The sequence below is a fragment of the Arachis hypogaea genome, chromosome 2, assembly GCF_003086295.3.
Source record: "Arachis hypogaea cultivar Tifrunner chromosome 2, arahy.Tifrunner.gnm2.J5K5, whole genome shotgun sequence".
Classification (NCBI taxonomy): domain Eukaryota; kingdom Viridiplantae; phylum Streptophyta; class Magnoliopsida; order Fabales; family Fabaceae; genus Arachis; species Arachis hypogaea.
The window spans coordinates 4,819,499-4,891,587 of NC_092037.1; the positions used below are offsets into that span (position 1 = coordinate 4,819,499).

A 72,089-nucleotide genomic window follows, 5' to 3' on the forward strand; every position below is an offset into this window, starting at 1 on the left:
AGTTAGCTTGTAATTAAGGGTAATGCTACGGTGATGATGCCATTTTTTTTCTCATGTGATGAAACTCGCTGGCATAACTGTAGAGGCGACACGTTTACTATTTTTTGTAGGTTAGTGAAGTATTGTATAAAATGAATCCGGTTTGGAGTTAAGTTTGGATCGCTCCATCTCCACAAATTTTTAGATAAAGCCTGTGTTTTTATCTGTCAAAAAAAAGTCTTTTTTTTTTTCATCGAATCATGTGCATAACTCATCTTAATTAATAAATTTTACCATTTTTAATTTTTAATTTTGTAACTATGATACGGGTATTAGAGGTTTAGTTTGTGTTGTTTCAATTTTTTGTGATTCGGTGTTTAAAATTTTTGCTAATAATTTTATATATCGGTTATGAAATGAAATAAATTTGGATATATGTTCGTAAATTTTTTTTGTAGGTAACGTTAATAAGATAAATTAAATATCAAATTAAAAGGATTTTTATTAAATAAATAAATTGCACATTTTATTTATTAAAAAAGTATTTAATTTTTTAAATAAATTAATTAAATGTTTTCTGTTTTAGAATACTAAAAAATAATAAAAATTTTATTTAAAAATATATATAATTTAAAAAATATTTATTAATTTATAAAGTATTTTTTATCTTATTTACCATACAAATGAGATAAATTATATTTCAAATACTAATTTTTTTAGTTGTTTTATGGTCCAATTATATACGTATCAAGCTACGATAAAAAAATATATTTTTTATTTTATTTTAAATTCTTGATATCAATTTGTAAACGAAATTTAGTCAATTAAAATTTGACTTATTTTATTTATACTCGATATATATTCATACTTATGTTATTGTCACTATAAATAAAATGTATAATAAAGTGAAAATATATATATTTTTTAAATTATATATATTGATAAATAAAACATGTATTATATTTAGGACAAATCACAGTAATAAGTTAAGGGGAGCAAAATTTTACACGAATCAGCCAAAACAAAAACTGTTTCATAAATCCACCAATGCACGTTTATATGTAGTTCGAACCAGCTAAATTCGAACTTCTTCCTACATAATCGAACCAGGTGATTCGAATTATACACAAACACACGCACACAGTGATTCAAACCAGGTGGTTCGAATTATACACAACACACGCACACACTAATTTGAATCAGCTGCGTTCGAATTACATACAATAATTTCTATGCTGTTAAAAAATTAATAATTTATTAAAAAATTAATAATTTAAAAATTAAAAAAATATTTTTTTCTTACATTAAAAAAAGCTAATAAAATATTTAATTATGAGACTTCTTTAAAATATTCGTGATCTATAAATTCGAATTTCATACAATACTCTTTTGTCTATTTTTAATAGCTCATGAATATTTTTTAATAAATTTTTTAATAAATTTATTTAAATTATACCACAAAAAATATTTTGTGCATGTACTCAAATTTTAAATAAAATACTCTACATAGTCAATAATAATTTAGAAATGAAAGAAAATATTTTATTACATACAAAACAATAAAAAATATATTTTATTCTAATACAAAATAATTTTAAAAAATGGTTCAAAAGATGTTATAAGTATTATAAAAGTTTGTAATATTCTAGTGATTTAGGTAAATACATGATAAAAATATTTTTCTTTAAAATCTAAATTATCATTAACTATGTAGAGTATTTCTTTTCATTAGGTATTACAAATTTTTACGAATTTATAATATATGGTGATTCGAATCACCATATAATTTAGGAGTATTATAAAAATTTGTAATATCCTAATGACTTAGGTCATTAAAAAAATACTCTACATAGTCAATAATAATTTAGATCTTAAAGAAAAAATATTTTTATCATGTATTTACCTAAATCACTAGAATATTACAAACTTTTATAGTACTCATAACATCTTTTAAGCCATTTTTTTAAAAATTATTTTGTATTAGAATAAAATATATTTTTTTATTGTTTTGTATGTAATAAAATATTTTCTTTCATTTCTAAATTATTATTGACTATGTAGAGTATTTTATTTAAAATTTGAGTACATGCACGTATTTAACTAAGTTATTAGAACATTACAAATTTTTATAGTACTCCTAACATTTTTTAAGCCATTTTTTTAAATTGTTTTGCATAGGATAAAATATTTTTTGTGGTATAATTTAAATAAATTTATTAAAAAATTTATTAAAAAATATTCATGAGCTATTAAAAATAGACAAAAGAGTATTGTATGAAATTCGAATTTATAGATCACGAATATTTTAAAGAAGTCTCATAATTAAATATTTTATTAGCTTTCTTTAATGTAAGAAAAAAATATTTTTTTAATTTTTAAATTATTAATTTTTTTAATAAATTTTTTTTAATAAATTTTTTTAATAAATTATTAATTTTTTAACAGCATAGGAATTACTGTGGGTAATTCGAACCCAGCTGGTTCGAATTAGTGTGTGCGTGTGTTTGTGTATAATTTAAACCCACATGGTTCGAATTATGTAGAAATGGAGTTCGAATTTAGCTGGTTCAAACTACATATAAACGTGCATTACTGGATTCATGAAGCAGTTTTCGTTTTGGCTAATTCGTATAAAATTTTGCTGACTTATTATTGTGATTTTTCCTAAATATAATACATGTTTTATTTATCAATATATATAATTTAAAAATATATATTTTTACTTTATTATACATTTTATTTATAGTGACAATGACATAAGTATGAATATATATCGAGTATAAATAAAATAAGTCAAATTTTAATTGACTAAATTTCGTTTGTAAATTGATATCAAGAATTTAAAATAAAATAAAAAAAAATATTTTTTATCATAACTTGATACGTATATAATTAGACCATAAAACAACTAAAAAAATTAGTATTTAAAATATAATTTATCTCATTTGTATTGTAAATAAGATAAAAAATATTTTATAAATTAATAAATATTTTTTAAATTATATATATTTTTAAATAAAACTTTTATTATTTTTTAGTATTCTAAAAAAGAAAACATTTAATTAATTTATTTAAAAAATTAAATGCTTTTTTAATAAATAAAATGTGCAATTTATTTATTTAATAAAAATCCTTTAATTTGATATTTAATTTATCTTATTAACGTTATCTACAAAAAAAATTTACGCACGTATATCCAAATTTATTTCATTTCATAATTGATATATAAAATTATTAGCAAAAATTTTAAACACCGAATCACGAAAAAATTGAAACAATACAAACTGAGCCTCTAATACCCGTATCATAGTTACAAAATTAAAAATTAAAAATTATAAAATTTGTTAATTAAAATGAGTTAAGTACATGATTTGATGAAAAAAAAAACTTTTTTAACAGATAAAAACACATGACTTTATCTAAAAATTCGTAAAGATAGAACAATTCAAACTTAACTCCAAACCTGATTTATTTAATATAATACTTCACTAACCTAAAAAAAATAACAAATGTGTCGCCTCTACAGTTATGCCAGCAAATTTCATCATATGAGGAAAAAAAATGGTATCATCACCGTAGCATTACCCTGTAATTAATTGTACCTCATCTTTTTTATTTTTCAGTTTTTCTCTCTAATAAACCTCTCTACATTCTCTCTGCTTTCTCTCTCAATCCTATCATCTTCATTACCTCTCTCATCCGATTTTGATATCTTTCATTTTATTCAATGATAATAAAAAATATATACAAAAGTAAAGCTATATGGTAAAAGACAAAAATCAATGGAATAAAAGATGAAACAAATATTTTGATATTAAAAGAATCCACCGTACCAAGTAGAATAAATTTGAAAGGTAGGTGAATTTGAGAGTAGAGAAAGATGAAAGAGTAAAGATTGAAGAATCATTCTTATGATGATTATCTTGAATAGAATTATATTACACAAAGCAAGTAACAGAATTGGAGATCGATAAGGTGATCCTATAACAAACTTTGCTAAAGGCAGTTAAAACAAAATATAATTGATCAAAAACTGTTATAACTCGTTGACTAATAAGTAATTGATCTTCCTATCAAAATTTATCCATTGATGACATTTATTTCTTTTGAAATGATATGTAAGTTTCCACAATATTTAATTTTTAGGCTCATTATTGTCGTAGATATAATTATACATGACTTGTTTCTTCTTCTAAATTTTTGAGACAAGTGATTTTATAATATGATATTTTAGTTTTTATAGTAAAAAAAATTTAAGTTTAATCTTTGTTAATTTTAAAAGAAAACATTTTTATAGAAGACGGATAAAAAAATAAAAATTTAAAAAAAATTCAAAAACAATTCTTATGTGAAAGTGTGTATACAAGTTATTTAATTTCGGTTTCTATAAGTTTTGATGAAAATCAAAATAGTAAATTTGACTTAAATTAATCTATTAACATGTGTCAGAAAACTTTTAAAAGATTAATTTGAGTCATACTTTTAAAAAAACTAAGTCAACCTATCAAAAAAAAAAAAACTAAAAACAATTCACACGTATACCTAAAACAGACCAAACAATGAATGAATGAATATTATTATCACGTGTAAGCACTCACAAGTCACAAGTGAGTTAGGTGGAAGCTCCAATATAAGTGAAACATGGGGAATGATATAATGAAGAGTACTAGTTAGTTTATAGTACCCTTTGAAGAAAAAAATAATAAAGAAGAGACGGTGGCAAGTAGAAAAGAAGAAGCTGGCAAAGTGATACATTTGCAACACTAATGCTATAGGAAGTTTTGTACTTGCATATTGCATGCAATCACATTTTTTAATTATGATGTTGATGTTGGCCTTCGGATAATGTTTTTCAGTACTATTAAAATTTGAATTTTTTTTTATGATGTGGAGATCACAAAACTTAATTTTTAGATTAGTAACTTTTGATTTTAATTTTTTTTTAAACTATAAATCTGAAGAGCAAATTTATTATTTTTTATATTAAATTTTTTTGAACATTCAAACCTGTAGATTTGTCTAATTTTTTTTAAGGTGTTAATTGGACCCTTTAATTTATTTTATGGTGAAATAACAAAATTTACCTTAACACAAGTCAAATTACTCTTCAATTTGTGTACCATAAAATTTGACCATCAATTTTTTATAAATTTTATTACCCCTCAAGTGAAGGTTCAATTTATTAATTAAAATTTTAAAAATTATATTAAAAAAATACATCATCAGCTAACCATTATATAACTTACACAGTGACAAATCTAAAAAAATTTATTAGTAGAATAAAATTGGTATATAAAAATAATAATAATAATAAATTAATATAAATATATTCACATATCTTAAATTAAGTATATTAACAAAATTTTAATATAATTTAATTAATATATCAAAAAGCATATTAATTAAAAAGTATTTTCTTTTTATTTCAATATTTTGACAATGTTTTGTTTAATATATTTAATATTAATGTCTTGTCAAATATTTTGTGCCTGTTAGATTAATATGATTAATTATTTTTTATATAATATGAAAAAAACTACATCTCAATATATAATTGTGTGAGAAAGATAAAAACATATTATAATAATAAAAAAGACAAAAATTTAAATCAAATAATTACAATTTTTTTATATTTAGTCTAAATAATCAAATGTCTTTTTTTTTAAACTAATCATTTAATTTTTATTATTTAATTGCAGAGTTAATACAATTTATGGTAAAAAAAATTTCAACGAAAACAATCATTATATACAAGACTAAAACTAAATTAAATAAAATAACAAAAATCAATAAATGATATATATATATATATATATTATATATATATATATATATATATATATAGGGGACAAATGCCCCAGACCTTAATGAATAGATTCGTGCCTGCTTACACACCACATCTTCCTCCATTTCTAAAAAAAAAATAGCCTTGCAATTAGTGCATTCATTGCAGGTGAAAAAATCTTGCATTGTGTATATTGCATGCATTTTTTTAGTGGGTGGAAATTCAGGTGCACTCAATTTTACGTGAAGTTGATAATTGAGAGTGGTTAGATGATTTAATTGATTTGACTAAATTTTTATCGCTCTCAACTATCAATTTCACATAAAGTCGATTGCACTTGAGTTTTTATGATTCTTAGTGTTTCAAACTTCTCATATTCTTATAATCTTTGAGATCACAAAACTCAAACTAAATTTCAAGACTTGTTAGCTTTCATATCTGCTAATTACTGATCGATTTAGAAGTTTTATTTTGAAAGTAGAAGGGGAAATAATAGACTTAAAGTACAAATAAGTTCCACACTAATTAAAAATATTAAATTAATGGCGATTATTATATAGTTACGTAAATATCATGAATCCTTAAAGTTTTCAGCTAAGATGTGACTTAATAACCATATGGCTACAGTTTTTTATTTATTAATAATTTCTCAAACTTTTTTATTTTTCTAAAATTATCCATTTGCTATTAATTATTTTCAATTATTCCATTAAAAATTGAAACATCCAAAAGCTTAATTATTAAAAGGGTAAATAATTATAAAATGTGTCAATTTGCTGACCTGATATATATTGTGTTAGTCTATTATGTGTTCTATTTCATCAATGAAAAGTTATCACAGTACATAGTGGAGCCATATCTATATATCCTTATTTTGTAAGATAGTGATGATGAAATACATGCTCAATAATTATATGACCCACCCACATTAGTGGCATTACCCTTTTAAGATTTAGAAATTAAAGATATATAACACACCCGTTTAGCCTTAACAAGAATCCAAAGCCATATGTTCATCAAAAAACATGAAAAGAAAAGAATCCAAAGCCATATAATGAGAGCTAATGGATGATTAGAGGGGTAGGTGTGTGTTTATTAAAAAATAAATTTAAAAAAAAATCACTTTTTAATATTTGTAAAAATTTAATGAAATTACCAACTTTTAAAACAAAAATAAAATTATTTTTCAGTATTTTTGAAAAAATAGAATGGTTTCTAATTAAATTAAAATTGATTTTCAATTTTTTTCCAATAATGTAAAAAAAATCATGTTATAACCAGCTTTTGAGAATCATTAACAAACACACTCAAACTATTAGATTAATTAAATAAGAAACCACAAAGTACGGAAAAATAGTCAAAACTATGCAACTTGATGACCTAAACTTTTCTAGTCATTAAATTTAAATTATTTTTTTTTTTCAGAAAAATGGCATCCGAATTAAGAGTAGCCAATTAATTTGCTGAGTGCATGGTATGTACTACTAGACAAAACAGAATAGTACCATCATTAGAATTTAGAAGAATTCTATATTCAAATTTCTCTTTGGCTTTGTTTTGCCCTTTGGAAACTCCCTCTTGGAGGATCTTGCATTCTCCAGCTAATAAACTTTTCCATTTTCATGGAACATTCTGATTCTTGTGATTGTCTGATTTTCCCTCTTGGGGTGTTTTGCATGCTATTTTGTCCCTCTTATGCTTTACATTTTGAATAATGGAGCTACTTTCAAATTTATTATGCACATTGTTTCAGGACATTAAATTATAGACCGAGTCTTATTACCAGTACATTTGAGAAGATAGGCATTGTTGGACTTAGCTTATTGTTTTCATTCTTAGACCACAAACATAACACTACTATTGTAGCTACAATATATATATATATATATATATATATATATATATATATTCAAAAAATATATATAATTGACGAAGGTAAAAAAATTAGTTTTAGAGATATAACTTCATATACCTCTTTCTATTAATTTAAATTTTTATGAGAACGAAGTAATTTCGTGATATTATCAGAGATTCTATAACCTAAAAGTTAAGAGCTCGATCCAATATAAAAATAATTTATGCAAATTCAAAAAAAAATTTACGTAAAAAAATAGGTTAAAAATATAATAATTGATATATTTTTTTATTTACTTAAATTTTTAAAAGAATTAATTTAATGAGGATTATTTTAATTTGCTTTGCATGGGAATTTAACCATAAGCGAAAATGGGTAATAATACTTTAATATTTATATATTGTTGTAAAAAATAATTGAAAAAGATGTCCCATATATTCGTATATGCAATGAAAGTAGCTTTAGGGTATGTAGTGCCAAGACGCCCACTTGCATTGCCCCACCATATTCATGCATGTGAAGTTGTAAACATAGTGAAGGGAAATATCTCACTCGGACATAGAGTCATAGAGATTTTAATAAGTCATGGAAGCATGCATAATAACCTTACTTTATCTACTCTTTAGCATTATTAATATCCAATGTATAACTTAATTGTAGCATCAAATAACATACATTTAATTTGGTCAATGTCTCCTTCAATGTTGAAATTTCATGGATTGGTAATTCTCATCCGCAGACTACCCTATAGAAATTAGATATATCAACAACACCACATGTCCACACATGATGATGAGATAGATACTTCTTGATAATTAACTCATCATGAATTAAAATTTAACATGAACTTTATTACAATCAAACTTTTCTAAAATGAAAACTAATAAAAAATCTAATCTCTTTTAAATCAAAATAATAAAATTTATAAATGATAAAAGTTACAAATTTAATGATAATTTTTTTTGTTTCTCACGGTATTTTTCAATCTGACAGATTAAAAACTAATTTATCGCAAATCTAAATTCCGTTTAAGAATTTATCGCTAACTAATAGGTTACTACATGCACAAAGTAAAATTCGAACCCTACTAAATTAAATAAACTAATAAACTACTAGATCAATTCATATTAATTATTTTTTATTTTATTACTTTACCATTCTCTTATCTTACATAATTTTGTTTCGTTAGATAGCGTTTGTTTTGAGGTATTGAGACAGAGATTGAGAGACTGAGATTCAATATTATATTTGTTGATTCAGAGATTTGTACTAAAATTTTTTTCTCTGTCTCTAAAATTTCAATATTTCAGTACCTCCAAAAAGTGAGAACATATGGAACTAAAATTTTTAGAGATGGAGACTGAAACTTTAATAACATTTTATACCTAAAATACTCTCATTTCAATTAATTCATTTTAATTTACTCTTTGTACAAATTAAATTAAAATTTCATTCTTGTTTCAATTTCTGTCTCTTATTTTGCACCAAATAGAATACTGAGATTTATTTCAATTTCTATCTCTTAATCTCTGTCTCTCAATCTTAATTTTTCCATTTCTTTCTTTCCACCAAATACTACCTTATGGTACAGGTTATGTATCTGTCAACAAAAAAAGCACGAAACCCTAGTGAAGAGGCATATATATAAGAGTAGTTTTTCATGCATTGCGATGGAACAGAAAATAACAAGAGCAAGCAGTTCAACAACGTGACTGTGCAACAACCAGCAATATATCTCACAGTCAAATAATTGATTATTATTCTCGGACAATTTAGTGTTCAAATTCACAACTATATACATGATCCACAACTTTAGTGTATATACAGAATAACAATCATCATTTTTCTCAGCCAAGTATTTCCACAAGTTATTTTTATTTCACTTGAGTTCAATAATCATTCTCTTTGTTAGAATGTATTAATTGGTTTTATCGTAAAACATTTTTACTTGTGAATTTTAACAAGGGCCACAAAATTCATATTTGTATTAGGTAACTGTTGGTTTAATTTCTAATTGAGCAGTTGAGCATTTTCTTGTTGACTTACTTAGGATTCTTCAAAGATAAACTTGACAGGACTATGATGGATGGTGACTAGTACAACATATTATTATCCAATGAATTAAAAAAATCCTATCCTGTTGATTTTATCACATTATTTAATTAGTACGCTAATTAGTCATGCACAAAACTTTTTAGTTATATTTATATGTATCTCATAATTAATTAAGCACTTCATACTTGATGTTTGCTTCATTAATTATATTAATCTAATTGATGTAAAACTACTCTTTCCAAAAATTTATATCGATAGAAAAAGATAATATAAATAATTATATTTTTAATATTTTTTATTTTTCTTTAAAAAAGATTATTTTTTTGTTTACTTGACTTAAACATAGTTTTCTTTTCTTATTTTATTTATCTTATACTATTTTTTCTACTTTTAGATTTCGTCAACTATCGAACTCTAATACTTTCGAACATTGAATTTTGATATCATATCATGAAACCATTCCTTTTAAAAGTTTAAATTAATAGAAGAAGACAACATAAATAATTATATATATAACACTAATTAACGCACTACAACAATATAGACTATTTTTTAGGATTATATGTATCAAAAAAGCATTAAAATTTGTCAAAAAAATAAATTTTGACACTATTTTAACTATGGTAATATGTTAATAAAAAATTTGTCAAAAATAATATTTTTAACATATAAGTAATTGTAAAAAAAGTTTAAATCTTATTTTAATAAATGATATTGGCCGTCAAAAATAATTTGTTAAAAAATTTTGAGAATATAGTTTTGGTGATATTTATTAACCATCAAAAATATTATTTATTTTGACACTTATTGACCATAAAAAATTTTCAACAAAAATTTTTAACAAAGAATGAGATGAAATCTTAAAACTGAATAATAAACTAAGATTTTGAAAATAAAAAATGAGTAGTATAATCCCAAATTAAGAGCAGTGTGATGCCAAGATTGATGGAGCTCAACAAAAAAGAGGAATAATGGACTAAGTTAAAAATAAATTAAATAAATGTCAAAATTAAAGAGTAATTTTTTATAGTCAGATTATTCACTAAAAAAAATAAAAAAATTTGATATTTATAATATTTGTTAAAAATATATATTAATTTTTACACTTAATTATAGCTGTTAAAAAAACGTGTTAAAATACCTTTCTTATAATGACGTAAGAAGTAATAATTAAAATGATTTCTTAAAAATCTTATGTGTGACATTAACTTTTATATTGGCGTAATGTTAAACATACTAATATGACGTAAAGAAAATACAATAAATTTAATCCCTCAAATTTAGAATTAAATTTATTAAACCCAATCTTAAATCTATTTTTCATTATCTTTTTTTTTTATCAAATCTACAACAAATTCAAACTCTTTCTCATCAGTATCTAAAAAGAGATCTCTTCAATTTGTTGCCAGATACTCTTCAATTTGTTGCCGCTATCTTCTGTGTTTCTTCTAGAGCTCTTGAACAATACACTAATTAAGGGTGGGTTTGGATTTGCGTCGGAGAAAAGAAAAATCCGTTTAAATTTTTTGAACGCTTTATCTTTATGTTTAGTAACATTTTCATTCTATAAACAACGAAGTGATTTCTGTCTTCAATCTTAGTTTACCAAAAATTAAAAATTCTAATTTTTTCTTTAATCTTTTCACGTTGGATTAAACTTTATATTCTATGTACCAATTATGTTCTTCATATTCATATGTTTATTATTTTTTTATAATAATTTTTCTAATGCTCTCTTATGTTTATGTATATTATTATTTTTTATAAAATTTTTTATTTTTTTATATGAGTTTTTATTGTTATTTTTATTTTTTTTATGAAATATTTTTTTTACTTTGTATTATGATTCTATTAATCTTATCAGAGTACTAAAGAATACTGAAGGTACTAAAAAAATATTAAAATTTATTTAAATATTTAAAATAAAATTGTAAGATAACATAAAATAATTATTTAAATTCATGTTTTTTTTTGTAATTTTTCATCTAAAAGTAATTTTGAATAATGTAATCCAAATAATATTTAGTTTACTATAATCCATTTTGAATAAAGATTACCAAACATAAATCACGTTAATACCAACTCACTTTTGATCAAAATCAATTTAACAAAATCAATTTTATACAAATCTCTGTTTACAAACTGTAATTCAAACACACACTAAGTAGTTAATAGTTAGTACTTAAAATCTGTTTCATTATATTAATCTATTTAACCAAAGAGATAACAATTAAAATAATCTCTCAGTTTTAATTCAATAATAAATATGTTTTTTTTAGTTGTTAAACTAATCAAAATAGTCTCTTAATTTTAAAACATAAATTAAGATGGTCCTTCTATTAATTACTAAGTTAACACTGTTAACATTGATGGACTATAACTCAAATGGCATAATCTTTCCATACACATAAAAAATATGGGAGATGCTTCTATAAAGACGCATAAAACATCTTTTTATAAAGACGCTTACGTGCCGCATTATTATTGGACATATTAATGAATCGGTTATTTTTTAATTTCTTAACAAATAAAAATAAAACCGATTTTTTTATAATAATAACAATAAATCTGATATTTTTTAAAAATTTAATTGTATTTTTAAATTTTTAGGGATTTAAATATCTACAAAACAAAAAGTTAGGGATATATTTGTCTTTTATCAAAAAATTTAAAGATATTTTAGTTTAGATGGTGTAATTCGATCGGATCAAATCGCATCTAATAATTATAATACAGACAATTGGTTTTATTATTATTACTATAATAAACCAATTTTGTTATAATTTATTAAAAAATAAATTATTAACTAATTTAATAAAAATATCCAATAATAACATCACGTTTAAAAAAAAAGATATTTTTAATATCTATTAAAGTAATCTCCAAAAAATATACAATCAATTTAGTCTCTTAAATTTGAGATTAAATTTCTTAAACTCCAACCTTAAATCCTATATGCTTTCTCGTTATCTTCGCTTCCTTCTCCATCGTATGTGTAACAAATCCAAACTTTTTTTTTTCAATATCTGAAAATAAAGTTCTTATCATGAATAGAGTCGTAATAGAATTCATTATAACAGCATCTCCACAATCCGAAATACGAGTCAATATAATTTCATGGATGAGTTTCATTAATAGCATTACTTTAATTTGATGATTAACGAAAGGGTTTTTTTTATTTACGGTTTAAATTGAGAAATTATTTTGATTAGTTTAAAAATTGAGAGATCATTTTGATTATTAAGTTAAAATTAAGAGACTATTTTAATTGTTATCTCTTAACCAAAATGTAATGTGGGTACCAGTTGGCCACGTGGCACATTCTAGTTCAACCATCTAAATTGGCCCCGTTCATGTGTTTTCATATTCACATGTTCATATAGTTTCTCAAATTCCATATATATAAAGCACTCGCAAACTAACCCTTTCTTTGTCCAACTTTTCTAAGAAGAAAAACAATATGAAGGTGATTCAAATTAAATCATGCATTGTAAATTTAGTTTATTTTGCTTTACTTTTAGTACTGCTTAATTTATTTTGGATAGTCACATTTTTGTGTTACTCCTAACCAACTACTATAGGCCTATGGTATTATTATTTATTTAATTAATTTGATCTTCTTCAAGTGTTGTTTATTAATTTATCACAGATCTTCAATTGGGTGCACAAGCGGTTCAATCATAAACCTCCAAAGGGTTTGATCTTCTAAAACTTAAACTTCATTCAATTTCTACATATATACTCTCATTGATTTTCCAAATAAATACCTTAATGAACAAATTAAACAATTCATATTTAATTTAATTTATGGTGAAAATTTAGTTGCAGTCGACTTCACGTGAAGTTTATGACTACAAGTCGTTAGATGAAAATTTAGTCAAATCAATCAAATCATCTAACCGTTCTCAACCATCAACTTCACGTGAAGCCGATTGCACTGAGTTTTCACCTTAATTTATAGCTCTAAATTCAATTTATTTATTATTATTATTTTTTTTTCTTAGATGGGTTTGCTTCAGACATGAAAAAGAATGAAGTTACAATAAGCAATGATGATAATAAGGTTGTTGGGGATAATGAAGTAGCTTTGTTGAAACAAGTTGCACTTACTAACATGCTTGGTGGTTGGAAAGATGGGATTCTAACCATTGGAACACTTGGTTATGATCACAAAGAATACTTTGGTTTGCAAGTTCAAGATAAAAAATTATTAGGTGGTGATGAAGGGTTAAATAAAAATAAAAATATTAATAATAATAATGTTTTTGATGATTATGCTGAAAATGATGATGAGGAAGTGAATCCATTGATGCTCAACACATTTGAACATCACAACAATAACTTTAACGATGAAGAAGAAGAAGAAGAAGAAGTTCTTGTTGGTGGTGGTGCAAACCAAATTATCATTGATGCTAATTACAATGTTATCACCAAAGAAGAAGTGTTGATGAACAATGAAATTGTTCTTGCTGATGAATCCAATGATGATGATGATGGAGAGAGTGATGATGTTGATGATGATCAAAAGAAGAAGATTGTGAGAGGGGAAAGGATCACACTAGCTGATCTATTCTTGGCTGATTCTGAAGTTAAGAAGAAAATGATGGGCCCCACAAAAATCTTGGTTGAGTCAAATGATGATGAAAAATCAAACCTTAAAGTAAAGCATGGAAAGTCTTTTGCAAAGAAGCTTCTTCCCAATGCCAAGGATAATCCTCAACCAATGAAAGATATCAAGAAAGTAAGTATTGCTTAATATGTCAAAAATATTTGAATATTTTTTATATACTAAAAGTGTAAACAATTTTATACAATTATTTAATTAAATTACTTATTTAGATCATTTTTAAATAATATATTTAAAAATTAGTTAATTTTATTCATGTGACAGTATATAATTAGTTGTTAGAGTAGCATTTTTTATATTGATAATATATGAAACTGAATTATAATCTATAACTAATTTGTTATCATAAGTGAGTAATTATGTATGTGGTTTAGGAATATGAAGAAATTCTCTAATGTTTCGTTAATTGACTATGTATGAAAATCAAGTGACCCAATGAATTTTGCAAAGGTTGACCTAGTCAAAATTGTGTTTTGTAAGTAATGGCTTCCTTTCTTTTGTTAACATAAAATTATTTAAATTTTTTGCATAATTAAGTTTTCAGATTTTATAAAATTTTTTGTTTTAAGTTTAGTCTTATAAATTTTAAAAAGTCTCTATTTTAATTTCTATCATTTCATTTTAACTTATCATGTCAACACTTAACGGATCAAATTAATAACAAAGACTAAAATAAATATCTTTTAAATCTCATGCAATCAAAATAAAAAAAAAGAGTATTTTATAAATATAAAAACTTATTTAAACTTGGATTTTTTTTTTACCTTTTAAAATAAAATCTACTCATAAATTTTGTTTTCCATGATATTTATTAAAGCTTACTACAAAATTTTAACAATATTGTTGTTGATAAAGATTAAGTAACTAATAATTTTATATAAATAACAATCAATTTGCAACATTTCTAATTCTATATATTATTTCGAACTCGGAACATAAACTAATTCAGATATATATGTACTAATTGGCATGCATTTTCATTAAGTATAATTTGTTGTGATTAAATGTCCTTATAGCTCATGAAGAAAATGTTAAAGAGGAAAATCCACCCGGATTTCGATGCCAAGAATCAAAAACCAGAAAAGAAGGAATCCATTGATGGTAATCACACCAAGAAGAAGGAAGGCCGCAAGGCTTCACTATATTGTATTCCAATTTAAGGTGAATGTTACTATGTTAGCTCCTAATTCCTTTTTTTTTTTTCTTGTAATTTAATTTTTTTTCTTTTTTCTTTTTTGTTTTTGAGAAGGTTTATGGCAAACCAGATATTGTGGTTGGTACTATGTTTTCATACATTAAGATACAACTATATTAAAAACACACTAAAATCATCTGTCACTAAAATTAATCATTAACATAAAATATTAAAAATAGTTAAATTATATATATTTACATATAAATATATTAGTAGTTGATTTTAGTATATATTTAATATCTTTTTATTAAGATATTGATAAAGTGTGAAGTGTCTCTAATTAAATATATGGAATTTTTTTTCTTTGGTTTTTTTCAACAAGACAAATAGATAAGTTGATGTAGTTATCATAAACTTGTGGGTGCAAATTGTTCCGAGATATGGAAAAAGAGACTCAATATGATGTTTTTTTTTGGGTCATGATATGATGGGTTTAATTTTTTAACTCATTACAAACATTAATTTTCTTCAGGCCTATTATTAATATGTCAATTCATCAGAGCCCATAATTATTATTGATATGATCTTATCTAAACCGTACCCTACCAAATGTTTTTCACTCCAGTTTTCTTTATTTGTATATATGTTGGATCATCACAAAATACACATGAAAAGGGCCTAATTCTTGAATATCATTATTCATGCATCTTGAGGGAAGATACATAGGTGCATGCTTGAGAAATATATGTTTCCCAAAAGTCATATTCAATTCCATGTAGTATGTCATAATAACCAGCCAATCATTTATATGCTTAGGCCCACCTTACACAAATAACTAATAAAAAATCCAAACAAAAAGGTCAAAATAATGTAATCTAATATTATTTATTAAAAATTTAATTTTGATATTGACAGTATAAAATATTTTATATAATTATATTAGTTTTTTAAATATTTATTTACGCAGTCAAAATAAAAAATAATTATTTTTGTTAATTTAAAATTATTTTATATTAACAGTGTATTAAAATTAAATTTATTTATTAATTAATTTATTTACTTATTTATTTGTTTTTTGTTTTTTTTTCTCTGATGACTTTCACAGGCACCAGCTATGCATTGCTAAGTTCTCTGGGAGATTCCCCTCTATTTATTATGTGGAGATGTAGTTTTGTTCACTATATATATTGTAAAATTTTAAATATAAAATATTATTATTATCATTATTATTAGTGTATTATATATGAGAAATGCCTTGAACTGTGTGATTTTGTAATTCGTGACTATTCCTCTGTTTGTTTGGCTTTGACTTTGATTTGACCTAAGAATGTGGATCCATGTCTCAATTATATATGTATGAATTAGGTTTAAACTTGGCTGTTCGTTTAATCTAGGCTTAACTTTGAGACTTATTATTTAATTTTATCGTATATCTATGCTTTTTTATTATTATTATTATCTAACATTTTGAAACTAATGATCAATTATTAAAAGATAGAGTAATATACTTATTATCTTAATTATTTTGTATTTGATTATTTATTCATATTTAATTAAAAAAATGAGCAGATTAATAGGCACATAATTTGTATTTATTTATTTATTTATTTTTAATTTTTCATGTACTACCCTATCTTGAACTAATATTGTAGGGTGGAAATAAACAAAGGTTCCTCCCGGAAAAAAATAGGAAAATCAGTCAACAAAATAAATTTATTTCTCCATCAATCTTAATTGTTCATCACAATAAATCAATAAATCACATATTATTATTTTTTTATGCCTGCTATGTGATGTGAGTACCTACAAGATTGTTACTTAATGTTTGTCTTATCAGAAGAATAGAATAATCGGATAGGGAAACTAAAAAGTAAAAACAGAGAGGAAAACAAAAAATTCCAAAGTGAAAGGAGGTGAAAATATTTTACACACTGTTGCCAAATTGCCATGTAGATGACTCTGGTAAAAGAATAAGTATTTTACACACTGTTACACACTGTTTGAACATTATATTACAATTTTAACAGATTTTTAATAGTTTGGGCCTAAGAGTAGATCCATCAAAGGCCCAATAAGACTTAAAAAAATGAAGCATCTCCAAAATAATCAGCTTGTAACAAGGCTAAGGCATGGACGGCTAGCAATAATCTTTACACGCACAAAAACCTCATTTACATTAACGGGTCACGTCCTGATCAAAACAAAGTTTTCCTATCATGTGTTTTAGACAACCAACTTGCAAGCCCAAAAATAAAAAACAACCATCTTGTAACTGATGTTTTAATTGAGTGATTTTTGACCAAAAAAAAAAATTGAGTGATTAAATATATTGTCTTTTAACTAAGTTGGGTTGGTTAAGTGATTAGCTCACTAGTCCGCTTAAGCAAGTGTCGGGGGTTCGAATCCCGTCTTGTGCATGCAGCAATCCATTGGCCAGCGACAAACCCTTAAATGAAGCTCAGTACCGCAACCGATTAGTCCTTGACTTGCCGGATTAGGGGATACCGTAGGAAACAAAAAAAATATATATTGTCTTTTAATATGTTAATTCGAATTTGAATTCTAACAATGGTGGAGTAGTTGATAAAATTCTTAAATATGTGTATGAGTATGTGAAGGTGATGTAATACCCAAGATTGAGAGTTATTCAATCCATAACTTTGAGTGATTTTAATGATAAAATTTTGCTAAGTAGACAATGGGAGGGATAAACAACATGAACAACAGACTGTACTTCTAGGTCCAATAACTAAGAAAAAATATTCCAATCCAATTTCACTTTTACATTTCACCTTTTTTATTACCTATTTTCACCCACACCAAATTCTAAACCCTATTTTCACTTCAGCCTCCTATCGCCACCTCCTCTGAAACACTGTCCACCTTTGTCAGTCAAGAAGCTGCAGTGTGCCGTCATTGCCACCTCGCCTAGAACAAAGACGTTGTTCTGTCGCTGCTCCACGCCGCACTGCTGTCTTTCCACGCCGCATCGTCGCCTCTCTTCCACGCCGCACCATTGCATCTCCATCTCCCCTAAAGCCTGCAAAGTGCCATTGCTACCTCTGTCTTTGCTCTCCACAGCGGAACTGTGCATCTTTTCCCAACAACCACGCATTTATGACGAGTGAGAAGGCCGCCAATCACCCCACTACGCCACGCACAACTACACTGCTCTACTACTATCTGCGATGCACATTCCTGCCAAGGAAGAAGGGCGCCCATCATACAGCTGTACCGCGACGACGCGACGCATCTCTATTTCGTCTTCGTCTTGTTTCACTCAAATGGTACGACACAAATAAACATTCACATCCTAGTTAAAAGAACCATCCGCATAAATAGTAAAATGAATATTCTACGGAGCATGTGCATGCAGAATCAAGCAAATCCAGTAAAATAACAATGGTATACCCAAATAAATATCCATTTTAAAACGAAAAGAACCATCCGTATAGATAGTAAAATGAACATCCGATTTAGTTGATAAAAAATAAGTAACGAGACAGCAACTGTGAGAGACACCGGAGTCACGATACAGCAGCGACGGCAGTGGCACAGAATTGCGAGAGAGTGGTTACGACAAAAATTTAAAAAAATTCAAAATTATTATTAAACCTAATTAATTCAAAATTTAATTTTTAAAATTAAAATTAATTTTTCTTTTTTAACTTATTATTTATGTCTTTGAGAAAAAGTGTTGTTCTCCTATACACAGGGACGAACCAGATGGTTATTAGGGGCATTTGTTCCCACTGTTTTTTTTTTTAAATATATACATATATAATATGCCTCAATTTTAAATTTTAAATGATTTTATTACAAATAAATTTATCCCAATTATTTAAAATCTCAAATTCACTTTATCTTTCTATCATTTTGACTATTAATTAACTTAATCAAATTTAGTCTTCTCTCATTCTCAAATCCCAGCTGTCATCACTCTTTTATTTTCTTAAATCCTCTTCTTAGTTTCAACCTTCTTTTTCTATTTTTTTTAGTGGTCATTTTTTCTTCATCAAAAAGTAAATTTTAAATTCTCTATTTTTTAATATAACTCTTTATGACTCTATATATCTTTCAATTTCATTATTTTTCTTTTTTGATAATTTCAATTACAAATTATAATTCAAGTAATTATATTTTAGGTATTAATCTAATTTTTTATTTTTTTATAAATTTATATATTTTATTTTATTCTCAATTTAGTGATCCTTATTATTTATTTGTTTATCTTTCGTTCTATTTTAGTATATGTAATTATGTTGCATATAAATTTCTAAAGTCAATTGATCAATTTACAAATTTAGAATATATATTTTTTATTTATAGAAATAATAATAAAAAAATATTTTAAAAAATATCTTTCGTTCTATTTTATTATATGTAATTTTTTTATTTTTTTTATTCGAATAATTAATGTGCACTTTTATTTTTTTGAATTTAGATTAATATATCTTTTGATAATAATGTATATTATTTTTTTCCCAATATAAATTTTTTAAGTCCGTCACTGCCTATATTTTTTTTAAATTTAATTGATAAAGAGTGCAACATTTTTTACTTAATAAAAATGATTACCTAATAAAAATTGTTTAAGAATAAGCTATTTAAAACTTAAAAAATTATTTTTTTATACAAGATAGCTAAATCTCACCTTTAATTAATGTGTATGATTCATTTGTAATTAATAATACTACTTAGTGAGTCATTTTATTTAATGAACTTTAATTTCAAAGAAGGTAACTCACCTATATTTTAATATCTCGTTAAAAACGAGGTGCATACAACTCTTATAACCAATTAAAATTTAGATTTTATTAAAAAATATAAAAATATATAAGATTCTCCCAAGTTATATAGACATAACTCATAAGTCATAACTCTTAACTCATCTCACTAGAAAATAAAAACACAATACTTGGTAAAGTGCCTGACTCATCCACTTTTTTCTGTCAATTGTCATCACTCATCTCAATGTAAGACATTTCTTTCAAACTCTTCTTGTCCATTTAAAATATAAAAATGAAGAAGTACTCTGAATGATATTTTTCTTGATATCTTCTAGTATTGGAAATTATTTTTCTCTATTATGGACTGGGTTTTATGAATAATTTTGAAGTGAGGTGTGTTTGGAATTGTATGTGAACAGTCAGAAGAAGTAACAGAAGCAACATGAGTTCAAAGATTTTTACTTTTGAAGATGTGGCTAAGCACAATCACAAGAATGATTGCTGGCTTATAATCAATGGAAAGGTAAACTTTTGACAATTACTTCTTATTCTTGATCTGTTGTTCTACATTGATCTGTTGTAGATTTTGGGTTGGATCTGATTTGTACTCATCTATGCTTCTAATAAGATGAATACATATATCTGATTCGTATGTGTTTGAGGATTAAAAAAAACAATTTTTACTGTTTGCAAGGATTGAATTGCAATATGATTGGGTTAATTTGGCATTTCTAGAATTATAGGAACACTGGATTGCCATCTCTAGAAATATTAGGTTCTGGGTTTTACCACTGGAGAGAATACTAATTGAGAGAGCATCAAAGGGAAAGGGGATTAGTCTCTTTCAGTGTACAACCTAACTATTTTACTAGTTTTGTAACTATGCCTTTGATTCTCTTAGAATTACAAGAAAGATAGTAAATTTACTGAGAAATTGTTTTGCTCTGATCTGTGGTTTCTAACTGCTTTTGGAGCACTTCCATTCACTAGGAATAATTTTAAGAAATTGTTTATTGAAAAATAGGGTTCCTATAGATGTATATTGGAAGGTTCTAGAAGTCAAAAAGGGATGGGGAAGAGGGATATCTCTGAGGGCTATTCATAAGCTTGTGCATGTTGGTATTGTTATATATAGCAAAACTGCATAGTACTTACCTGTGTGTAATGTTTGGTCTGTGATATGGTCATGTAATTCCAAACCAAAAATGTTATTCGTACACCAAAATCAGCTACTAAAATCAGCCACCAATGTGTTTGTGTATAGATATATGTGTAGTTTAATTTATTTTCAATGTGGATTTGTATTTCAACATGTATTTGATGGCTAATTTTGGTGTACACGTAGTATAGTCGAATTCAAGCTGTGGGGTAGTTAGACTCATGCTGTATTTTCCTTGATGTTCTTCTATTTTGTTTGGGCATTCACTTATTGAAAAATAAAATAAAATGTATTGATACATCAGGAAGAGTGTTTGACACTTTGACTTAACTTTCTATTATCTTAAAAGTTTTACACAAGCATCTAATTATATTGTCAGTGCATTGTAGTTAAATTCTTTATATTTATGCACTTACTTACCGAGTTGAAATGCTTTGTAAAACTATATGGCATTTGCTATCTGGGTTTGAACACAACCAACACTGCTCATTATAGATATTGCCTTAACTGTAGTATGTTGAATAAGGCTATAAATGCTGGAATTAACTCGAATCACGTCAAATTTAGGTCCCCAATTTGCTATTCAAGTTTACTTAAACTCCACAAGATTATGTTAACTCTCAAGTTTCATGCCCTTGGTGTTGAATATTAATTAGCTTGAAGGGGGAAAGAAAATTGAGGGATGTCCTGAAAAGATAGGAAACTAATGTAAGATGGAAGAGAGTATTTGAACTACAATTCAACATGCTAACCATTAGAATTGTGTGTTCATAACTATCAAGATTTTCTTGTTTGAGAATCTCCCTCAGTTTGTCCACAAAGATTCTTCATGTTCTAGTTTGATCTTCATCACATACTAATTGGGGGACTGTGAAACTGTTGGCTTATGAATTCATATAAACACGACTATCTAAGAACATCGATGATGGAAATATTTGAATGTGAATTGACTAATCAATTATGCTTCAATACCTTATATGCATATGCTGTGCAACATCATGTTAATGTCCTTTGATGCCATGAAAACTTTGATCACTATCTTTTTAGATACACTATCTAACATTAGATGATTTCCATGGAAAGAAAAATGCTAGATTTAAGAAAATGATGGTATGGAAAATTATAACATGCATATCATTGTATCAGGCATATGATGTTACCCCATTTTTGGATGACCATCCAGGAGGCGACGAAGTTTTGCTAACATCAACAGGTAATTAGATTCTCTTTCTCCATCAGCGATTTTCGACTAAAAAACTCTGTTCTTATCTACTTGTTATGATGATGACAGAAAATGAAAGCCTGTGATGGTTAAAAATACTTCAACTTTTTTCATGTATGCATACTGATATGTGTTTGTGTGACTCATTTTCTGATAAGAAATTGTCATTAGCTATAACAATGATCATACTGAAATCTAGAAAAGAAGAGAGAAAAGGTAAAGAATTTTCACATGTGTTTGTTTATAACAGCAAAGGATGCTACCATTGATTTTGAGGATGTTGGCCATAGTGACTCTGCTGTAGAAATGATGCAAAAATACTTGGTTGGCGAGGTAGATACCAACACACTTCCGGAAAAAGCTAAACACAATCCACCACCACCAACACTAGCACCTTCCTCTAGCAACCAGTCCTCGGCCGGATTCGTCCTTCAATTCTTGCAATACGTGCTGCCATTGCTGATATTGGGATTTGCATTTGCTCTGCAGTACTATGGCAAGAAAACCAAGCCAGAAGAAAACTGAGAATATGAGCTTGAACCATGGTTTTTGGTATATCCATTATTGTTATGATTATTATTATTAACACAAATATCATTTTGGTAATCATAGACTTGAGGCAGTGTTGTTTTAACTTGGTTATTTTAGACTTTATAGTATGTGAATTTGTTGAAGTGAATTTCATCATAAGCATTGTGGGTAGTCTAAATATTTATGCTATTATTATGTTATATGCCATGTTTAATTATGTAGCCATGGCTAAATGCATTTTTTATGAAGAGAAACGGGTCAACAAACCTTACTTAGATCAAAGGCTTTCGGTTGTGACTTACATGTTACATCTCGAGGCTTTGTTCTTTTTTTTTTTTTTTGAGTGTGATCTTCATAAGAGCCTGGCCCAATATTAGATAGTGTAATATTTTGGAATGGGCCCAATGGGGATTATTAAGTGGTTGATTACTTGTTCAGGTCCAATACCAAAAATAATCTTGATTGGGCTAAAATATTAAGAGTGAATAGTGAAATACTGTAGTTAGGGCCGGAAGCTAGCCGAGCTCGGCTCACAAAAATTAATATTGGCTCACAAGTCGGCTCATTAATAATCAAGTATATTTTATAAGTTTAAGCTCCGCTCCATGAAAACTCACAAGCTGGCTCAAATAATAGGAACATAATCTATAATTCTATATCAATAAATTATAACTTATATATATTGAAAAATATTAAAAAAGATAAATTTTATATATTATCTATCTATCAATTATAAATTTTTTATTTATGCTCTACATCAAAATTATATATAAAAAATAATTATAAAATTTTAAATAATTAAGAACATAAATATATATATAAAATTATGTATATATTAATATATATATATATATTAAATTATTAATACACATATCTTATATGTATTTAATTTATAATTTTAATATTATATATATAATTATTAATGTTACTTTTTTTATTAGTTTAACTTTTTGAGATGAGTGATATTATGATATGGTATTAGAATTTTATATTTGAAAGATCAAGAGTTAGATTTTTGGAAAACCTCAAAAGTGAGTTAGATCCTTGAAAAATCACATAATCGAGTTAGATCCTTGAAAAACCACAGAACCACAAAAATAAAAAATAACATAAGACAGATTAAAAAAAATTTATATAAAAAATCAAATAAATCTAAAAAAGTTCTTATTTAAAAAAATGTTAAAAATATAATTTATTAATAAAATGTTAAAAATATAACTCTTAATAATTATTTAAAAACTTGTTTTTTTTACTGTATTTCTTAATCCAACAAATTAAAAATTAATCCGTCGCAATACTACAAACTTGCAACTTTAGCGATATAGAAGATGATGATAAGAATTTAAAAAGAGATGAAGATAAGAGTATGTGATAGAAAAGTTTTGGCCTCCGCTCTATGTATATCCATTGACAAAATGGGCCACATAGTTGTAGACATGATATTGGACCCTTGTTTTTTAATTCAGAGGGCAATAGACAGATGGAGTTATGGAATATGGAGAACCATGTTTGGGTCATAATATTATTAAATGATTCATTATTTTATTATTATAACTTACAATAATCCACAATTGCTTTTTTTTTCCTCCTTGCATGTTATATATCGAAAAGAAATCTCTCCCTTTTAAACTTTTTTTTTTCGTGTTGAACAATCTCGTCTTTTGCCAATTTTTATTACACTCAATTTTTTTTTATCATTTTGAACGAAGAAAGAACTGTTATTTTAAATCTTGAAACCTTATATTTTTTCCAAAAAATATAAAAAACTAATTTTTAATTAGTTAACATTACCCAATCTTTTTAAAAATTCTAAAAATTTCCTTTTTTTGAGATTTTAGAATTTAAAATTTTTAATTTAGAGTTTAAAATTAAAAGTTTAGATTTTAGTGTTTACATTTAAGATAAACAAAATATTTTTTAAAAAATGTTTAATTGACTAAAAAAAAAGTTGATTCTCTAACAATTTTTTTCTATAATTTATATAGTTAAAAAATTGTAAGTGTAAAAAAAGGATGAGATTTTTCATTTTTGAGATGCGAATATTCTTAAGAAGTTAAGAGAGTTCCCTCTGGATTTTTCTCCTGCTTCTCTTTAACCTATGGTAGATAGAGTGATGCTTCTTCTAATAATGCTACTACTATGTTGTCATTGTCATTCACACTTGATAGGGTTTATTATGGCGAGATTCTTTCATGTCTTTTGCTCTGAGGGACTGTAACAACCTTTATAAAGAGAAAAGGATAGCTAGCTCCAATCTCTTATTCTTTTCTTTAATTTATTTTACATATGTTATTGGTACTCATTTTTATTTTAAAATTAATTGATAACATTTCTTTACCACTAAAAAGGAGAATAGAAAAGAGTGTGCTGACCCGTGATACAAGGTAAAATAAGAATAAGTATATATAATAGTTCTATTTTGTTTTACAAAAATATTAGAGTAATTTATGTTGATAAAATAAATGGAATTTAAAATTATGTAAATGTCTTAAATCAAAATTGGTTAAGATATATGTGTAATTTTAAATTCTATTTATTTTATCAATGTAAATTATTTAAAATATTATGTGTACATATAAAATCAATCAAAATATATTTATGTATCAATATATGTGTTGTTTAACTCATTCTTAATATATATATATATATATATATATATATATATATATATATATATACACCAATGATTAATTTACTACTGATTGTTTGTGTATACATAAGATAATTATTTATTTTATTTTCAAAACATCGTTAATGATAGAAACAAAGTTTAATTTTTTTAAAAATTTAAAAAATTAAAAAATAAAATATATTACAGATGTATCTAAACCAAATGTTTGATCATATACATTTTTGTTGCCAATAATGCCAGTTATCTTGAAGAAGTTCACGAAGAGTTGAGGTTTCTCTGTATATACATTATAATATGATTATATTCTTTTATTTATTAGACCTTGTGTGAGTCCATCAGTCCACACTTCCAAAAGAAACAAACAAAGCTATATATAAATAATCCAAAAGAAGAATAGATCAGATCAAACGAAATTCTAACTTACCTCAATGAACTATGATGTTTAGACAGATTCATATAATAGGAATTTATTTTAATTACTTCTATTAGAAGTTTTCATCATATATAGCTTAATTTTAAAGGAGAATGCTGTATATATTTAGGCTCTAGTAAGCTCAGAATAATTGAGATTTTGAAAACTTGCATTGTAAAGCAAATATCCATGTGACTAGTGAATACCAATAATTATGATTACTAGAATTCATTGCATGCAACATTATTTTTAGCTACTCCAATAACGACTCAGTTAGAGTACTATAATACTAGTTTGCACGTGAGCACATTTATCACAATTTTGTTACTCTTAATTCCTAATTATTTCTAACTAAGAATAATGTGAAAATTTTTATATTCTTCTTGCAATAATTATAATAATTAAGCCAAGAATTTTAGTAATTTTCTTGGAAGTATTTCAAATTTTTACAGAGTTCAACATTTTTTCTATTTAATGTATCTATTATATAGATTAAACGATGTCAAAAACAATGAGTATATATATTAATATATATGACAATTTAATTTCTTAAGAAGTCATACTTATTATCCAAGACTTTCATATTGCATGTGCATGGTTTTAGGGTCCGAAAAAGTTGAAATAATTTTGGAAAAGTTCAATGTACTCTTATTATCTCACAATGGGGTTTCCCAAAATATATATATCACACTTATTGAGACTGGTTATCTAACTCTTGGATTGTATGTATGTGCATGATTTTACAGGGTCCGAAATAGTTGAAATTCTTTGGCAAAGTTCAATGCACTCTTATTTATCTCACAATTAAGTTTACTAATTAAGATTCATGTGATCACACTACTATAGTTATCTAAGACTTTTTCATTTTGCATATATGTGCATGTGCATGGTTTTAGGGTCGGAAAATAGTTGAAATACTTTGGATAGGTTCAATGTACATTGTTAGCTTTAGTGATGTATGTATCCCAACAATTTTGGAGGTCCATATGACCCCAACAATTTTGGGTGTGTATGAGCAAGAAAAAGAACAATAAAATTCTGTAATAAAAAAATAAATGACATAAAAATATTAAACAGCAAAATTCTTTTATTTAGATATTTAGAAAAAGCAATAAAAGTGATCATTTTCCAGTAAAAAAAATGTGTAGAATTAGAAGATTTTTTTTGTCCTAGTATCATCTTCCATTAAAAATAGTTGAAATCTTTCATAAGAATGCTAGAGGAATTATCTTACCCAGTTTTATTTGTATTTAGCTTTTATTTTTTCAAAAACATTTGTACCATTTCAATGCCAAAACAAATATGTATGTGTGTACGCACATGTCAATTTTTTTTCGAGTAAAGGATACTTTTGTTTTTGACATTTTTTTGTAGATATTTTTGTCTTTGACTATTGAAAAATATTTTTAAATCTCTAAGGTAGCGTTTGTTTTCAGGTACTGAGACAGAGACTGAGACTCAGTATTGTGTTTGTTAGTTCAGAAACTGGTACTAAAATTTCTGTCTCTGTCTCCAAAATTTCAGTATTTCAGTACCTCCAAAAAGTAGGGACACAGGGGACTGAAATTTTTAGAGATGAAGACTGAAACTTTAATAACATTTTATACCTTAAATACTTTCATTTCAATTAATTAATTCCAATTTTAGTGCAAATTAAATTAGAGTTTCATTCTTATTTCAATTCATGTCTCCCATTTTGCACCAAACAGAATACTGAGATTTGTTTCAATCCTTGTCTCTCAGTCTCTGTCTCTCAATCTCAGTCTTTCTGTCTCTGTCTCTCCACCAAACGCTACCTAACGTCCTTAAAAATTGGACGGATCAGTTCTTCCATTTAAATGCCTCCTAGCTCAACAAAAAAGTTAACGTGATTCCCGTAATACTTGTCACGCGTACACATCGAAAATTTATCATGCGATGCGTACGTTTTTTTTTAACTCTTGTACTAATACTAAAGAAGTGTATATACATTAGTTAACTTAGTTGAGGTAGATTTAAGCTCAGAGTTAAGTTTTTATAGATCGTAAATGTTGAAAATAAAATTAAATATATATTATAAGTTAAAATGCAATGTGTATTAAAATATATCATTTTAATGCAAAAGTAAAACTAGGTAATATAAAAAGATATTAGTTAAACAATAAATTATTTAAATTCTTTTAAAAAATATAATTTTAAAGATATGTAACATTTAGAATAAAATCGAACCAACTAAATAAACATGACCAAAAAATTACATCGAATCAAAATTATAAATTTAAAGTCAATCTAAAATTTTTTATGTCATATTATGTTTTTTTATTAGAATATAATTAGGATCCATTAATATTAGTTAAATTAATTAGCATCAATTAGTATATTTTATATTTATTATAAGATATTATGTTTTTAATTTTTTTTAATATTAATATACTCTTATATATTATATCATTCATTTATAATTCAATAATATACCATATTTTTTTTAATTTAGTCTCTTATTTCTAATACTTTTTATTAGGTTGGATTATATATAATTAAATACTGTTTATTATATTATATATTATATTCTATTTTGTGATGATAAGATGCATTATGATAGTCGCACAATAATTACAGAAAAATTAAAGTAAATCATTTCATCATTACAAAACTAACTTGTGGACTAAAAAGGCCCTTCGAAAATCAACACTATTTAAGAAAATAGATTAATCGAATGGTTAATTTATTCATCTTTAAATAAATATCAAATAGTTTATACATTATACGTAAATAATAACAATCTTTATATGTACTTTGAGATATACATTTATACGTACTTCCCCAACCACTCAAAGAACTTGGTAGCTAATCCAAATGAAAAATATATATAAATTGTAACATGTCAATGTCACAATAATCCTGTAAATGAGTGGTCCTTAATTAGCTTAGCCTCAAATCCCCAACATAAAGATTCATTAATAAAGCATATATATATATATATATATATATATATATATATATATATATATATATATATATATAGTCGTATTCCTTAATTTTTTTTTACAAAATAAAGTATATATTATGATGATATATCAAATTAATTTTAAATTTTTGAAACTTTCTTGGATTGAACTTTATATAATAAGATCATGTTAAAATTATTCAACTGTTGAATTGATAAATTTTGTTGCACACAAAGATATATATATATTAATTTGTGACTATTATTTTCATTAAATTAAGGCAAAACAACTGCCACAGGTATAAGTATCAAACAACTATAGCATATGCAAGCACAAATAAGCATCCATCTTGATGTGCAATATCAGATTGAAATGGACTTGTAATATGTGAGTCCCCATTGGAATAATAATAATGGAAAACATTATAGTTTGAGCACACTTATCCAAACAAGGGATGTTACCCAAGAGACACCAACACTTCGATAAATTATCGTATTCGTATATCAGATATATTTTAGATATGATATTTGTTTATTTTTGTTTGACATGTATATTTTTATGTTTAATTATATCTTAATAAAAAAAATTTAACTGAACATGTTTGGATAACATATTTAGATACTATTACATATCATCATATTCAATTTTATTTTTAATATGTATTTTTGAAATAAATTTAGAAATAGTATATATTATTATTAAAATAATAAATATTTTAAATATTTTATATAATTAAAAATATTAAAAACAATTAAAAAATAAATTTATATTTTAATATTAATAAATTATTAAATATTATTATAATTTATCTAAATAATAAATTTATATTTTACATATATAATATGTTTCCATATTTTATAAAAATTTAAAATTTATTTATTTATCCTTTTGTTCGGTTGTTCCTTGTGCTTGGATTTGCTCTTGGGTCAGTGTCTCTATCTAGTAAGATGCAGGGCAAGCCTACTTTAGGGAAGTGGTCATGTAATGACTTAATTAGGTGCTAATTTTTTTAATCAAGATTATTAATAGATATCTAGATATCAGATTCCTATGTGTTGTGCATGCAAAACATTATTTTCAGTTACATAAAATCGCAATATATGATTCTAAAACATTAACAAGTTTTTTCTACAATATATATACAAATATTTTTTCATTTAGGTCTCTTTAGTTTAAAACTTTTGTAATTAAACACGTATACCACACGATAATAAATAATTGTTTTTACTTATTCTGAAAATTTGCGTATAATTTAAAAACTTTATCACATCATTTTTAAATTTTAAAAAATTATATTGAATAATAAGGATTTAATTTAAAAATTTTAAACTACCGCGATGTCAAAAATTTTGTGCAACAGAGAGAAGTGAGTGACTCCATCATAAATTATATAGAGACTTTAATAAGAAGTAAAGTATTGTTTTAGTTCATATAATATATATTAGTGTTAAATTTTAATTTTGTTTTTGATATTTAAAATATTTTATTTTTATTTTAAATATTATATTTTATCTTATTTTAGTTTTTTAGTTAAATTTTTTTTAGAAATATCCTTTTTCCATTAGATCTTTTATTAGGTAACGCAAAAGAATTGTAATTATAATAATTATAATTGTGGTTGTACGATTTAAGGGGGAAAATTACACACAAAAAAAAGAGAAAAATAAAAAATAGAATAAACAAATATGTTTAAAAAAAAATTAATTTTAATTAGAGAATAAAAATAAAATAAAATAAAATGTTTTGAAACAAAAATAAAACGATTAAACATAAAAATGAAATTAAAACTTAACCAAATTATAAAAAAATTAAAATAATATTTCAACTTTCAATGAAAATTGAAAGAAATTATATAAACTTCTAGAGTAATTAAATCTTTACTCAATGCATATCTTAATGAATGGTTGGAAAGTCTTTATCAAAATTCAGTATTAGGAGAAAAGGCCTAATTGTCTCTTAGATCATTGTCATGGTGGGTTCCATCAAGTTTTTTCAACCGTCTTAATAAACATGAGCCAAATAGGAAAAACAACTTAGAAACATGGTTACACGTAAGGACTGACCAATTAGCATTTGTTTGATCATAAGCGTTCACTCAAATATTAATATTAATTAAAGACCCTCAATTGAACAAGTTTAGCAAACACTAACTATGATTAATTAAAATAATTATAATAAGTAGCTATTGACTTTTAATATTATATTTGTCTTTATTAATCAATGTTAAGACATATACATATATAAGAATATTTTGTAAGAGGGGTTATTTTTTATTTAGCGTGGATATTTTTTATTCTAGAATTTAGATCACAAAAATATTATTTATAAGACAGATTATGTGGAGATAGACTTTTAGTCTTGTTAATAATTTTTATGTTAATTCTAATTTTGTTGATCTTTTAGTACATAAGATCAGAAATATCATGACTTGAAAATGATGCATGTGTTAATATTTATTTGATTTTGAAAAATGTAAATACAGTAGTCAACATTATAACAAAAACGATAATAAAATTTCATTATCATTACGTGAAATTTTGTTAATCTTAAAAAAAGTTTGAGAATAATATTTAACAAAATTACTCTGCTTCTTAAGCAGTTGTTTAAATTTTTTTGCTATTTCTTTGTTCATTACTTTTAAGTCATAAAAAAACATATACATAAAATTAGTTCATACAAGTATAGTATACTAGCTCAACTAAACCATATAAATAATTATAGTGAAATAAAAAAATAAGAAAAAAATTTAAATAATTTTTGATAATTATTTTAAAAGATAATTAGGTCTTCAATTAAAAGAATAATCTTTTTGTCCTAGTCTTTATTTTTATGAGACTGATTAGTTTTTTTATCAATATTTTCTTTTTGTATTAATGAAATAAACCTACATGACATGTTAAACTGTTGATCTATCCATTAAGAATCAACTAAGATTGACAAATTCATTTTATTGAAAGTCTCGTTGTTTTTTAAGAATAATTGTTAATAACATTTAGTTTTTTTATATTGTTTTACTTATAAAAATTAAATAGAAGATATATTAGTAATTAACGTGTCATATAAGTATGTTTTGAAGAGAGATCGTTAAAAAGGATTTAATCATCCCACAAAATTAAATATCAAAGTTCGAAAATAATATTTTTTATTGAACACCTCAAAGTCTTTCAAAAAATTATCAAGAGTTGAGATGAATATTCGCCCAAAAAATAAAGAAAAATGAATTAAGAAAGCATTTGATTCAATTCTTTGAAACCAATTTAGATAAACCGGTGGATTAGCGAAGGAGGCAAATTAAAGCAAAAACTAACATATGAAAAATTCCACAATGTTGGACTAGAAACATGAACAAACTATCAAGAAAGGGACTTGTGAATTGTGACATAGTACATTAGCAACATTATTAGGGCACAATTAATGGTTTAATACCGATGACATGTGCAAAACGTATATATATCTTTTACGGCTATACCAATAATCTAAGTAGTAGAGTGGGGAAAGCTAAGGCTTGGTCATCATGGTTTAAACAAAAAGTTGATGCGACAATTAATATAAATAAACAAATATTTATGTTAGTAATTTCAAAGTGTTTTTCTTTTCTTACTTGACATTTTGTTAGATACAAGTACTCATCAGTCAATACGGTATATATGTATACATTTGATGATGATATGAGTTTTTAACCGTTACTAGTCAAATTTTTAATTTCATCCATTAAGTTTAACTCTATGCATGCTGATATATTTTTAATTTACTTGTCAACCAAGTCATCATTGTAGTACTAATTAACCCACTGAATAGCCGTGCTTTTGTGTACTAAGTAAATATTTTTATTTGTATTATTAATTTTTATTGACTTTAATTATCATTAGTTTAGTCTATTTTGATGGCTTACAAGACTAATTTAATTAATTTTTGTTAAATTCTTAGTTCATTAAACTCTAAATTCATTTTAATATTTTACAAGATTAACTTTTATTGAACCATACTAAGGACACTTGAAACTGTGTTTAAATTGTGTAGTTTATATTTTAAATTTATATTCTTATTGAATAAAAGTTTAGAATTTAATACCAAACCAATCATATGTGCATAGCATATTCTAAATATCAAAAAAATTTAAAAACGTTAAGGAGATAAATCCCAAGATAGACAGAACAAAAACATTGGCATATTTCTCTATGTCGTCCACCAATTTGGGATTGTCATCCCAATACTCATGTTGTTTCCTAAAATGTTGGAATGACAAGTTTAATGTGTTTGGGCCCATTTAATTTCCATAAAAGTGCTACTTTTGTATGAACTATATAGTCTTAGTTCTTATCTTGAATGGCGGTTGACATTCAATAGTTTTATTTTTTTTTTTGGTGACTATTCAATAGTTTTATTTAGTTCTTAATATTATGGCCTTGTTAATTAGCCGAGAATTTTCAATTGTGAATTCAATTTCATATTAATGTTGATATGATTATAAAAATAAAAAAATATTTTATTTATATATATTTATGGCATAGAAATTTAATCCCTTTTATACATAATTTTTTTCATCAAATTTGAGATATGCTAGGTAGAAATGTAGAATATTAGTTATAAAAATGAAGAAAAGTAAAGTTTGTTAGGCAAAAATATTCGGTATAATGAATGACAATATTTAGAGTTAAATTTCATTTATTGTAAAAGATTCAAATGATATACATTTGATTTTCTTTAAGTAAGATCTTGGATTTAAAATTTTGTATACCAAAAAAAGAAAAAAATCTTATAATTAAAATCTTATAATTCAGATTAATTATATCTCTTAGTTTTATAAATATATATGGTTTAAAATGGATATAGAAAATGAAGTTATGCTACCTTATTATATAAATGAATTATGGAAAAAGAAGGGACAAAAAAGTGGGATGACAATAAAACAGATAGTTCTCTCCATATTTTTTCGCCATTCATTGAAAATAAATTTATGATAATTGAATTTGTTTAATTCAATTTTAAAAAATGTTACTAGGCATCTTTGAGTATCTTAAATTAAATTGAATAAATTTTAATTTTATATTAGAGTTGAGTACTTATAAAATATTCTTAATTCAAGCAAGACTAGTAATAAAATTAGGTTATTATATCTATTTTATACTTTTTATTAATAAATTCATAATATTATATCTCTCATAATTGAATAAAATATTATATCTATTTTATACTTTTTATTAATAAATTCATTAAATAAATCAAATAATTAAATTATTATTATTATTATTATTATTATTATTATTATTATTATTATTATTATTATTATTATTATTCATCTTTCTAGTATGTTGTCAAGTTATTGAATCTAATATAATAACCAATAAAAGAAAACATGGCAGCATGGATCGGTGGATAGTAAGGGACTATGTTAGCTTTCTCTATATGTGTGAAAGAATAGTAAACTGATGGAACCACACAAGGCTTGCATAGTGTTAAGAGAGTACTATATATATCATAGTTGTGAGCTTTATCCACATTAATATTTTGTCCTAACCTTATAATAATTGATACTTATATATTTTTCTATGTAATTCTTTATAAAGAAAAAAATTGTCTTATTACTTAATGATAATAAATTTGTAGGAGGTGATTAGGCTAAGAAAATGACAATAAAGAAAAGATAAAACTTAAAAAAAAAACTTGTATTAATTCCACCAATATTTACAAAGGCTACTTCCACCTTTAACACTAGGACAACTTGATACTTAATTGTTAAATAAAACAAAACTAAAAATAAAAATAAAAGTAGAAAACCTGAAAAACCCATCATAGAGAAAAAGAGCCAACCCCATCCTCATTTGTTCAATCAATTATCCATTGATTCCATTCAAAAGACCATATATCTGCCACCAAACCCCTGCCACATGCTTCACCTTAAAACTCTTGTCTTCATTCTTTCTTTTTTTTTTTTCTCATTTTTTCTCTTACCTCCTTACTATTTTCCCACTTAAGATTAGCATATTTTTTCTAATTTTCATAATTAGCCTTAATAAGCCTAGGGCAAACCTTAACCGTGAGAGGCTTAGCCATTTCACAAGAGAGCCTTAATACCTCGGAGAGATCAACACCGTCCATTCCATCTAAAGGTAGCCATTCAAACTTGTGCAAGAGAGATGCCACCCAAAACATCACAGTAGCCAAACCTAAGGTTTTTCCGGGGCAAACCCGTCGACCAGACCCAAAAGGAGCAAGCCTAAGATCCGACCCGAAAACAGAAAACTCAACCCCTCCTTCATTCTCAACGAATCTCTCGGGCTTAAATTCAAGCGGGTCCTTCCACACAGACGGGTCACGAGCTATCGCCCACATGTTGACCATAGCCGTAGTCCCCTTGGGGACATGATATCCATCAACGATGGTATCGGTTATGGCCAACCGGGCCCAGGAAAGAAGTGGACCCGGAGGGTGAAGCCTTAGAACTTCCTTTACCACTGCCGGGAGGTACACCAATGCCGCCACGTCATCCTCTGTTATAGTGCCACGTGAGCCAATCACCGTATCCAGCTCATCCTGAACCTTGCGTTGCACGTCTGGATGAAGGACCATCCTTGCTAGTATCCACTCTATCAAAACCGAGACGGTGTCGGTTCCCCTAAAAATCATTTCCTGAAAGAAAAAAAATACACTTCAGCATTTTCAAATTAAAATATATTATTCAAACTTGCGTTGAATGATAAATAATTTTGGTCAGAATACTCCCTATCGAGCAAACCTTTTTATTTATGTTTGTTGAAAGAAACAAACTTTTTATGATTAGGCATTATCTGCACTAAGGTGTGGGCCAATAAAACATATTAAAATCACAAATATGCATTTAAAAGTACTTCTAAGATTTGTTTTTTTTGCAAAAATTAATAGTTCGCACTATTTTGCCTGGACATTTCTCATATGGTATAGACAAAATAGATAAAGTTTGATAGCATATTTTCTCATCCTTCCCAAGTATTGTCTCGCATAAATAAAATATTGCAAAAATTTTACCAACTCATCATATGTATAACTATTTATAATAAAAATGATTGAGCCTCAAAATTAATTAAGTGTATCTAAAATAAAATAATAACTGTGTGTATGTATGAAATGTTAAATTTGTAAACACACCAGAATTTCTCAAAATGTTAAAAAGTGTAACATATTTTAAAACGTAGTAAAAAAAAATTCTAAAAGAAAAAGAAAAGTGTTTCTGACTTACCCAAAGAACAGCAATCATGTCGGATTCAGACAACTTATCGGGTCCTTGGAGAGAGAGCAAGACATCAACAAAATCCTTGTTGGCGCTGTTCCTGTTCTTGTCGGTTCGGTGTTCATCGATGATCGAACCAACGAACCGGTTCACCTTCGGAACCAGTTCCGTACACCTGAACCGGATTCTCTGAAAATCAAAGTCCCTCAGGAAGGGCAAGTGATCCCCCCAGTTAAGGGTACCCAACAGATCATATCCTTCTTCCACTAATCCTCTGAGCTCACCTTCCATTCCCAAGTTTTTCTTATACCCAAAAACCAACCTCATCATGTGGCTCAACGACGCCGTTTTGAGCACTTCACGAACCGTGACGGCGGCGCCACCGCAAGCACCGCCGAGTATGGCGGCCATATTTGTGGCGATTTCGGCTCTCTGAGTCTCCGAGGCCTTAATTTGTTTAGGTGAAAAAAGGTGTGTGGCGGCGATGCGGCGGAGGGTGCGCCAATAAGTGCCGTGGGCCGCAAACCCGATGGCCCTGTTGAACATGAGGCTATAAGCTGATTCTTTAATGGGACGATCAGCAAACACCGTCCCATTAAGAATCTCACGTGCCACATAAGGATGGCACGTGACTATAGCCCTTGTGTCTCCCAAACTGAACGCCATCAGCCTCGTGGCGTTGCATGCCTTTGCAGCGGCGAGGATGCGATGGTGTGCTAGTTGAGAAGACAGAAGGGCCATACTCCCAATAATAGGGTATCCTTTGGGGCCAGGAATCATATTTTTATCCTCGTTTGATGAAAAGCAACGTTGTTGTTCTTGGTGAGGTTGTGTCGGTAATGATGTCTTTTTTGATGTCCAAGTAGAGCAGTAACGGTGGTAGTAGTAGAAGTAGGAATAGTACTTTCCCCAAGCAGGACCACCAGGGTGAGACCAGTAATAGAAGGACATGGTTAGCCATATGAGTATGGCCATGATCAAAAGTGACCATGCAATGTTCTCTTGTGTGCATTTTGAGGCCAAGGCCAACACCCAAAGGTTCTCAATGTGGCTTGTCATGGTTACTACTAATTCAAGGTATTAGTATTAGGGTTGAAAGTTGAAACTTGAAATTGAAAAGTTTGAGACTTACTAGAGAGATTTTGAGAAAGAGAGAAGAGTTTTTTTTTTTGGAGAGTGAAGGTTATGTGTGACTTGTGAGTATGATGGAGTTTGGTTGGGTCACCATGGAATATATATAGAGGAAGAATTGAAGGGATATGAAAGAGAAAGAGAAAGATAAAGGGGTGAACTCATAACCGTTATGCTTATGTTATTACTAGGCAAAGAAATAATATGTGCTACTAAAGTAATCCGAAACCGTATATTTGCCCAAGACAAATACTAATGATTAATAATTATTGTTATTTAATTAAATTAATGAAAATATTAATGGAATTAAATTTGTGGTAATTTTTTATATATTTATTTATTTTAATTTTTTAAGTTTTTGAGGAGGCATTGTTAGAGCTGCGCCGCCACGAGTCCATGACGAAATCTTCGGAAAAAGTAAGCTCCTAGATTGGGTTGTGTTTCGCCCGCACGCGCCATTGTTACTTTGGTCTATACGTACACCTTTTTTTTTCCCTTTATTTTTTCTTTTGTTTTGCTTTAAACTAATTTTTGTTGCTTTGTTTTCTTATAGAGGAAGAAAGTTGTTGGTAATCTTCTCATTTATTAAGTATATATAGCGTGACTCTCTCTTTTCTTATTTTCTTTGTGTAAAGGAATATTCGCTTTGATGAAGAGTTTTATTTGGAGTCATAACACACACAATTTTTTATGTCTAATAATCAAATATAAAAATAAATTTATGCATATATGCATGATGGGATATATCTTACCCAATTTATTTTCCCATAACAAACGGAATAAAAATGGCACAACAACCCGTTTAAGTGTGTATTGATGAATCTTGTATATATTTTTTTTCATCTTCTAGTGTTATTTTTTATGAGATTTTATTTATATTCTTGGGTAGTATGAGGACAATATAATAGTAACAATAATAGTTAGATCCTTAGATGTACGGGTAACACATGAAATATGAGAAGAATAGCAAATTGTCCCAATGACTTAGGATATCACGGACGACAAGAAGAGAGTAATATTGAATAATTCTTTTTTAAATGAAAAAATTATAAGAAGAAGAAAGGAAGTTTAAACTTCGTTTCATGTAAAGTAGCCTAAAACAACTCACGAGAATACTCTATTTCTTCAACGATGGTCAAACGTAGAAGTGACCGGTTCTTAACTTTTTTTTCCCTGAAAAATAATTATATAATATAATTCATTAAAACTCACACATAATTTTTTTTAAGTGAAAACTCAGATATAGTTATTTTGATGTGAAGTTGATAATTAAAAATTATTATATAATAATTTAGTCAAATTTATCAAATTATTTAATAATTTTTAAATATCAACTTTATATAAACACAATTATATATAAATTTTTATCTTTTTTTAATTCCTTCATCTGCAAATAATGATTGTTTTAAAAAATAAAAAATGACCATTTTATATATATTCTTGATAAGCTAACTAATAAAACAAATTTTAACTTATAATACAAAAGCAAAGGAAAATTGTAAAATGATAAATTTTCTTTTATTAAAATCACAAGTATTATCTTACTCAAAAATAATAATATTATTTATACTATAGTGCTGGTTTTAATATTTAACCTTTGTGTTAAGCTTTAATTTCATTTCTAAGTCATATCGTTATTTTAAATATTTTATTTTATCCTATTTTAATTTTTTTTCAAAATTACATTTTTTCTTAAAAAGATGCTTTTTTTCATTATAATTTCTTTTTAGATAACGACAAAAATTATAATTATAGTAGTCAAGCGATAATTGTAGTAATTTGAAAATAAAAATAATAAATAATAATAAAAAAGATAATAATAATAATAATAATAATAATAATAATAATAATAATAATAATAATAATAATAATAATAATAATAATAATTTTAGGATAATTTTTTATTTTAGTTGAAACAGTAAAATAAGATAAAATAAAAGAATATTTCAATTATTAAAAATAAAATTAAAATTTAATTCAAATATTAAAAACTAAAATAATACTTCCCTTAACTATAAATTTATATCAATAACAAGTACGAGACATTACTAATAGATCATATATTACTAGTGGTAGAATTGACAATCGCTTATAATATGAATTATAAAATACATACAGAATATATATTACAAAATAGTAATAATTAAATTAATTAATTAACAATATTTATTTACAATAAAAATTATTAATCGAGAAATAAATTACTTTATTACTTTATTTCTTATTTCAAAGATCTAATAACAAAGTATTTCTATTAATGTATTATTTATTATTTTTTCTCATAACCTTTTTAAACCTAAAAGATTAAAAATTAATCTATTATAAATCAAATTTTATTTAAAAATTTATTATTAACTAATAAATTATTATATGTACAAAATAAAATTTAAATTTTTAATATTTAATAAAAATAAATTAATTAACTACTCAACTAACCTAAATCAATTATATCATCTGTAATTATTATAAAAGAGATTAAAGTGTGTTTTGAACAACTTTTATTTCCAAATTATTATAGTGATTACATAGCAATGTCTTTCTTCTTTTCTACTTGCACATGACATGGTCACAATTTGACAATAGTTTCCACGTTTCCACTGATAAAATTAAAGAGAGGATTTCATTTGTTAGAGAAATAGTATTTTGTTTTTCTGTTTTTGGCGGTGAGGGAGTAGAGCACACGCGTGGAAGAAGCGCGTGGGAAAGAAGTGAATCCTGGGACGACAAATTAACGTGGGAGCAGTAAAAAAAGAGGTTAGGTTGTCTGACACGTGGGGGGTCTTGTGGCGCGACACTGTCTCACAAAGTGTGTGTGAGTGTGCACATGAGGCCCATAGTGAGGCCCATCCACTTATGGCTCTCAATCTCTCATAGTCTCATACATTGCTTTTAGTCTCTCACCTTCACAGGACTAGGGATGGCAACGGGTCCCCATGGGGGCGGGGACATGCCCCCCGCCCCCCGCCCCCGCCTCCATTATTCGTCCCCGTCCCCGCCCCATCCCCGTGACGGGTAACGGGAGCCCCATATCCGCCGGGGACCCGGATCTCCGCGGATATCCGCGGATTTTTATAAAAAAATAATAAAAATTGAAAAAAATTAGAAAAAAATTTAAAAAATAGTGTATTGTATATAATTTAGTATTTTACTTACATCAATATCTACTTCAATATTATGAATTACATGTATAGCACTCAAATGCTTAACCAAAAATTCAAAATCAGTAAAATAATAAAAATTTTAGAATAATTATAACAAATGTTTATCCAAATCACAGTAATTATAATAGAAAAAGCAAACAAAGATAATGAAAATGATAACAAATGCTTAATTATAATCATATAAATTATATTTAACTTAATTCAATAATTATAACAAATGCTTAACAAAATCATAGTACACACAAATGGGGTATTCTAGTCTTTTTACATAAACGGAGTTTAAACGGGTCTCCACGGGGCGGGGACCTCTATCCCCGCCCCCGCCCCGTTTAATATACGGGGCCCCGTTCCCCGTCCCCGCGGGTACAAAATCGTCCCCATATCCGCCCCGTGACGGGTAAATCCCCGCGGATATCCGCCCCGCTGGGAATTTTTGCCATCCCTACACAGGACTCTCCTCTCCCTCAGTACTCCCATCACTTATCTGATCAAATTCCTATTTGTCCATTTATGTGAGGTGTATTCATTTTTAAACAATGAATCTATTTATTTGGAAAAAACTTATTGATATTTGGAAAATTTGTCTGTTCAAATAAAGAGAATTTTTTTATTCGCCTTTTATGTTTTTTTTTTTAAATAATCTTTTATAAAATTAATATTTATTGTCAATATACAGAATTTTAAATAACAAAAAAATATTTTTATCAAAAACTTGACAAACCATAATAGATAAATACTAATTAGAGATATAATTATTTATATATTTTTTATTAATTTAAATTCTTAATAGAAATAATATTTTAATATAATATCATAATTTTTATTATTTAAAATTTAAAATTTCATCCAAAATTAATTGAAAAAATGACAAATGTTAATGTACTCTTTAAATTTTAAAATTTAAATCATAAATCTTAAATTTAAAAGTTAAATTATAAATTATAAATTATATGTTTAAATTATTAATATAAAATATAATAAATAAATAATTAAAATTTATTAATTGACAAAAAAATACAATATTTTTTATATAATAATGAATGTTTAAGAATGAATCTGATATATTATACATATACGTGATATCAAAATCAAATAAATTCTCCTCAAATCTGAGTAATAAAACAATTGGGTAAGCAAGTTAATATTTAATAAATGTGATGTTAAGTGAAAATAAATATTTATATATATATTAAGTTAGTTTACATATCCGGTAAGTCCAAAAAACCGTTAAAGTTTTGATTTGTCATAAATGTATAATACCATTCCGATCCTATCTTGTAATAAGTTTTCAATATTCTATATTGAATGGAAAGTTATGTTATATGAACATATGGAAAACATTAATAATACGGAAAAAACATAATCATTTGATCTACCTAACCTGCATTTAAATTTGTTACATATTATGTGAACAAGAAAATCTATTAGATACCAGAGTATTTAATCATCTTATTTAGTTTATTTAAATAAATATTAAGAATTTAAATTTTATTTTATGTATATAATAATTTATTTGTTAATAATAAACTTTTAAATAAAATTTAAATTTATAAAAGATTAATTTTTAATTTGTCTGTTAAATAAAAAAATATTATATACAACCAAAAAATATATTAAAATATTTTTAGCTGATTTGAATTAAATTATTCCTTTTCATCATGTAAAATATTATAAACGTTTCAAATACGTATACTAATTAATCACGCATAAATTCGTATATAATGAAAATGCTTAATTATATTTGAATTAAATTTTATTTTAAATAAAATTTAAATATGATTTTTTTTTCTTACATATATCATGACAATTTTCATACTTCATTCAATATTCATGCGCATATATATATGTGCATGAATATTGAATAAAGTATATGGAAACATTTCTTAAATGATTTTTATAAGAAAAGAGATTATTTAATTCACGTGCCTAACGAAAAAAATAAATTGGGAAGAAACAACAGTAAACTTCTCTTAACCTTGTTATTGATGTGCTATAGCGGATAATTTGAGGTTTTTTTATTTATATAACTTTTTATTTAATTTTTTATTAATTTTATATTAATTTTTTAGAATTAATATAAATTAAATTTAAAATTATAATTTGATATTATATATAAATTTTGTTTTTTAACTTAAACTGATAGAGAAATATACATAAATATCTATGTCTCTAACATTATTTAAAAAATTTCTTATGTTTAAATTAAAAAGAATGTCAGAGAGTGTGTTATTAGGATTAGATAAAATACTTAACAATAAATTTTTATTCCATCTTATAATGAGATTTGGATGTTTGGATGTGACTGAAATCTTCTGCGATCAGAGGAATTTAGTTATTATTTTTTTATGTGGTAATGCTAGAAAAAAATATTTTATTTAGTATTTGTTAAATAATTAAGTAATATTAAATAAAATAAATTTTGATTATTTTTAATTAATATTTTTTGTTATTAAATATTTTTTAGGGATATTTAAATTTAAATCGATCTAAATTAAACCACTTATTTAATCCAATATAAATCAAAAATCAATTAAAACCGCATTAATTTGAATTTGATTGGATTCTATTTTTGTAAACAGTTGGATCGGATCAAATTTTATATATATTTTTTATAACCGATCCAATCTAATTTAAACTGCATAATGTGCTATAATATTATCATTTTATTATTATATTTATAATTATACTTATAACATGTTCAATTTATTATATATTTTATATTATTTATATATTATTGTTATTATTATTATTTAATAAATGTTTTATTTTTAAAATATTATTTATTTATTTATTTTAACTATCTATAATTTTATTTTTTATTATTAGATTTGAGGTTTATTATATATATTTATTTTTTTTAATTTACAAAATCGCAAATCCATTCAAATCTAAACTACTTGAAATTGAATTGGATGGGATTTTTAAAAAAAAAATATCCAACCTAAATTACGTTGCAAATCAAATTAGTATTTAAATTGAATAAATTTTTAACTCAAAATTAATTCAAACTGCATCGGGAATACTCTACTCTTTTCTATCCATCTCAGATTCATTACAAGATAGTCTTTGATACCATTCTAATTGAGTTAATTAAGCAACATTATTATTATTGACTCCCCAAAGTTTGGTTAAGGACTGAAGGTTCCATATCCATATAATAACTTTTAAAGATTAAAATGGAGTAAATTGATATTTTTTACTATGAGATATTTAGCTGTAAATAATTATCTTATAAAAGTTAGTGTTGGCAAAATACTTTCAAAATATAAAAATATCATCCCTTAATCTTGCATATTTATATTTATTAATAATTTATTAGAAAGAGAATGATACTCGTTTGCAAATTTTTTTGTAATTAAGTCCAATTAAGTTGGCGCAAAGCCAACGAAGAAAATACGTACACGTAGTTGTTTTTTTTGCATTGTTTGTAGTACAAAAATTTTTGTTGAAAAGCACATAAATTCAATGATATATCACTTAACTTTTTGAAATATAAAGTACAAAATTTTGCACATAATACGAATTTATTGATATAATATACAAATTTTTATTTATAGTATAAATATTTTTGCACATTACACAAAAGTCTTTACACATAGTACAAATTTTTATTACTAATATATTTTTTAGTTGGGTGAATCAATGTTCTGACTAATAAGATTTTTGTATTATTGAAAAAATTTATGTATATGTATTTTATTAGTTGGATGTTAATATTTTGAATACATGGTTCTTAAAGTTTTTTATGTTATATACTAAAATATATATTGTATATTAAAATTTCTTTGTTCTAATTTTCTGAATATTTATAAAAAATAATTAAGACGATGATAATGATAATAAGAGAAGAATTGGAGAAAAAAAATAATTCAAACAACAATAACAACATTATCAAGAAAAAAAGACAATGGTAATAACAGCAATGATGACGATGATAATAACGATAGTGACCATGATAAACGAAAGAGAAGTAAAAGATTTGAACTAATATTTTTGTTAGTGAAAATTAATAAAAAAATTAATTTAATTTATGACAGTATCTCTTGTTAGTAACCTAATAAAATTAAAAGGTTAACTTTTTTAAAATTAAAAATTCATACAAAATATTTGAATGATTATTTTGAATAATATTATTAAAAATACAATTATTTATGTATTTTTTTATTAATTTAAATTTTTTTAAAAAATAATTTCATAATATAGTATTAGAATTTTTGTGATTAAAACATGTAGAGATCGATCTTTATTATTCTTAACAAAGACAAAATATAATATAAAGCAAATACAAAAAACATATAAAATTAGTTTAACCTTCACTAACAAAAATATTAGTTCAAATCTTTTACTTCTCTTTCGTTTATCATGGTCACTATCGTTATTATCATCGTCATCATTGCTGTTATTACCATTGTCTTTTTTTCTTGATAATGTTGTTATTGTTGTTTGAATTATTTTTTTTCTCCAATTCTTCTCTTATTATCATTATCATCGTCTTAATTAATTTAACCGTATTTTACATGCGAGTTAAAGATCTATCAACCCCTATATACAATATTCAATAAAATTAGTTTTAATCATATACAATATTCAATTATTTTATATTTTATAAACATATTAAAATTAAACATAACAAAAAACCATAATAAAATCATGATAAAAAAATTGGAAGAAAATATGTGTTGGATCACTGTCAACTTCATATATGTATATTAATTTTTAGTGGCATAGTATAATAAACATGCAACTCACCAAATATTTTTAGACCGAGTACTAATAAATATGGTTGCAAATAATAAGTTGAATTTATTTTCAATCAAATAACATATTTTATATTTTTAAATTAAATACCTAATCTTATGACACACATACATAGTATACCAAAAATGCGATTCAGACGAATAAGATTAGTTTTATCCTCTCTAACCTTTATTGGATAGGTGGACTTATCCAACTGCTTCGACTAAAAAAGAACGAATTAGATATCAAAATACGAAGACTAATATTAATCTTACCTTTATTATTCACTGTATATGTGCCAATAGCACTGTGCATATGCAAACAACACGTTATTAAAAAGGACAGACAGGGACAGTTATTGATGGACTAAAAGAAGTATATATATTTATATTCAAGGATTTAATAATTATGAAAAGACGAAACATTGGCAGAAACCGTAAAATGTGAAAGAGACAGTGGAGTACATAACACGCTTGACACTGCATACAAGTCACTGTGCTATGTACCATTCACATAAATCTGACTGAGACAACAGCAATTAACAGTACAATACATCTCTCCTCCACACCACCCAAAGTAACTCATTTCCAATTTTACTCATCTCCTTTATTAATAGAACGAGGGTAAAAAGGACCCTTCACACCCGGACCACCACACATGGGGAGGCGGAGTATCCGCTGAAAGGGTCTGGCAATCTGGCGTGTCAAAAGCAGTGAATTTTTAAGAAAGGTGGGACTCACAAGAAACAACGGTCCCTATTCAATCCTTTCCAGCTATGTCCAACCCTGACCGTTGATTCCATCATTGCCGTACGGTCAAATGGTCAACACTCTTTATTCAGTTCCCTTTTGCTTCGTACTGTTTACATGCAAAACTGATAGTACTTCTTTCTTCACTCGCTGATCTATGAATATGACGCTTGTGAGAAATTGAGTATATTTAAAAATGAGTGACTAAACGTAAAATGAGATAAATTATAGTTTAATATTATAGAAATATAATAAATAAAAAACTATATTCTATAAAAAAACTAGGTAGCAAAATATAAGTTATAATAAATATAAGTTATACCACAAAATTTAACAGTTTGTGAGTACATACAAAATTAGGTAGCAAACAACAAGAAGAAATGAAATTTCACCTTATAGCATATATAATTATTTATATATTTTTAAATAAATTAAAATTTTGAAGTTAAATAATTTTATAATTTAATATCATTTTTTATAATAAAATATTAAAAATTTAATTTTATTATCTAAAAATTTAAGATAACATGTGATATTGATATATTTAATAATATATAGATGTAGAACATATACTAACTATTAAAATATACATACATCAGGTTAAATTAGCTATAAATTTTATTTTTTATTTTATGATTTATTTTAAATATAATTATTTAAAATGGAAAAATTATTATTATTATATTATATTATATCATTTTTATTTTTGTAAAATATATTAAATCTTATACTAGTTGGAGTATATTATCGTATTCTATTATCATAAACTTTTATAGTTAGAGGATCACTCAAAATATTTATAAAAGTATTTATCGTACACTTAAAAAGTTTTTTGATAGTTGTACAATGTACTTTAAATTGGATTTATAGTTAATTCAATACTATTTATATATATTTTAATAGTTAGTAAATACTATACAACTATATATTATTATATATATAAATATTATATGTTATTTTACATAAATTTTTTATTTTTATTTTTATTTATTTTAAATTTTATTTAAATAACAAAAATTAAACTTTAAATTTTTATTATAAAAAAATTAATATTAAATTTTATACGCTTTTTGGCATTGTTTTTAGGTAGTTTTTAGTAAGTTTAAGCTACTTTTAGGGATGTTTTCACTAGTTTTTATGTTAAATTCACATTTCTGGACTTTAATATGAGTTTGTGTGTTTTTCTGTGATTTCAGGTAAATTCTGGCTGAAATTGAGGGACTTGAGCAAAACTCTGAAGAAGGCTGACAAAAGGACTGCTGATGCTGTTGGAATCTGACCTCCCTGCACTCGAAATGTATTTTCTGGAGCTACAGAACTCCAATTGGCGCGCTCTCAACGGCGTTGGAAAGTAGACATCCAGAGCTTTCCAGCAATATATAATAGTCCATACTTTATTCGAAGAATGACGACGTAACTTGGCGTTGAACGCCAAGTACAAGCTGCTGTCTGGAGTTAAACGCCAGAAAAACGTCATGATCTGGAGTTGAACGCCCAAAACACGTCATAACTCGGAGTTCAACTCCAAGAGAAGCCTCATCTCGTGGATTAATCAAGCTCAGCCCAAACATACACCAAGTGGGCCCCGGAAGTGGATTTATGCATCAATTACTTACTCATGTAAACCCTAGGAGCTAGTTTATTATAAATAGAACATTTATCTATTGTATTAGATATCTTTTGATCACTTTAGATCTTAGGATCAGATCTTTGAACGCATAGTTCTTAGAACATGGGGGCTGGCCATTCGGCCATGCCTAAACCTTTTACTTATGTATTTTCAACGGTGGAGTTTCTGCACACCATAGATTAAGGGTGTGGAGCTCTGCTGTACCTCAAGTATTAATGCAATTCTATTTTCTTTTATTCAATTCTCTCTTATTCTTATTCCAAGATATTCATTCGTACCCAAGAACATGATGAATGTGATGATAAGTAACCCTCATTATCATTCTCACTCATGAACGCACGTGATTGACAACCACTTCCGTTCTACATGCAACAGAGCTTGAATGTGTATCTCTTAGATTCCCCAACAGAATCTTCGTGGTATAAGCTAGATAGATGGCGGCATTTATGAGGATCCGGAAAGTCTCACCTTGTCTGTGGTATTCCGAGTAGGATCCTGGGAATCCGGAAAGTCTAACCTTGTCTGTGGTATTCCGAGTAGGATTCCGGTAATGAATGACTGTGACGTGCTTCAAACTTGTAACCTGCTGGGCGTTAGTGACAGACGCAAAAGATGGATTCTATTCCAGTAGGGGAGGGAACCAACCGGTGATTAGCCGTACTGTGACAGAGTGCGTGAGCATTAGTTTTCACTGCGAGGATGGGATGTAGCCATCAGCCATGGGTGATGCCTCCAGACTGGTTAGCTGTGCGAGTGACAGCCGCATAGGATATTTCCTCGAGAGGAAGAAAGTAGCCACAGTTGATGGTGAACCCCTATACAAAGCTTGCCATGGAAAGGAGTAAGAAGGATTGAGTAGAAGCAGTAGGAGAGCAGGCGTCCCTGGGCTCTACAGCATCTCCATCCGCTTATCTGAAATTCCAACCAATGAATCTGCATAAGTATTCTATCCCTTTTTATTCCTTTTTATTTATTCATTCCAATAATCACAATTACCCTTTAATCTCCCTAACTGAGATTTGCAAGGTGACCATAGCTTGCTTCATACCAACAATCTCTGTGGATTCGACCCTTACTCACGTAAGGTTTATTACTTGGACGACCCAGTACACTTGCTGGTTAGTTGAACGGAGTTGTGTCCACTCATGCCAATTTCTAAAATCCAATTACAATGAATATGATCACAATTTCGTCCACCAAGTTTTTGGCACCGTTGCCGGGGATTGTTCGAGTATGGACAACTGACGGTTCATCTTGTTGCTCAGATTAGGTAATTTTCTTTTCAAAAATCTTTTTCAAAATTTTTTCTTTTTATTTTTCGTTTTTCCAAACTATATTTTCGAAAAAATTAAAATAAAAATACAAAAAAATCATAAAATCATAAAAATCAAAAATATTTTGTGTTTCTTGTTTGAGTCTTGTGTTAATTTTTAAGTTTGGTGTCAATTGCATGCTTTTAAAATTTTTCTTGCATTTTTTCGAAAATCTCATGCATTCATAGTGTTCTTCATGATCTTCAAGTTGTTCTTGATAAGTCTTCTTGTTTGATCTTGATGTTTTCTTGTTTTGTGTCTTTTCTTGTTTTTCATGTGCATTTTTGCATTCATATTTTTCAAGCATTAAAAATTTTTAAGTTTGGTGTCTTGCATGTCTTCTTTGCATTAAAAATTTTTCAAAAATATGTTCTTGATGTTCATCATGATCTTCAAAGTGTTCTTGGTGTTCATCTTGACATTCATAGCATTCTTGCATGCATTCATTGTTTTGATCTAAAAATTTCATGCATTGAGTGTTTTTGTTGTTTTTCTCTCTCATCTTTAAAAATTCAAAAATCAAAAAAATATCTTTTCCTTATTTCCCTCCAAATTTTCGAAATTTTGGGTTGACTTGGTCAAAAATTTTCAAAATTAGTTGTTTCATACAAGTCAAGTCAAAATTTCAATTTTAAAAATCTTATCGTTTCAAAATCTTTTTCAAAAATCATATCTTTTTCATTTTTTTTATTATTTTCGAAATTTTAAAAAAAATATTTTTCAAAATCTTTTTCTTATCTTTTACATCATATTTTCGAAAATATAATCAATAATTAATGTTTTGATTCAAAAATTTGAAGTTTGTTACTTTCTTGCTAAGAAAGGTTCAATCTTTAAGTTCTAGAATCTTATCTTGTAGTTTCTTGTTAGTGGAGTAAATAATTTCAAATTTTTAAATTAAATCTTTTTTATCTCTTATCTTATCTTTTTCAAAAAAATAAAAATTTTTTTTATCTTTTTATCTTATCTTTTTTTTATTTCAAAATATCTTATCTAAACTTCTTATCTTCTTATCTTTTCAAATTTGATTTCAAATCTTTTTCAATCAACTAACTAACTTGTTGTTTGTTTCTTATCTTTTTCAAAACCACCTAACTACTTTTTCCTCTCTAATTTTCGAAAATATCTCACCTCTTTTTCAAAAATTCTTTTTGTTTTAAATTTTAATTTTAATCTTATCTTATCTTTAATTTTCAAAAATTACTAACCCCTTTTTCAAAATTATTTTCGAAAATTCTCCCTCTCTTTTCTTATTTTATTTAATTAATTATTTACTAACACTTCTCTTCACTTCTCTTCATCTAAAAATCCGAACCATTCTCCTTTCCTTATCCCCTTTCTTTTTCTACTAACATAAAGGAATCTCTATACTGTAACATAGAAGATTCCTCTTCCTTTTCTTTTTCTCTTCTCTTTCATATGAGCAGGAATAAAGAAAAAGGCACTCTTGTTGAAGCAAGGAAGAGACATAGAGGAGCTCAAAGAGCACCATTGGTTCTTCAAGAAGGCGCCACCCTCACTAAGGTGGACTCATTCCTTGTTCTTATTTTCTCTGCTTTTTCGGTTTTTATGCTTCATGTCTATCTAATGTTTGTGTCTTTATTACATGATCATTAGTAGTTAGTAACTATGTCTTAAAGCTATGAATAAAATCCATTAATCCTTCACCTCTCTTAAATGAAAAATGTTTTAATTCAAAAGAACAAGAAGTACATAATTTTCGAAATTATTATTGAATTTAATTTAATTATATTAATGTGGTGACAATACTTTTTGTTTTCTGAATGAATGATTGAACAGTGCATATGTCTTTTGATATTGTTGTTTATAAGTGTTAAAATTGTTGGCTCTTGAAAGAATGATGAACAAAGAGAAATGTTATTAATGATCTGAAAAAATCATGAAATTGATTCTTGAAGCAAGAAAAAGCAGTGAAAAAGCAAAAGCTTGTGAAAAAAAAAATGGCAAAAAACTGAGAAAGAAAAAGAAGGAGCAGTAGAAAAAGCCAATAGCCCTTAAAACCAAAAGGCAAGGGTAAAAAGGATCCAAGGCTTTGAGCATCAATGGATAGGAGGGCCCAAGGAAATTAAATCCAGGCCTAAGCGGCTAAATCAAGCTGTCCCTAACCATGTGCTTGTGTCATGAAGGTCCAAGTGAAAAGCTTGAGACTGAGTGGTTAAAGTCGTGATCCAAAGCAAAAAAGAGTGTGCTTAAGAGCTCTGGACACCACTAACTGGGGACTCTAGCAAAGCTGAGTCACAATCTGAAAAGGTTCACCCAGTCATGTGTCTGTGACATTTATGTATCCGGTGGTAATACTGGAAAACAAAGTGCTTAGGGCCACGGCCAAGACTCATAAGTAGCTGTGTTCAAGAATCAACATGCTTAACTAGGAAAGTCAATAACACTATCCAAAATTCTAAGTTCCCAGAGACGCCAATCACTCTGAACTTCAAAGGAAAAAGTGAGATGCCAAAACTATTCAGGAGCAAAAAGCTACAAGTCCCGCTCATCTAATTAAATTAATATTCATTGATATTCTGAAATTTATAGTATATTCTCTTCTTTTATCCTATTTGATTTTCAGTTGCTTGGGGACAAGCAACAATTTAAGTTTGGTGTTGTGATGAGCGGATAATTTATACGCTTTTTGGCATTGTTTTTAGGTAGTTTTTAGTAAGTTTAAGCTACTTTTAGGGATGTTTTCACTAGTTTTTATGTTAAATTCACATTTCTGGACTTTAATATGAGTTTGTGTGTTTTTCTGTGATTTCAGGTAAATTCTGGCTGAAATTGAGGGACTTGAGCAAAACTCTGAAGAAGGCTGACAAAAGGACTGCTGATGCTGTTGGAATCTGACCTCCCTGCACTCGAAATGTATTTTCTGGAGCTACAGAACTCCAATTGGCGCGCTCTCAACGGCGTTGGAAAGTAGACATCCAGAGCTTTCCAGCAATATATAATAGTCCATACTTTATTCGAAGAATGACGACGTAACTTGGCGTTGAACGCCAAGTACAAGCTGCTGTCTGGAGTTAAACGCCAGAAAAACGTCATGATCCGGAGTTGAACGCCCAAAACACGTCATAACTCGGAGTTCAACTCCAAGAGAAGCCTCATCTCGTGGATTAATCAAGCTCAGCCCAAACATACACCAAGTGGGCCCCGGAAGTGGATTTATGCATCAATTACTTACTCATGTAAACCCTAGGAGCTAGTTTATTATAAATAGAACATTTATCTATTGTATTAGATATCTTTTGATCACTTTAGATCTTAGGATCAGATCTTTGAACGCATAGTTCTTAGAACATGGGGGCTGGCCATTCGGCCATGCCTAAACCTTTTACTTATGTATTTTCAACGGTGGAGTTTCTGCACACCATAGATTAAGGGTGTGGAGCTCTGCTGTACCTCAAGTATTAATGCAATTCTATTTTCTTTTATTCAATTCTCTCTTATTCTTATTCCAAGATATTCATTCGTACCCAAGAACATGATGAATGTGATGATAAGTAACCCTCATTATCATTCTCACTCATGAACGCACGTGATTGACAACCACTTCCGTTCTACATGCAACAGAGCTTGAATGTGTATCTCTTAGATTCCCCAACAGAATCTTCGTGGTATAAGCTAGATAGATGGCGGCATTTATGAGGATCCGGAAAGTCTCACCTTGTCTGTGGTATTCCGAGTAGGATCCTGGGAATCCGGAAAGTCTAACCTTGTCTGTGGTATTCCGAGTAGGATTCCGGTAATGAATGACTGTGACGTGCTTCAAACTTGTAACCTGCTGGGCGTTAGTGACAGACGCAAAAGATGGATTCTATTCCAGTAGGGGAGGGAACCAACCGGTGATTAGCCGTACTGTGACAGAGTGCGTGAGCATTAGTTTTCACTGCGAGGATGGGATGTAGCCATCAGCCATGGGTGATGCCTCCAGACTGGTTAGCTGTGCGAGTGACAGCCGCATAGGATATTTCCTCGAGAGGAAGAAAGTAGCCACAGTTGATGGTGAACCCCTATACAAAGCTTGCCATGGAAAGGAGTAAGAAGGATTGAGTAGAAGCAGTAGGAGAGCAGGCGTCCCTGGGCTCTACAGCATCTCCATCCGCTTATCTGAAATTCCAACCAATGAATCTGCATAAGTATTCTATCCCTTTTTATTCCTTTTTATTTATTCATTCCAATAATCACAATTACCCTTTAATCTCCCTAACTGAGATTTGCAAGGTGACCATAGCTTGCTTCATACCAACAATCTCTGTGGATTCGACCCTTACTCACGTAAGGTTTATTACTTGGACGACCCAGTACACTTGCTGGTTAGTTGAACGGAGTTGTGTCCACTCATGCCAATTTCTAAAATCCAATTACAATGAATATGATCACAATTTCGTCCACCAAGTTTTTGGACTTTATTACTTTATTCTCGCGTACTCAAAAATCGTTACACCTTTAATAATTTATATTTTGATTATCTGTGTGTGTTCATAAATTATTACATGTTACAGTGGTTTATAATTTGTTTAAATCTTCACATAAACGGCAATGCACTACAGCAATTTATGTATATTTGTTTAAAATTTTAAGAGGTATAGCGATTTATACAGAAATCAAAGAGGATTGAAATGTAACCTTTGTTATTTATTGTATTTGTGTAATATTAAACTTTGATTTATTTAATTGTGCAAATTACTCATAATATTATTTATACATAAAAATATTTTTATTGAAGTAATTATTTTAAAAATTATTTTATAATATAGAATTTAATAAATTTAAATAAATAATTTGTCTCTAAATTATACATATTTTTTCAGTTTTTATATAAAAATAATGAATTTTGATTCATGAAATTCAGATGTTATTTATTTTGGTATGCATGATAACAAATTTCTATTAACTTGTTAAAAATTAAGATAAGGGATTAGAAAAAAACATTTGTATATTTATTATGTAAATTTGTTATTTATTATGAATGATAAAAAAATATTTTTTATTTATAAATATTAAATAAATAAAAATCATAAAAATAACGGTCTAATTTAAATTTTAATATAAATTATAATCTAACTCACATTCAAATATTATTCCAATTTTTTGTTTAAATTCGAGTGAGACTTAATCATCTTAAGTTTAAACACGAAAACACAAAATCTAGTAGAATAATAAATCTTGTTAAAATTATTACTAGTTTAATCGAGAGATCTAATAAAAAGCAGGTAAAACTACAGAATTTGTACTCAAACATGATACTTGGAGTTTGAATTATAGACAAAACTGTTAGAATTTCAAATGCAGATAAAACTATGGTTGAAAATGAGTTGGAATGAGTCGAATTAGACTAAATTTAAGTTTGGTTCATAAAATTTAAGTTTGGTTCATGACTTGACTCATTAACAATTGAGTTTATTTCTTAAATTTAGATTTGACTCAGCAAAAATTCATGAGTTGGCTCAAAAAAGATCACATAATCTATAATTATATCAACAAATTATAACTTATATATAATATATATATATATATATTAAAAAATGATCAATTTTTTATCTTGTCTGTCTATCAATTATAAATTTATTATTTATGTCTTATATCAAAATTATATATATAATTGATCCGAACTAATGAACTAAGTTTATCTAAATTCAAGTTTGACTCATTACCTCATGAATTTAGCTTATCAAACTAACATTAGGGTTGAATTAATTCTGAGTTATCTTGATTCACTTCCAATCTTAGATAAAACTATTAAAATTTGAAATGCAGATAAATTTATTAAAATTCAAAGTGTAGACAGTTTTTGGGCAAAATGCAGACGGAACTAATTGAACAAACTAATAATAAGAATTAAAATAAATTATTTATAAATTTTATTTTGACAAAATTATTTATGTGATAATATATATTATTAAAATTCTGCAAATATTTTGTTGAATTGACATTATATGAAAAATTTGAATTTTATGTTTAAATATGGAAAGAAATAGAAATTATTTCAATAATATTATTATCTCACTACAGAAATGAAATTTTACCAAAAAACTTCAGCCTAATATATTTTTTATTAAGATAAAAATAATAAAAATCTAAACTGGTCCTAATAAACTATTAACTTGGTCTTCGAATTTTAAATATTCCAGTCAAACAATCGTGTATGTATACAAATCAATGGAAATGATATGTTAAGTATTTATTACAATCCAAAAAATCAATTCATTGGGTGATACCTGTTTCCATTAGGATCCCCTAGACAAATTTGGTGATTACTTAAGAATTATATTAAAGAAAGAAAATGCCCCATGACACTTCAAACACACTGTTTTGACTCATCATTATTCCTGATATTTTCACGCCACTGCTAATGACTCACACCAACCACGAATTTATTTTAAAATTTTCCTTGTCATGTACGAAGAATAATTCTCACCCTGGATTAATTTTCTTCCTATTATTTTAAGCTCAGTAATGTACTAGAATTTTCTTTCATTTATACTATAAATTTGTGTGTTTTACTACATTTTTATTTTTGTTTTATAAACATCTGATGATTGATTTATTTATTAGTAAAATCAATAAGTTGGACTTTGATTTTTCATCACGTGCGTGGTGTTTCGTATTTCAGTCTGACCATATATAATTCTTCAATTTTAATTTCAAATATTTTGTAGCAGTTATCTTAGCTGTTACCAAAAATCGTCACTAAACAATTTAACAGCATTTGGTTGGGTACACATTAGAGGTGTACATAAAATCGGGTGAAATCGAGTTTATTTTAACTCGAATACGATCCTAAATAATGATTGGGTCTATTTTTTAAATTTTTATTCGACCTTAAATTTGATAAAATCACACTACTTTCAACCTACATTAAAATTAGATTTCGACCGAATAAAGTCCGATTCTTGATAAATTTTATATCAAAAAATTATGATGTGCTCATTTATAAAGAAAAAAAATATTTATTATAGAAAAATTAATAACCATACTTAAACTTGAATTTGTCCATAAATTTTAATTTCATGCTTCTTTGATCTATTTTCTAATTCAACAATGTGATTAAAATAAAAACGATAAGTTTATAATTAACATAACATAATATTCGAATTAATTTAAAATATATACATTTTTTTAATCCCCTTATAATACATAGACCGGATGAAATCGGATTCGACTTGATATGGATTCAACCATAAATAATGATCGAGTCTATTTTTGACATCCTTATTCAATTCTAAATCCGATAAAATCAAACTAAATTTGCTCTAAAGTATTTAGATCTAGGCTGGATCATGTGTATCCCTAGTATAAATTGCAAAATCGTTTCACGGGTTTGAAATGACTGGTAAACCTAATAAAAACTACTCTATTTAATTGAATTTAGTAAATATTTTTTTCGATTGTTAATTATTTATTATTTAAAAGATAAAATATTTTTTATAATTAAAAATTCTTAATCGAATTCTAATTATTCAAGTAATTGGGCTAAATCTCGCTGGTCTAATACATAATATGTCACCGTTTACGGAAATTATTTACACCAATAATAAGAATCACTTAAATTAATTACATAAATAATTAGAAATCGATTAAAAAATTTTAAATAGCGAAGAACTAAACATTTGCTTTATTTAATTATATATGTCTAATTCTTTTAAGATAAAGTTTAAATAAGACGACTTAACATAAAGAACGCCAAAGTTTAGCGGACAAAACCATGAGGGGAAAAAAAAAGAAAGAAAACTTTAGTTAAAAATTGTTTGATCCCAAATTTTCTTTTTTGTTAATAAAGTACAGTTGCTTAAGTCATCTCATCACAATCTTCTGTGCCCACGTGTTTTATCTAAGAAAAATCAGGCCTTTTTTTTTTTCCAATAATTTAATTTTAATTTAATTTGAAGTTAATATATAGAATGATCTTCGCCCAACCAATCAATTAAATTTTGAATTACCCTAGGTGTCAATTGAATGGCAAATGAGCGCAATTAAATATGCAATTTTTTTTTCTAATGTCACATTCCGAAATCAAATTTTGTAACTTGAAATCATTATCAAAATAAACTATATTTGGAGGACAGACAGAGCATTCTAATGGACTATACATTGACCATTATGTTTCTATTTTATTTTTATTTTTTAGCGAAAAAAATTAGTAATAAATTAAACTTCATTTTCTAAGAAACAATAATAAATACATAATATAATTACTAATGTCAACATGATGGTGTATGCATGGTTTATGTAGATAGAGATTTATATACGTTAACATTTTCAATAAATATATTCCATTCCATCCCAACCTGTCGCTAAATTTTGTTGTTGATAGCACTGGTTAACCTAAATAATTTCCTCATTATCCATGCAATTGAAATTTAATTACAAGTATACTAAATTTTATAAGATTGCGTTTGTTTTAAGGTATTGAGATAGGGATTGAGAGACTGAAATTCAGTATTATGTTTATTGGTCTAGAGACTAGTACTGAAATTTCTGTCTCCATCTTCAAAATTTTAGTATTTCAGTACTTCCAAAAAGTAGGGACACGGGAAACTAAACTTTTTAGAGATAAAAACTAAAACTTTAATAACATTTTATATCTAAAACACCTTCATTTCAATTAATTAATTCTAATTTTACCATTTGTATAAATTAAATTAAAATTTCATTCTTGTTTCAATTTCCATTTTGCACCAAACAAAATATTGAGATTTATTTTAATCTCTATTTCTTAATTTTTGTCTCTCAGTCTCAGTCTTTTCGTCTCTATTTCTCCACCAAACGCTACCTAATAGAATATATATATATATATATATATATATATATATATATATATATATATATATATATATATATATATTGTTGGATTCAAATTCGAGCCAATAAAGTGTTGTTCTTCAAAGTTTCACACACGTCGGAGAGCAATATATTTGCCTAATAATAATAACGAGTATGGAAAGGTTGTGGATATGTAGCTTGATCCAGCTAATTAGTTAATTAATTAAAATTTTTAATTAAACAAAGCACCACAAGCATTTGTTGAAACTTTTTAATTTAATATCCCAAAAAACAAATCAACTTTAAGTTAAGCATGAGTGACCCATGGCTGTTTTAATTTTTTTAACTCCCAAAAGCAATTGTGATGTCCACTTCAAGAACTTTAAGTATTTTAATCAAGCAATAAATTAAATATAAATAACTATTAATTAATTAATAAATTATCATAAACTTATTTCTTTTAAAAATTTAAACCGATAAAAAAATATAAAAATAATTATATCTTAAACATGCCACTTACGTAAGTATTTTTTTTGGATTTGTGTGAATTTTTTACATAGATTTTTTTTATAATGATTTTTTTTTTTAAATTAACAAGGATCAAATTTTAGACTTTTAGGTAGCGTTTAGAGAGATAGAGACAGAAAGATTGATATTGAGAAATAAAGACTAAGAGACTGAAATTAAAATAAAATTTAATATTCTGTTTGGTTCAAAATAGGAGACAGAAATTGAAACAAAAATGAAATTATAATTTAATTTGTATAAATGGTAAAATTAGAATTAATTAATTGAAATGAAAGTATTTAAGTATAAAATGTTATTAAAGTTTCAGTCTCTATCTCTAAAAATTTTAGTCCCTTGTGTCTCTACTTTTTGGAGGTACTGAAATATTAAAATTTTAGAGATAAAGACAAAAATTTTAATACCAGTCTCTGAACTAACAAACATAATATTGAATCTCAATCTCTTAATCTCTATCTCAGTACCTCAAAACAAACGCTACCTTAGATTATAAAAATTTTGATATCATTTGAAGTCACTTTTTTTTTAAATTTAAACTGATAAAAAAAATTTATGAATAATTATATCTCTAACACAAACATTTATAAAGTTATTTATAAATCTCGTATCAAAGAACTCTAATAGAAAATATAAGGCAGAAAGGCCCGAACCCCATGCTTTTGTAGGACATGTCTTTAAGTCTTGATTACCTATACTATCTCTTATTGGCTAAATTAATTAATTTATAGTTAATTAATTAATTAATCAAAGTTTAGTCTACATAATTAGGCAGATGAAATTATACCTTGGCAATGTCGTTATCACCAACAAGCAACCTAGCTTCTAGGAAACCTGTTGTGGGATAATCAATGGGATTAAAATATACACAAATCCGTTACACCGACAAATATAATATAGTCTCTATGAACCAGAGTTGTACTTGACAATGCCAAATCCATATATTTAATTAACATTGTTGTTTATTGCATGTTTTATGTCCAGTTAGCTTGGTTTAAGGAATTTAATGGGAATAATTCTCATATGCTGGTGGTTCCCGCGGGAACTAGTTTCTTTGAATAGAAAAACTTAGGTGCATTTGCTAGGAAACTCTTTAATACATATGTTGCTAGTGTCATGAAATAATTTATAAAAAAATATACAATAAAATACTAAATAATGTGAATAATAAATATATCAGATGATCATTTTATTAGGTATGTGGATGATTATTCTAATATTAAAATTTAGGTGTGTAATTTAGAGGTATAATGTGTTTTGATTTAATTGATGGTTGGATGTTGTTCAAAAAAGTTATTGGTTACTTAGTATAACCCATAATTTATATATCTCAAAAAGTTTAAATTAATTGACTCTAATAGTTGGTTAATAATGTGTTTGAATATAAATGTATATAACAAGCTAATTAAAATAGAGAATTTAACCAAACTTAACTTGTGTGGCTTATAAAAGTAACTAATCTGAATTGAACGAAGATAGATCGTTGAGAGGAGATTTCAAATTATAGGAAAAGTGAATTGAGTGATCTAAGAACAGAGAAGAAGAGAGAAAAGAGTTTTGATCTCTAATCAATTGATGCATTATTCACTTCACTATTGAATACACAACTCCTACATGTTTTTTATAGAAGGTTGTTATAATAATTAAGTCAAGAAAATTAACTGCTTTTCTTTGCTAGTTTTCACTACTGTTAATAAAATTATTTTTGACATCTAATTTCTGTTTTATCATCTCTTCTATTAGCTCCCTTCAAATTTAAGGGCATTTTTTTGAGTGACCTTAAACTTGGATTTAAACTTACTAAATGTAAAAAAAGAGAGTGATTTATTGTAGTTGGCCAATCTTAGTCCCTAGGTATATTAACAATGTTCAACTTATGCTGAGTTTCTAAATCACAAACAAAATGAATGTTGATTTCAAAGGGTTTAGTGTGCCAATGAAGTATGGGATTAGCTGAAAACTAAATAGAACTAGAGTTATCACAATAGATAGTTGAAACATCAGAGGGAGTGAAATACAATTCTGCCAATAAATTTTGCAGCCAAATAATCTCTGTAGTTATATTTGTGAGTATTTAAAATTCTGCTTCTGTACTTGAATGACTGACACGATGTTGCTTCCTGCTTGCCTATGTTACAATGTTTTCTCCCAAAAACTCACAATAACCTAAAGTTGATCGTCTATCATCCACATCAAATGCTCAATCACCATCTGCAAAAAAAAAATATGTAAAGATTATTAGAAGCTGAGACAGGTCTAGGTGTAAAGAAGAGGGGCATTTATCCCCACAAAGATTTTGAAAAAGGAAAAACAACCATTTGTACTCATTACTTTTGCAAATACTGACAAAAGGTACCCATCAAACAAGGAAACTAACGTTATACCCATGAAAGATGGGTTCCGTATGACAAAAATATCTAAACCCTACCTTTTTGTTGACTTTTTAATAAAATTTTTAAATTACTCCCACCATTTATCTTTAACCTCAACTCTACCACCGTCTCTTCTTCTCCAAATTTCAAACTTTCACAGCCTTTTATTACCACCACCTTTTGCTACTTTGCTCTTGATCCTAAAATTCTATGTCTCATCATAAAATTTTCACAACCTTTAGCCATCTATCACACCCTAAAAGAAAAGCATGAAAGGAAACAAAGAGGGCAAGAAGAAAGAAGAAAAGAAATAAAGAAAGTAGGAAGAGGGAGAGGACGATGGTGTTAGAGGAAGAGTCGCCACTGCCAAGCAATCAGAAAGGAACAAAGAGAGATGGATATGAGGGAGATCAAAGAGAGTATGGGAGGGGGAGGGAGGGAGGGGGAGATAGAGAGAGAGAGAGGAAGACGAGGAAGAATGCCACGATGAAAGACCTATGACAGAAAGGCTAGAATAGTGAGCGAAATCAAGCAGCGAGCAAAAGCTAGAACATAGGCCCGAAGTTTGAATTTGCAATGCTCCAAGGAGAAGGATCTTCTCGCAATGCTTTTGAAGGATCAAGCATAGGTATCGAAGAGTAATTAGGATATGTCTGAGCCTATGATATGTGGTGCAGGCGACGGAGGTTGGAGGTGACAGTGGTAGGACTCTCGTGCAACTACATCCTATTTGAACCACGCACTGCACAGGAGGAGATTGCGAGTAAATCCAGAGGATGAGACAGAACAGAGGAGCATGATGTTGTCCTAAAATCTGGAAGAAAGATGAAAGATGATCCTTTGATCCATGGAGCCAGCAAGGTATCTCCAGAGTCCAGACACGCTTAACCAATTTCCAGTGAGATAACAAGGGTGTTTGCATAAATTGACTTAGTTCGTTTTTTTAAAAGGAAATTCCAGGTCTTGTTATTAGTTTGCAATGCAGCAACAATGGATCGATAGTATATAGTATTTTCATAAGCCTCTAAATCATGGTGTGATAGGTTTTTAGATGTGACTATGGGGTTGGGACAAATTTAACATCACTCATTGCTGCTCTTGACAAGAAATCCTTGATATATTTGCTTTGACAAAAATGATAAACTCATGAAGATAGTTTTTTTGCTTCGATTCATAAAAAGTAGATAAAAGTGCCAAGACTTTTAAAAAAAAAATTAATACTATTCGGTTTGTGCATTAGCTGTGAAATCTATTTTGGATCATTCTCTTTGACTAAAATATCATCAATATACACTATAATGTAAATAGAAGAGGATGAAGAATAATGCACAAACAAATATGGATTAGAATTGGTACTTTTAAAACCAAATGTTGCAAGAGTTGTAGACAATGTACTCTATTAGGCTCGAGGAGCTTGGCATAATCCATATATAGCCTTATAAAGTTTACATACTTGGTTAGGATTATCATTTGTAAAACCTTAAGGTTAGATAAACAATAATTTACCATTCAAAAAAGTATTATTCAAATCATATTGATATATTTGCCAATTAAAAGAAATGGCTATAGTAGTATATGGTACAATAATTTGTTTTTGTTTTTTCTCTCCGTACATCCTTTCATTTGCAACCAGCACCTTTCTTTCACCACCATGAGAGGTGGCTTTGTCCGTGGAGGACATTCACGGTCTCATGACCCAAGAGAAATAGAACAGTGAGATGCAGAGCTCCTTCAGAGATATGGAAAGAAGGTCCGCAAGATTGGAGAAAGTGAGGCTTTCTCAGGGGAGATAACCTTAGTGCCGAGAGAGGAAGATTGGATGATTGAAGAGCTAGAGAGTGGAGTGGAAGGCCGAGCAACAACAAGATCTTTCAGAGATGCAGTGAAGGGGGGAGAAGACCAGCGGGAGAGATGGAAGATGATAGCTTTTCCTCTTCAGATGAAGAACTTGGAGAGAAGACAGACGAGATGGAGAAAGACCAAACCAACGATAACAGCAATGGAAAGAAAAGCCATGAGCCATCTCCTGAAATACGAGTAGAAAAGGTAAATGGTATTTATAATTTTATTATTAATGATGCTGGACTTAAATCACTGAGACATCAATGGTGGGATACTTTGATTGTCAAATTGCTGGGAAGAAAAATTTCACTGCCAGTACTAAGCAGACGATTAGAGGCTATGTGAGGAAAACAGGGTTCTATTGAGGTGATAGATCTTGGCAATGAATTTTTTATTGTGAAATTCTTCTAGCAGGAGGATTTAGATTTTGCCCTGACAGGTGGTCCATGGAAAATCTTTGATCAATATCTAGCCATTAAGTTCTGGAAACCAAACTTTAACCCAATGGAAGCAACCATAGATAGTATAGCTGCATGGGTTAGGCTTCCGGGTTTGGCTATTGAATATTATAAAGAGGAGATGTTGAAAAGGATTGGCAACATTCTGGGAAAAACTATGAGAGTGGACACAAATACAGCAGACAAGAGCAGAGGCAAATTTGCAAGACTTTGTGTTGAACTTGATCTGACAGAACCCCTTGTTTCACAATATTCTATTAATGGAATCAGATATTTGGTTGAATATGAAGGTCTCCATAGCATCTGTTTCCAATGTGGATTAGTAGGACATGATAGTAATAGCTGCCCCCGGAAAGTTGTTGCGAACAGAACCTCAGGGGCAGTAGCTATGGCGGAGAAGGAGTCAGATGTTGGAGAGAAGCAGGTTCCACAAAACGAAAAAATACAGAGGATAATAATGGAAAGAATAATAATAACAAGGGTAAAAAGGTAATGGAAGAGGAAGACAGTGCGTACGGACCATGGATGATGGTGCAGAGGACAAATCGTGGCAAAAAAGCAGGAAAAGTTCAGTCTGGAGAAGGTAGTGGAGGTGCCCAAAATGCAAATTTGAAGATTCAGAATCAAGAAAAAGGTACTAGGTTTGCTATTCTCAGTGCTGCAGAAGAAGAGAATCATATCATTGAAGAAGGTTCTACACCACATCAGCAATCTGTGGAGAAGGACACTAACTTCAGTAAAGGAAAACAGCCCAACACAACAATTGATAAAAAACAAAGTAGAAGAAAAAATGCTACTGACGTGGTTAATCCAAAGAACCAAACCAGTTCTCCCCAGCCCAATAAAACCCAGCCCACTAACCCGCGACCAAAACAGGCAGAGACAAGTATTCCACAGCCTAACCCAAGTCCAATCCCTAAGATATCAAATTTGAATAAGACTGAAACCCAACTTGGGGCTAGAAAAACACAAAATGAATCCCAACGGACCAAATCCAACGAAACACCCAGTGACCAAAACATGAACCCCACAAACAAGAATAACAGCAGCAAACCCAAAATCACCCAGCAGAGCTATAAATCCCCAACTACCATCGGAGAGGAAGGCCAAGATGGGTCATTGGTAGAAGAATTTGTCCTAGAAACTATAATGTCAGATGAGCATATGGATGACATTGAAGGGCCTGAACCAAAGCCACCGGACTTGAATCCGGTCAACATAGCGACAATGGTTGAAGTCATGGAACTATATGAGGAATAGAGACATCACCAAAACCAACCTGGGGAGAATCAAGTGCGAGAAGGGTATGGAATACCACAAAGAAATGAATCAAATACAGTCGTCTATGACAAAGAGGAGGCCATGAATATAGCGGAATAGTTTTCCCCTGTTTTACTTTGTCTTTATGAATATTATGGCTTGGAATTGTAGAGAGGTGGCTGGGGAGCCTTTTGGCCGTACCCTAACTGATTATTTGAAGGTGTACAGAATGGACATTGTGATTCTGCTGGAGACTAAATGCAGTGGTGTTAAGGCCAGAAATGTGATTAGAAATCTGGGTTTTAATTACTATCATATTGAGGAGGCTGTCGGCTTCAGTGGGGGGATATGGATTATGTGGAATGATGTGGACATTAATATTTCTGTGTTAGTGTCTAAAGCTCAGCATGTGCATTTGAGAATTAAAAGAGGTATACAGGAAGAGTGGCTTCTTACGGCAGTGTATGCAAGCCCACTAGAAGGTAGACGAAGAGAGTTATGGCATGATCTAAGGAATCTTCAACGGAACATAAGGCAAGGTTGGTTGGTAATCGGAGACTTCAATGACATTGCTGACCCTTCCGAAAAGAAAGGTGGAGGAAGAATGGATATAGGAGCTTGCTAAAGATTTAGAAATTGGATTGATGATTGCTCGCTTTTTGACCTTGGAGCGGTTGGAAACCGTTTCAGGTGGAGAGGCCCAAAGTGAGAGAATTTGGATAGAGTTTTCAAGCATTTGGATAGAGCAATGTCGAATGTAACCTAGAGGACCAGGTTCCCAGAGGCACGGGTGAAAGTCTTGGCAAGGATTAATTTTGATCATCATCCCTTATATGTGACTATGCTGCCATGTATTCAAAAAATTCAAAATAAACCCTTCAGATATGAAGCAATGTGGGAATTACATCTTGAATTCAATGACTTTGTTAGAGGACACTGGAAAAATAGCATCGACCTGAATCAATCTCTAAACCAATTTACGAAAGAGATTATCAAGTGGAATAGAGAAACCTTTGGCCATATTGGAAAAAAGAAGAGAATTCTGATGAGAAGGATAGAAAGAATACAAAGAGCGGATAACTATGGCAACAATCCTTTTTTGGAGGAGCTTGAGATCAATTTGAGAAAGGAGCTGGAGGATATCCTTGATAAAGAGGAGATAATGTGGATGCAAAAGGCTAGGGACCAGTGGGTGATTGAGGGTGACCGGAATACTAAGTATTATCATGCTCGAACCATCATTTGTAGAAAGAGGAACAAAATCTTAAAATTGAAGAGCTCTGAAGGGAGGTGGATTGAAGACCAAGAGGAGTTGGCAAGCTATGTTATATCCTTCTTTAAAACCTTGTATACAGATGATAACGAAGTACCACCCTTCTTATATGATGTAAGGCCTTATCCCTCTTTAGACGAGAACATCAAGAAGAATCTGAGAAACATGCCTACAGAAAGAGAGATCAAAGAAGCACTTTTTAAGATTGGGTATATGAAAGCTCCAGGCCCGGACGGTTTTCCTGCTAGATTTTTCAAACAACATTGGGAGATGGTGGAAGAGAGCTTAATCAATATGGTGAGACAAAAGTGGGCGGATCCAAGCTTGATGAGCGATATCAATTCCACCTTTATCACGCTCATTCCCAAGGCGAAATTTCCAGATTCTATTACTTAGTTTAGACCTATCTCCTTATGCAACGTTAGTTATAAGTGCATAGAGAAGATCATTGTGGAAAGACTCAAGCCTGCTATGTTGAATAGAATTGCTCCTTTTCAATCCAGTTTTGTTCCGGGCAGGAAAATACATGATAACATTCTTATAGCTAAAGCATTAGCTCATTCGATGAAGAAAATAAAAGGAAGAAAGGGAGTAATGGCCATAAAGTTTGATTTCGAAAAGGCATACGATCGCCTTAGATGGGACTTCCTCAAAAATTGTCTTCTAGATTTAAACCTGGGAGAGCAATTTGTTCACCTTGTCATGTCATGTGTCTCCTCTGTCCAATATAATGTTCTATGGAATGGAGGAAAAACTGAGGACTTCCATCCAACCAGAGGACTAAGACAAGGGGATCCCATCTCACCATACCTCTTCGTCATAGCGATGGATAGACTGTCACATATTATAGAGGATAGTGTGGAGGCAGGAAGATGGACCCCGATGAAAGTTGGGCGCACGGGACCATCAATCTCTCACCTTTTATTTGCCGACGACTTGCTTGTCTTTGGAGAAGCTTGTACAGGCCAAATGGAGGAAATCAAGAGATGTATGGATCGATTTTGCTCTGTCTTTGGCTTAAAAATAAGTAGCATCAAAACCACTATTACCTTTTCTAACAATACGAGAAGGGAAGACAAAGAAGCCATCTTAAATGTTTGTCATTTTCAAGAGAAATCGGTCTTGGAGAGATACTTAGGAGCCCTCATTACTAACCATAGAAGAGGAAAAGAAAATTTTAAAAATGTCCTCGACAGAATAGAGAGCAAATTAAAGGGGTGGAAGACCCAGTGCTTGCCTCTTGCAGGAAGAATCACTTTAGCCAAGACAGTCTTGAGTCTGCTTGCAAATTTTGATATGCAACACTCGAAACTACCAAAGGGTATATGCAACCAACTTGAAAAATCCCAAAGAAAATTCATCTGGGGTGATTCTAAAGGACAGAAGAGAATCATCACATTGGCTGGAGTATACTTTGCAAGCCGAAGATCCAAGGCGGAATAGGAATGAGGAACCTTCAGGCCGTTAATGAATCGTTCCTTATGAAGATCATTTGGAGGCTTATCACAGAATCAGACTCACTATGGGCGAGAGTTTTTATTAGCAAGTATATAGCAGGAAGGGAAGGAACAGATGGGCTGAGTAGAAGGGCAAATGATTCCACCCTCTGGAAAGAATTAGTGAGATTATGGTCATAGGTGGAAAAGTATTGTAGATATGTGATTGGAGACGGAAGAAATGCACTTTTTTGGAAGGATAAATGGGTGCCGAATTATGATAGACTTGATAGAGCTGCCATCAATCCAATTCCCAATTCTAGAAAAGATGATTTGGTTGTGGACTATGTGAATGACAAGGGTGAATGGAATATCGTGGATTGATAAACCCCATTTGTAGGGTTTATCTTGTGCTTGATTTAAGGGATTTTATGATCTTTTACCCACATTTATCTATTGAAATAGCATGGTTTTATAACTTCTCCCTTAATTGTGTTTAAGAGTGAAAACATGCTTTTTAGGACTTAAAATAGCTAAATCTAATTCTCCTTGATTCCATTAGATGCCTTGATATGTTTGTTAAGTGATTTAAGGTTTAGGAGGCAAATATTGGATCAAGGGAATGAAGAAAGAAGCATGAAAAGTTGGAGAACTCATGAAGAAATGAAAGAACCGGAAAGCTGTCAAGCCAACCTCTTCGCACTTAAACAACCATAACTTGAGCTAAAGAGGTCCAAAGGATGCGGTTCCAGTTGGGTTAGAAAGCTAACATCCGGAGCTTCGAAACGATATAAGATTTGCCATAGTTACTACACGTATGGTGGCGCGCACGCGCATAGTACACGCACGCGCCGTTGCTGCCACCTGGTTCACTTAAAGCAAAACGTGGCCAGCGAATTCTAAAGCCTTGTGGGCCCAATCCAACTCATTTCTGATGCTATTTAACCCAAGGAATAAAGAGGGAAACACAAGTTAGTTACCATTAGTTCATTTTCACACATTAGGATTAGTTTAGAAGTAGTTTCTAGAAAGAGATGCTCTCTCTTCTCTCTAGAATTAGGATTAGTTCTTAGATCTAGGTTTTAATCTTTGCTTTCTTCCACTTCTATCTCTCAATTCTTTGTTGCTACATTCCTCTTCTTCTATTCTTTTGTTGTAATTTCCTTTATGTTGTTCTTATATTTTGTTGTAGATCTAGTATTGTTCCTTCTACAGTCTTCCAATTCAATAAGAGGTAATTCATAATAAATGTGTCTTCTTTGCTCTTCTATTGTTGATCTCTTGTTTTTGTAGTTATAGATTCCTTTAATTATTGCATTTAATAATGTTTACTTCTATCGCACTTTATATGTTTGTTGAAATGTCTCTTTTAGTTTTAGTGTAGATTTTGTTCCTATTGGCCTAGGTAGAGTAATTAGTGACACTTGAGTTATCTAATTCCTTTGTTGATTGATAATTGGAGAGATTGCTAATTGGTTTGGAGTGCACTAAAGCTAGTCTTTCCTTGGGAGTTGGCTAGAACTTGTGCCTCAAGTCAATTCATCCACTTGACTTTCCTTTATTTAGTAAGGGTTAACTAAGTGGTAGCAATGAACAATTCTCATCACAATTGAGAAGGATAACTAGGATAGGACTTCTAATTTTCATACCTTGCCAAGAGCCTTGTATAGTTGTTAGTTTATTTTCATTGCCATTTACTTTCATGCCTCTTATCAAAACCCCAAAACAACTCAAACTAATAACAAGACACTTTATTGTAATTCCTAGGGAGAACGACCCGAGGTTTGAATACTTCGGTTATTAATTTTAGGGGTTTGTTACTTGTGACAAACAATCTTTTGTATGAAAGGATTATTGTTGGTTTAGAAACTATACTTGCAACGAGAATTCATTTGTGAAATTCTAAACCGTCAAAAATCCAATCATCATGGATATTCAGAAGTTTCTACCTGAGCACATCATAAACATCATTAAATCCATCCCTCCCCCAAAGAAAGATTTGCAAGATTCAATTTGTTGGGGATTAACTACTGATGGATGTTACACTGTTGCCTCTGCTTATAAAGAACTTACCAAGACAACAAATATTGAATGCACGTCCAAATGGATGTCAAGTTGGAAGTGGAAAGGGCCAGAAAGAATAAAAGTCTTCATGTGGTAGGTTTCTCATGGAAGAATTTTGACAGCAAGTAGAAGAGCTAGAATGCTAAGGACAAATCCAAATTGCCATTGCTGTACTGGACACCCTAAAACAGCACTCCATGTTTTGAGGGATTGTCCGAGAGCCTCAAGAATCTGGACTCAACTCTTAAACCTAGCTGCGGTTGCGGTCTTCTTTGGTTTAGACTTAGAAGGGTGGATCAATTTCAATCTTAAAAATGATCTTGGGAAGCACTCCCTGTTGGATTGGAAGGATGAGTTTTTTGTAGCTAACTGGTTGATCTGGAAGTGGAGAAATCAAGAGATATTCTCACCACCGTTCATAAGACCCAAGAACACCAATGCAGTGATTAGGAACACATCCCAAAATTTCAAGGAAGCTTATCAAAGAAAACAGCAGGGAATGAAAGGGAGAAGATCACAGTCTCAACAGTATATTCATTGGAGTATACCTCCCAAGGGATGGGTAAAGCTGAATACTGATGGAGCTGTAAGAGACAACGGGACAAAAGCAGGCTGTGGAGGTCTCCTCAGAACTCATGAGGGAGAGTGGTTAGCGGGATTTCAATCTAACCTGGGATGTTGTTCGATTTTGGAAGCAGAATTGTGGGGAGCTTACCATGGGATGAGAATGGCGTGGGAATTAGGCATGAGAGGGCTTATCGTGGAAGTGGATTCAACAGAGGCATATGACATTTTGAATCGGAAGTTTCAATCGCAGAAGACCAGTGCCCTTTTAAGAAATATACAGGACTTGATAAATAGACCATGGGAGCTTGCTTTCAATCACACCCTCCGTGAAGGCAACGAATGTGCTGATTGGCTTGCCAAAAGGAGTCTAGGAAAGCAATCTGCTTTTATCTTTTTAGATTTTCCACCAAGTGATCTTGTCAGGGTCATAGATAGTGAGAAAAAAAGGGAATTAGTTTCCTATCCTTTAGAGAGCAGTTAGTGTTGGTTCTTTTGGGCCTTGGCCCCTTATTTTCACCGAAAAAAAAAGAAATGGCCATAGTTAGAATTACTCGAATGGATGTTGGTTTGATGACAGGACTAAATACCTCATTAAATCAACTCCTTTAATATGATGATTTCCTAAAGTTACTAGTCTTACTTTGAATCGAAGGACAGTCCCATTTAGATGCCTTTTGATGAAAAATACCCATTTGAATATATGCATCGTAAATTAAAAGTCTCCAGTTATAATCTCGACAACTGGATTAGCAAGGCTGCATACAGATTTTCTCAATTTTTTTAAGATGTATTGGATGGATCATCAAATCAGTGAATCAAAATGCATTTATAATCGTAAGTTTTATTATTCTTCCATAAAGAAAATGTTTATGCATGGATTAGTACTCTTTTTTATCTTCATGTTTGGAGAAGCTCAATCACATTCTGATCTTTGTTGGATTTCTTTATACATAGTATATTTATTTTTTTATTTCTGTATTTCTCTTCCTGCAAATTGTTAACCGTGATTATGATTTTCATTTACCATGGTCCATGGAGATTGCCAAAACAAATTTTTAATTCTCAAGTTTGGATTCATATGTGAAATGATTCTTAAATGTCTATTCGCTCCAATGAACTTCATTTGGTTTATTTTAGGGATGGGGATGGTGCAACAATGTTACTACTTGCCTTGCTCAAAAGAACGGTCATTTGGGTTCATCTAAGAAAATGGCCAAGCAAATTGCCTTTTCAAGGATTTTTAATAATAGAAGAATTTTGAATTATGGTATTTTCTACTAGTCAATAGATCATGTTTTATTTTTTTTCCTTCATTAATTCACATTTTCTTAGGTTTCTAATAATGAAAGTTGTTGATTCCAGATATCTACTATTGGAACAGAGTCAAGGTTAAGTATTATGATGGTTCTTCATTTACTGGTGATAAGGAAGAAGTTAATCCAATGAGTTCTGCAATACTCAAAAGGAATCTCTTAGTTGAATTATCAAGAGAAGCATTAAACACTTGCAAACTGTATTTCCTATTTTTGGTTTTGATGAGACTATAAAATATCATGATATATAAATCAGACAACTCAATTGCACTTCAAAGGGGAAATGATTTTTGTTGTTGTCATGCAAGATTTACTTACAAAAGGAATGAAAAATGCTCAAAATATAAGAGACATTGATGATTTGAGACTACTTTTCTTCTTCCTCTATTAATTTTTTGAGAAAAGGACAAAGAGGTCCTTGACCTTTTGTCCTGCGGACGTTTTCGTCCCTGATCATTGAAAAATACTTTTAAGTCCTTGACCTTCACAAAACTTGGACGGATCAGTCCCTCCGTCCAAATGCCTCTGTCAGGGACTGATCCGTTCAAATGCCTCCGCCAGGGACTGATCCGTCCAAGTTTTGTGAAGGTCAGGGACTTAAAAGTATTTTTCAATGGTTAGGAATAAAAATGTCCGCGGGACAAAAGGTCAGAGACCTATTTGTCCTTTTCTCTAATTTTTTTTCTTAGTCACTGAAACTTATCACTATAACTGTAAGTTATCATATCTGGATGTTTAGCTGGAGGATTGACTTCATATTACATTGTGATCGCTTCTGAGCTCTATTGCATGTAGGAGCTAAAGTAAATGCCTTTCAGATGCCGGTTACTTTATCAACACGTAAGATTCTTTACTTTTCTTTCCACTTAGCCTTCTCTTGATTGTTTTTACATTTCCTTAGATCATTTTATGATAGAATATGTTAATGTGGTACGACAAACGGGTTGTCCTTGGAACACAAAACATTGAACAATTCTTCAGTCAAATTGTTGAAACACATGTATGTAATATTTTCCAACTTAAAAATTCACTAGCATCTATCTCCTACGTTTTGCAAAAAAGTTCCAATTTTCATTTGAAAGATACTTTATGAAGCTTTTATCTAAGGGAGGTATAAGTTCTAAAATTTTCAAGGTGTGGTTTTTTTCGATTTTTCTTTTGCAGGGCTTTGTAAAGAATTTGCCTCCGTCCTGCACTTCAAGACTTAGTCCAGGGCTGGTAAGTTTG

At 28.4% G+C, this 72,089-nt stretch overlaps 3 protein-coding genes across 3 annotated transcripts; 2 read left to right on the forward strand and 1 right to left on the reverse strand.

Annotated features, from left to right (window-relative positions):
- Nucleotides 1-13,039: 13,039 nt before the first annotated feature.
- LOC112734096 (protein TILLER ANGLE CONTROL 1) lies at nucleotides 13,040-16,808 on the forward strand. Its single transcript, XM_025783302.2, has 5 exons — nucleotides 13,040-13,140; nucleotides 13,324-13,369; nucleotides 13,679-14,415; nucleotides 15,318-15,462; nucleotides 16,542-16,808. Exons 1-4 carry the CDS (start codon nucleotides 13,135-13,137, stop codon nucleotides 15,459-15,461), a joined length of 933 nt encoding a protein of 310 aa, XP_025639087.1. The 5' UTR covers nucleotides 13,040-13,134; the 3' UTR covers nucleotide 15,462; nucleotides 16,542-16,808.
- Nucleotides 16,809-20,217: 3,409 nt separating this feature from the next.
- LOC112734104 (cytochrome B5) lies at nucleotides 20,218-23,326 on the forward strand. Its single transcript, XM_025783313.3, has 4 exons — nucleotides 20,218-20,412; nucleotides 20,586-20,689; nucleotides 22,472-22,538; nucleotides 22,798-23,326. Exons 2-4 carry the CDS (start codon nucleotides 20,609-20,611, stop codon nucleotides 23,070-23,072), a joined length of 423 nt encoding a protein of 140 aa, XP_025639098.1. The 5' UTR covers nucleotides 20,218-20,412; nucleotides 20,586-20,608; the 3' UTR covers nucleotides 23,073-23,326.
- Nucleotides 23,327-34,700: 11,374 nt separating this feature from the next.
- Nucleotides 34,701-37,580, reverse strand: LOC112734116 (cytochrome P450 78A3). The gene is made up of 2 exons (XM_025783324.2): nucleotides 36,266-37,580; nucleotides 34,701-35,679 (listed from the first exon to the last, which is right to left on the reverse strand). The coding sequence occupies exons 1-2, from the start codon at nucleotides 37,313-37,315 to the stop codon at nucleotides 35,041-35,043; spliced, it is 1,689 nt and encodes a 562-aa protein (XP_025639109.1). The 5' UTR covers nucleotides 37,316-37,580; the 3' UTR covers nucleotides 34,701-35,040.
- Between the last annotated feature and the right edge of the window lie 34,509 nt (nucleotides 37,581-72,089).

Coding starts and splice junctions, on each gene's coding strand:
- LOC112734104 (XM_025783313.3), top strand. CDS start 20,609: ATGAGTTCAAAGATTTTTACTTTTGAAGATGTGGCTAAGCACAATCAC. Junction 20,690..22,471: donor GGCTTATAATCAATGGAAAG/GTAAACTTTTGA, acceptor TCATTGTATCAG/GCATATGATGTTACCCCATT. Junction 22,539..22,797: donor AGTTTTGCTAACATCAACAG/GTAATTAGATTC, acceptor TGTTTATAACAG/CAAAGGATGCTACCATTGAT.
- LOC112734096 (XM_025783302.2), top strand. Junction 13,370..13,678: donor CAATCATAAACCTCCAAAGG/GTTTGATCTTCT, acceptor TTTTTTTCTTAG/ATGGGTTTGCTTCAGACATG. Junction 14,416..15,317: donor CAATGAAAGATATCAAGAAA/GTAAGTATTGCT, acceptor ATGTCCTTATAG/CTCATGAAGAAAATGTTAAA.
- LOC112734116 (XM_025783324.2), bottom strand. CDS start 37,315: ATGACAAGCCACATTGAGAACCTTTGGGTGTTGGCCTTGGCCTCAAAA. Junction 35,680..36,265: donor ACATGATTGCTGTTCTTTGG/GTAAGTCAGAAA, acceptor TTTTTCTTTCAG/GAAATGATTTTTAGGGGAAC.